The sequence below is a fragment of the Cervus canadensis genome, chromosome 6, assembly GCF_019320065.1.
Source record: "Cervus canadensis isolate Bull #8, Minnesota chromosome 6, ASM1932006v1, whole genome shotgun sequence".
NCBI lineage: Eukaryota > Metazoa > Chordata > Mammalia > Artiodactyla > Cervidae > Cervus > Cervus canadensis.
In genome coordinates, this window is record NC_057391.1 from 19825328 (window position 1) to 19897416 (window position 72089).

At 41.6% G+C, this 72089-nt stretch overlaps 1 protein-coding gene and 1 pseudogene across 1 annotated transcript; one reads left to right on the top strand and one right to left on the bottom strand.

The window, feature by feature from the left end:
• The first annotated feature begins 28222 nt into the window (after positions 1 to 28222).
• On the top strand, positions 28223 to 28319 carry LOC122444443 (annotated as a pseudogene).
• Positions 28320 to 35851: 7532 nt separating this feature from the next.
• On the bottom strand, positions 35852 to 52929 carry LOC122444030 (cytochrome c oxidase subunit 7B, mitochondrial-like). The gene is made up of 3 exons (XM_043472833.1): positions 52924 to 52929; positions 50454 to 50461; positions 35852 to 36289 (listed from the first exon to the last, which is right to left on the bottom strand). Exon 3 carries the CDS (start codon positions 36225 to 36227, stop codon positions 35985 to 35987), a length of 243 nt encoding a protein of 80 aa, XP_043328768.1. The 5' UTR covers positions 36228 to 36289; positions 50454 to 50461; positions 52924 to 52929; the 3' UTR covers positions 35852 to 35984.
• Between the last annotated feature and the right edge of the window lie 19160 nt (positions 52930 to 72089).

Consider the following 72089-nt stretch of genomic DNA (forward strand, 5'->3'; position numbering starts at 1 on the left):
AGCATAATGCTAAGTTCTTGATTTACAACAAAAAAATAAGGTTCCGTGATCAGCTTAGTATCTTGCTAGAGATAAAGCTCTAAGAGGGGTTACTTATAATCAAAGTTGTTTGGTAATCCTGGACTCAGATCTTAATGGCTGTGGTTGTTATAGGTGATAACCAGATACAGCTTCTGTGATAATGACAGCACTGTGCCCACACTTGCCGAGGGCATCTTCTCCCAGAGATATACTACCAGCACACACTCTTCTGATTCAGGAAACATGCTGATCTCAATATTAGCTCAAGTGAGAGACCAGGAGCATAAAAAAAGCAACAGAAAGGATCCATTTTATTTTTGACATTTTAAAATGTAAGTCTGGTCCTGCCTCTTGTCTACTAAAGGCAAAGTCATGTGCAGTGGGAGGGGTACCACATAAATCATTCCTAATTCAAAACTACTGCATTAATTGCAGTCTGGGGCACCTCGTTTTAAGAAGATAAGCAACATTGACTTTTGGGTCTCTTTCATAGCTTGTCTCTTTCCTTAAATTTTCCTGTTCTTAAGAATCTGAGGGGCTTCCCTGATGGTCCAGTGGTTAAGAATCTGCCTTGCAATGCAGGGGACGCAGGTTCAATCCCTGGTTAGGGAACTAAGGTTACTAAGCCCCTGCTGCAACCCCTCAACTAAGACCTGATGCAGACAAATAAATTAATTAATTAAAAAAAAAAATTAGTTCCTCTCCATCCCCCATTATTTCGTCTCTTTTAGGTTGCTTTATTTGCTTTGAGGCCTTACTGATTGCAACATTTAAAGCAAAATCAGTTACTTTTCTGGTGGTATTTGGAAGTTACTATACATTCTCTTCAATAAAAATAACTAGATACCAAAGTATGTTATCTAACTACAACCTTTAGTATTCTATGGTGCTTCTTTGAGTCCCTTGGCATAAGGCTGTGGGTTGAGTTTAGACAGTACAAAGAGTCTGCTACCTTCCTGCAAAAATGAAAACCAGATATAATGTGTCACTTTTAAGTCACACCTTTCAACTCAGTCTTCAGGGGAAGATGCTACCTGCAACTCCCCCTCTCCCCCCCGCCCCCACCCCCTACCTCCAACTAATTGCTAATGAGCAGCAGGAAATCTAGAGCTCAGCCTGAGGCCTTGTTCCTGTGAACACCACCCAAAGGTTCTTGTTTGGAAATGTGTCGGTTCATCTTTCCCTGTAGTTGAAAATGTTGAAGAAGCTGTGTCTCAGAATTTCTTTTGATACTTACTTTTCCAGAGACTCTGCTGATGTGATTTTCAGTGTATGACATTTTTTTGGACAATTCTGGTTTTTTCCTTCTCTTAAAAAAAAAAAAAGAATTCTACTCCTTTTGTTCTCAAGTTATTCTTTTTGTAAACTTCTGCAAATTGAGAGTTGATCTTTTTGTTGGATTTCTATGTTGGCAACGTCTTCCAAAATATTTTCATGTTTTTATTAATTCCTTTTTAAAAATTCCAAAATGGTTTAGCAAATGGTGAAATATGATAGAATTGTAATAGATAAGCAAGAGACTTGACTTGAAAGATTATTTGTAGCATTTGGCTGGCAAAGCAGCAATCAGATGGGGTTGAGGACTGAACTATCTTACCTTCTTTCCATGAGACTCCAGGCTTACAGTCCTGTCTCCTTTGGTGAAGACAGTTGGGCACCCAACAGCCCAGTGCAGACTGCAGGGCAGCTCACACAAGTATGGAGCTTTCAGAAATTGTTCATGCATCTTGCCAAGTACATCAGAGAGATTTATTTTAAGGAACTGACTCACAGGATCATGAATCCAAATTCTGATCTGATAGGCTATCAGGCTCCAAGGAAGAGTTGCAGTTTATGTGCAAAGGCCATTTGTTGGTAGAGTTATTTCTTGCTTAAGGGAAGTCTTTGCTATCAAGCTTTTCAACTGACTGGCCAAGTCCCACCCATATTATGGAGGGTAATCTGCTTTACTCAAAGCTCACCAATTTAACTGTAATCTCATCCAAAAAACACTTTTGTAGAAACATCCAGAATAATATTTGACCAGGTATCTGGGAACTGTGGCCCAGCCGAGCTGACTCATAAAACTAACCATCACAAGCCCTCCCTTTATCAACTTGGCATCCATACACATCTCCTTAATCTTTAAATATATGAAAATAATGACAAAGTCATATTTCCACCTAACATGATGCAACTACTCTGCATCAACTGAAAATGCACAAATCTTTACCCAGAAGAGGATGCAAAGTCCTTGGGTTGTGTTTACTCTTCTCCTTGATAGCTTGTAACTTAAAAGCCATCACGTAAAGTTAACAGTAGTTAAATAACGTGATAAAAAGTCACCTCTCCTCTTCTGTTTACTTCCCTTGGCCCATAGGAAGAAAAGGAAATAAAATTATTTGTCTCAGGACTTCCCTGGTGGTCCAGTAGCTAAGATGTCCAGCTCCTAATGCAGGGGGGCCCTGGTTCAATCCCTGGTCAGGGAACTACATCCCACATGCAGCACCTAGGAGTTTGAAGCCACAACAAAGATCCTAGATGTTGCAACTAAGACCTGGTATAACCAAATAAATAAATATTTTTTTAAAACCCTCTTACAGCTCAATAATAAAAAGACAAATATACCAACTTAAAAAAATCATTTGTCTCTTCCTGCCAACACTCATGAAGCACATCTTATAAAAGCATACTTTTTCCTTCTTCCATTCTTGGCACAGCTTTGGGTTTGAGGGACAGCAAAGAAGAAAGAAAGTAATAGCGGGGAAAAGTATGGAAGAGAGGGAAGAAAGTGGTGAAGTGTTTCAAAAACAGTGACAGTAAAATAATGCCTGAATATTCATTGGAAGGTCTGTTGCTGAAGTTGAAGCTCCAATACTTTGGCCACCTGATGTGAACAGCTGACTCATTGAGAAAGACCCTGATGCTGGGAAAAATTGAAGGTAAAAGGAGAAGGGAGTGGCAGAGGATGAGATGGTTAGATAGCATCACTGAGTCACTGGACATGAATTTGAGCCAACTCCGGGAGAAAGTGGAGGACAGAGGAGCCTGGTGTGCTGCAGTGCCCAGTGACCTCCTCTGGCATCACCCTCCTGTGAGGGAAGAAAGGAATGGGAGGGGGCGATAGAGTCTTTTCTTGTCCTGTCACTCTTAAAGCTCTCCCCTACTTGCCTTCTTCATCCAGCTGTGACTCGGGAAAGGCTGGTGTTAGCGGTGGAGTGAGGCAAAGTCAGACAGGGAGAATGTTTTTGTCTTTCTCTTTCAGGAAACATCCCTTGGGGTTTTCTCTTTTTTCTCTCCACAGCTGTTTGCTGATTCATGAATGCATCAACACGGATCTGAGTTTTCTATGGCAACCATACAGTGTTCTGCCCTTTCCAGATCAGGGATGAGAGCTGGGGTTCTGCTTCACAGAGGTGGATATATTATCTTTTCCCAGGAAGAGACATGGGGTTTTGTGACGAGAGAATTTGTGCCATAGAATCAGTGCTTGTGTCCCCCTGACGCCCAAATTCATGTGTTGAAACCCGACTTTCCAAGGTAACAGTATTAATAGGTGAGGCTTTGGGCAAGTAATTAAGATTAGATGAGGTTGTGAGGATGGGGCCCTAATGAATGAATTAGTATCTTAAAAGAGTGAACAGAGTCCTTACTTTTCTCTGCCCTCTGCCATGTGAAGACACAGCAAGACAGCTATCCATGAACCAGGAACCAGGCCTTTACCAGATATTGAATATTCTGGAGCCTTGATCTTGAAATTCCTACCTCTAGAACTGTGGGAAATAAATTCCTATTGTTCATAAGCCACCCATTCTATTGTATTCTGTTATAGCAGCCCCCAAATACTAAAACAGTTTGCAGGTTCCCTTAGGGTAGAGCCTAGGACTCTTGTTCATTATATACCCAGGAACTATTTTTGTTCATTGTATACCCAGGAACTGTTCATATACCCAGGAACTAGCTCTGGCACAGAACAAGTGCTCAATTAATTACTGTTGGAGAATAAGCTCCAAGACCCATTAGAAGAAGTTTCCTGGGAAGGAGCGTGGAAGGGTGGGATCTGAGGGGTGTAGGAACTGAGACTTTCCTTCAAGAAGGATTAGAGCTGAACTACATTTTCTGTGTCCTGCCATGTCTGACATTCAGAAATTTAGAGGTATGTCTATACTAGGGGTCTCCAGATGTCTATAATGCTATCTATAAAAGTTATTTTGAGCATTTATAAATTTTAAAATTGTGTGCCTATAGTACTATGCTAATATATTTTGTGTATAAAATTTTTTAAACAAAAGCATAAATTTTTAAAAGATGTAATAAAAATAAATATAAAAAAGAAGTTATAGTTTTCCCTTCATTCTGATGAATGGTTTTAAGTCTCTCCTGTATTTAGTTAGCTCTTCCCATCCTAAAAGAAAATTTGTAGAGCTGCAGATGAAGAGACCCACAGAGACCCCACAGAGAGCTGTGGGGGAGAGACCAGCCTGAAATATACTGGAGGGCTTTGAGTGGTTCTAGAAAGTCCAACCCATACTCCAAGTAATCAAGAGAATCTCTGGCTCACCTCTACCTCTAAAATGCGCTTTTGTGATGACTGTAAGAAAGCATTTCAGCTAATTACATGTTTATTCTAAGCCCCTAGGGATATAGGGGTCTAAGAAAGGGATATGCTTATTTTCTCTCGTGTATCATCATCCTGTTCATTATATAATTTGGGGATAGTCAGAAAGCTTTTTCTGGCAAGATGCCCTGCTTAACTTTTGCTGCATAACACACTGTCTCAAAACTTCCCACCCTCTCCTTCCCCTACTATGTCCACGAGGCTTTTCTCTATGTCTCTGTCTCCGCTGCTGTCCTTCAGATAAGTTCATCAGTACCATCCTTCTAGATTCCCTGTATATGCATTAATACACAATATCTGTTTTTCTCTGACTTATTTCACTCTGTATAATGGACAGTAGTTCATCTGCCTCATTAGAACTAACTCAAATGTGTTCCATTTATGGCTGAGTAATATTCCACTGTGTACATGGACCACAGCTTCTTTATCCATTCATCTGTTGATGGACATCTAGGTTGTTTCCATGTCCTGGCTATTGTAAATAGTGCTGCAATGAACATTGGGTACATGGGTCTCTTTCAATTCTGGTTTTCTCAGGATATATGCCCAGGAGTGGGATTGTTGGGTCATACGATTGTTTTATTCCTAGTCTTTTAAGGAGTCTCCATACTGTTCTCCATAGTGACTGCATCAATTTACATTCCCACCAACAATGCAAGAAAGTTCCCTTTTTACCACACTATTTCTAGCAGTTATTGTTTGTAGATTTTTTGATGCTATCCATTCTGACTTCCCTGGTGGCTCAGACAGTAAAGCATCTGTCTACAATGTGGGAGACCCGGGTTCTATCCCTGGGTGGGGAAGATCTCCTGGAGAAGGAAATGGCAACCCATTCCAGTACTCTTGCCTGGAAAATCCCATGGACGGAGGAGCCTGGTAGGCTACAGTCCGTGGGGTCGCAAAGAGTCGGACATGACTGAATGACTTCACTTACTTACTTGCCTATTCTGACCGATGTGAGGTGATACCTCATTGCAGTTTTGATTAGCATTTCTCTAATAATGAGCGATGTTGAGCATCTTTTCCTGTGTTTATTAGCCTCTGTAGGTCTTCTTGGCTTTAAAGCTCAACATTCAGAAAACTAAGATCATGGCATTCGGTCTCATTACTTCATGGCAGATAGATGGGGAAATAGTGGAAACAATGGCTGACTTTATTTTTCTGGGCTCCAAAATCACTGCAGATGGTGATTGCAGCCATGAAATTAAAAGACGCTTACTCCTTGGAAGGAAAGTTATGACCAACCTAGATAGCATATTAAAAAGCAGAGACATTGCGTTGTCAACAAAGGTCCGTCTAGTCAAGGCTATGATTTTTCCAGTGGTCATGTATGGATGTGAGAGTTGGACGGTGAAGAAAGCTGAGCACCAAAGAATTGATGCTTTTGAACTGTGGTGTTGGAGAAGACTCTTGAGAGTCCCTTGGACTGCAAGGAGATCCAACCAGTCCATCCTAAAGGAGATCAGTCCTGGGTGTTCATTGGAAGGACTGATGCTGAAGCTGAAACTCCAATACTTTGGCCACCTCATGCGAAGGTTTGACTCATTGGAAAAGACCCTGATGCTGGGAGGGGTTGGGGGCAGGAGGCAAAGGGGACGACAGAGGATGAGATGGCTAAATGGCATCACCAACTTGATGGGCATGAGTTTGAGTAAACTCCGGGAGCTGGTGATGGACAGGGAGGCCTGGTGTCCTGCGATTCATGGGGTCACAAAGAGTTGGACACGACTGAGTGACTGAACTGAACCGAGAAGGTGGGTCATAGAGGATCTTGCTGTGATTTATGTCAAAGAGTATTCTGCCTTCTAAGAGCTTTATAGTTTCTGGCCTTACATTTAGGTCACACCTTGTTTTATTGTGCTTCGCAGATGCTGTGTTTTTTATACAAATCGAAGTCTTCTGGCAACCCTGCAACAAGCAAGTCTATTGGTACCATTTTTCCAACAATATTTGTTTACTCTGTGTCCGTGTCGCATTTTGATAATTCTCATATTTCAAAAATTTTCATTGTTATTATATTTGTTATAGGATCTGTGATTAGTGATCTTTGATTACAGCTTGCTGAAGGCTCAGATGATGGTTAGCATTTTTTAGCAATAAAGTACTTTTAATTAAGGTATGTAAGTTGTATTTTTTTTTTTTTTTTACATAATGCAGTCGCACACATGGACTTCCCACATGGCACTAGTGGTGAAGATCCCACCTGCCAATGCAGGAGACATAAGAGAAGTGGGTTTGATCCCTTGGTTGGGAAGATCCCCTGGAGGAGGGCATAGCAACCCACTCCAGTATTCTTGCCTGGAGAATCCTATGGACAGGGGAGCCTGGTAGGCTACAGTCCACGGGGTCGCAAAGAGTCAGACACAGCTGAAGTGACTTAGCACATATGAATTGAACACATAATGGACTACAGTACAGTGTGAATGTGATTTTACACGCACTGGGAAACCAAAAAACTTGTGTACTCTCGTGATGCTCGCTTTACTGCAATGGCCGGGAACTGAACATTATCTCTGAGGTATGCCTCTAACCCCACTGTTTGCCTTGGATGGAGTCAGGTACAAACCTTCAGTTTGAAACTGTTCTTCCCAGAATGACAAATGCTTTAATTTGGTGATGTCCCTAGACTTTTCTCACAGATTTTTTTGCTGTTCATATATATTTTTTTCTAATTTATCATTTTTCCTCTTATGTCTCTGGTTATTTTTTAATATACCAAAGTTCAAATATTTAAGAATTCAAATCTCGATTTTATAGATTCTGTCTTCACATAATTTTTAAGACAGTTTACCATCCTGTGATTTGATATTTACTTACATTTTAGTTTATAATTTAAATAGTTTTATGGTTTTTATTTCCATTTTTTGTAAAGTTTTTAGACTCATATAATTTAGAGTTGTTATATCTACTGCATAAATGGATCCCTTTAACATTGTGAAATGATCCTTTTCTCTCCTATTTTGAAGTACACTTTGATGTTAACGGGCTTCCCTGGTGGCTCAGACGGTAAAGTGTTTGCCTGCAATGAGGGAGACCGGGGTTCAATCCCTGGGTCAAGAAGATCCCCTGGAGAAGGAAATGGCAACCCACTCGAGTACTCTTGCCTGGAATATTCCATGGACTGAAGAGCCTGGTAGACTACAGTCCATGGGGTCACAAAGAGTCGGATACAACTGAGGACTTCACTTTCTTTTCTTTCTTTCTTGTCTTTCACAAGTAACAGGCTTCCCTCATAGCTCAGCTGGTAAAGAATCTGCCTGCAATGCAGGCAGGAGACCCCAGTTCAATTCCTGGGTCAGGAAGATCCCCTGAAGAAGGGATAGGCTACCCACTCCAGTATTCTTGGGCTTCCCTTGTGGTTCAGCTGGTAAAGAATCTGCCTGCAATGCGGGAGACCTGGGTTTGATCCCTGGATTGGGAAGGTCCCCTGGAGAAGGGAAAGGCTACCCACTCCAGTATTCTGGCCTGGAGAATTTCATGGACTATAGTATAGTCCTTGGGGTTGCAAAGAGTCAGACACAACTGAGTGGTTTTTGCTTTCACAAGTAACATATGATTGGGTCTTGCTTTTTTTACACATCTGAACATCTCTGTCTCTTAAATGGACTGGTTAATTACTATGCATTTAGTGTAACTATAGCAGTGACTGGTTTGGAGCCTATCATCTCACTATTTGGTTTTTCTTTGTCCTCTCTATTCTTGCCTTCTTTTGGGTTAGCTAAGTATTTTAAAAACTATTTAATTTTATCTCTTCTATTAGCTTTCAAGCAAAATAAATTGCATTATGCTTTTTGTGGTTGCTATCACAGTTATAATCTACACTAATTTATTATAGTTTAACTTGACTTAATATTACACCACTTTATATGTAACACAGAAATCTTTCAACTGGATAATTTTATTTAACTCATCCTCCCATTCGTCGCTAATTGTCATCATGTATTTTACTTGTACATAAATTATAAATCCCATGTTACATTGTAAGGCTTTTTTTTTTTTTTTTTGCTATGAACAGTCAACTATTTTATAAAGAATTGAAGAAAAGTAAGGGAAAATGTCTTTATATTCATGTTTATATCTACAATTTCCAGTGATCATATTTTTTTTCCTGTAGTTCTAGGTTTCCACCTGGTATCATTTGCCTTCCACCTGAATTTTCCTTAGCATCTCTTACAATACAAGCTTTCTAGTGATGAATTCTTTCAGCTTTTCATTATCTGAATGTTTTCATTCCTCCTTCAATTTTGAAGGATGTTTTTGCTTAACGAAATTATAGGTTGATAGTTTTGTTATTGTTTTTCTCTCAGCACTCTGAGAAGTTTGTTCGATCATTTTCTAGCCCCCCATTATTTTTGATGAGAAGTCAGCTCTAATTCTTACCATTGTTTCTTGTATGTAATGTGTCTTTTTTCCCTCTGGCTGCTTTTCAATTTTTATCTTGATCTTTACTTTTCAGAAGTTTGATTATGATGTGCTTAGATGTGGTTTTCTTTGTAATTATACTACTTGTGGTTTACTAGGCTTTTTGAATCTGTGGTCTGTAATGTTTTTAATCAAAATCAGAAACGATTTTGTCCATTTCTTCAAATATATTTCCTGCCCCATTCTCTCTTCTTCTTCTGGAACCCTAGTTACAACTACTTAAGACTGTTCCCCAGGTCTTTGAGAGCCTGGTGAGTTTGTTTCAATATTTTTTCTCTGTGTACTTCAGTTTGGATGACTTCTATTGGTCTATCTTTAAGGTTATCAATCCGTTTCTCTGGGTTGTTCTATCTGCTATTAATCTCATCCAATAGATTTTTAAAATTTATGTATTGTGTTTTTCAGTTCTAAGAGTTTTATTTTATTTTTCTTCAGGATTCTCAGTTTTCACCCAATATATCCCCCTTTCCCTTAAATCCTTTGATAAATTTTACAACTATTAAAAAATTCTTGCTTGCTAATCAAAACATTTAGATGGTCTGTGGGTCTATTTTTAATGACCATTTTTTTGTTGTTTAAAACTATAGATCACATAACCCTGCTTCTTCACATATCTGCTGACTTTTGGCTGTATATTATTCTACATTTTGGATGATACATTGTAAGATGGATTGTCTTCACCTTCTTTTGAAGAGCCCTGGATTTGTCCTAGCAGTAGTTAAATCATTGGAAGATTACCCTGATCTTATGGAGGTTTGGTATTAAGCTGTATTAGAATGGGGCTATTTTAGTTTTTCATCCTTTATCCTGAAGTCCTTAGTCCTTGAACATGATCCTTATTCTTAAGACATGGAATTAAATGGAGAGCGCCTCTCCAGAGCACCAGACAGCTACTGAAATCTCTACCACTAAACCCAGCTGTTGCTTTCTACAGAATTTTTTAGAATTTTGCTCTGTTGAGGCACAGTCAAGGATTTGAGGGAAGTTTTTTTATTATTTATTTATTTATAGAGTCACTTTTATGAAACCATAGTTTAAGTAATGAGGAAAGTTTTTATGCTATGACCCTGAATATTATTTTATTTTCCTCTGAAATGGCAGGCTTATCTCAGCTTGTCTTTGTTCTTATTGTTCAGTTTCTCTCAGTCATGTCTGACTTCTTTGTGACCCATGGGCTGCAACACACCAGGCTCCCCTGTCCTTCACCATCTCCTGGAGCTTGTTCAAACTCATGTCCACTAAGTCAGTGATGCCATCCAACCATCTCATCCTCTGTCGCCCCCTTCTCCTCCTGTCCTCAATCTTTCCCAACATCAGGGTCTTTTCCAATGAGTTAGCTGTTCACATCAGGAGGCCAAAGTATTAGAGCTTCAGCTTCAGTCCTTCCAATGTTATAGGGTTGATCTGTATTACGCAAATACTGCAAATTGTTTTCAATAAGCTTTTGAGCATCACAGAGAATGTAAGATAGTTGTTACATCCTTACTGCAGAACAATTACAACCAACTTCATTTGCCCTGGTATCACTGTCCAGGGCTTCCCTGGTGACTCAGATGGTGAAGAATCTGCCTGCAATGCAAGAGACCCAGGTTTGATGCCTGGGTTGGGAAGATCCCCTGGAGAAAGGAAATGGCAACCCACTCCAGTATTCTTGCCTGGATAATTCCAGTCCATGGGGTCACAAAAGAGTCGGACACGACTGAGTGACTAAACAATAATCATTGTCCAGGACCTTCCAGACTCACAGTCCAGTCCATCTTTCCTCCAGAATCTAGGATCCTGCAGCACTACATCCTCAAAGCTTAGAGCTTTGGAAGAAAATGCAACCTCTGCGATGCCTTCTCAGCACCTGGAGAAAATGATATGGTCAGTCTACCATTGCTCAATCCTGGTTGATCAGTGAACAGAACTGATAACTGATGAATTCTGGGCACTGGCTCTTTGCTCTGGAGGCAGGGTCTAGCACACGTTCCACTTTCCTGGGGTCCTGCAGCTCCAGATACTGACTGAGGTCCATGGAGAGACATGGTACAACCAGTACCACTTTTGTCCTCTAGCCTTTAGCCTCAGATAATGCTGTTTCGAACTTCAGAAAAAGGAATGGCTACTAAGCAGGAAAGGTTTCTCATCATTCCTCTTCTTGAGGTCGTGCCTTCTCCCAACTCTGCAGAGACAGCTGAAGCTATAAACCTAAATTACTGCTGATGCTTTGGTCCCAAGAAGACAGGACTCTAGGAACAAGGCTGCATATACAGTCTACTATGAGGTCAGCACTCCTGGTTCCTGACACTGCTCAGGTCAAAACAAAGAGGGCCTGTCAAACCTCCTGGGTCAGTTCGGATGGATCTGATGGCAGTTTTGACCTACTGTGAGACTGGTTTGAGGAGAACTAGGTAGTTAGGGAATTCAGTCTTGGAGCTGAGAGATTTCCCTTTGGCATATGGATTGGAGGAAGGGCAGTGAACACAGATTATGAACATTTTTTCCCTCGGATCTCTAAAGGTGTAAGTCATTGTACAGTCTGTGGAGGGGATGAAAATACAACTCCGGGGTCTCCTCTTCTCCCTGTTTGCTTGTTCCAGAACCTGAAAACTGTCCTTTCATGTACTCTGGACTGAACGATTGCGTCAGGGCTTCCATATCCTGAAATAGCCCAAATAGTGTCTGATGTTCACAGTGTAGAAGAAAAATACAAGATTCTATTTAACAAAACAGAACCAAGCAGATGATAAAAACACATAAAATCAGAAATATAAATTTTTCCTTTAAAAAAAGAAGCCAGTTTTTCTCAGTGAAATGCTTGCTGGACAGATTGGTTAGGTTAGAAACATTTACACATTTTTTTTTCTTGTACCCTATTTTCTCTAAGCTGCTATATTCACAGTGAAAATACAAACTCCTGGGATCCACAACACTGGCTAGTTTTTTGGTGGTGGTGTGTTTTTTTTCTTCTAGCATTTACTATAAAGATAGCTATGCTTCAATTAGTTTTAAGATTTGTGAAGAATGTTTATATAATAACATATGTTCTAAACAATGGCTACTGTGAAAAGTAATAAATATTCAGAATTGTACGAGTTGATGTAAATGATTCAGCAATAAAGCTTACCAAGCTTTTCCTATAGATATATTATCTAAAAAGTTATAAAAAACCCAGTGCAGAGTCTTGCTGTTTCAGATGAATAATTTCACTCTTCCTACTGTAGCAGAGCTGTGTTGTTCTTTTTATTTTCAAAGATAGTGATATAGGTAGTTTCTCCTTCTGAAATCTAGGTATAAGGCTAGCTTGTTTGTGAATTACACCCTCACAATGGAAAATGAAGCAGCCTGGTTTATTCCACTAACTCCACTATCCCCACACCTCTGAAGTTCTCTGTAGCCAGCCTACCCAAACAGCCACAGCTCCTTGGGGAAGGTAAGCCCATCCCCGAAGAGTGATGCATAATTGGTCCAGGAAAATCATGGTAATTCCATAACTACTGATTTGCTTAGAGGTAACCCTATGACCCAGTTCTGGCCAATGAGACATCAAGAAATATGCTGGGAGGCTCCTAGGAAAAATTTTTCTCCCTGACTAAGCTCAGAGTTGGAGACACCATGTAACTAACATTTATCAAACTTCGTAGATATTAATTAAGATGTGATCTTCATTCTTGGTGTGTTCAATGGAGGAGAGAGATGTAAACAGTTACAATATGATTTGACGAATATCATATATAAAGTGCTCAAATAGAAGAGTGGGAAAAAAAGAACTGTCTAGGAGGTTCAGGGTCAGGGCTTCCCAGAAGAGATGATTATTGTAGATATTTGGGGCATGTTTCTAATAAATCTATTCCTAACCCAAGATTACAGAGATTTTTCTCTTGTATTTTCTTCTAGAATGATATAGTTTTAGGTCTTACACTTAGCTCTAAAACCCATGTTGAGTTAATGTTTGTATTAGTTTGTGAAGTGTGGGTTGAAGTTATTATTTCATATATGGATATCCAATTGTTCCAACACCATTTGTTTAAAAGGCTATTCTTTGTCCTCTATATTTCCTTTACGTCTTTGTCAAATATCAGCATCTGTATGTATGTGGGTCTTTTTCTGGACTCTCTATTTATCTATCTTTATACCAACTGTATTAATTATTGTAGCTTCATATAAATCTTGAAATCAGTGTCAGTCCTCCAGCTTTGTTCTTTTACAAAGTTGTTTGAATTTCTAAGTTATTTGTATTTCCATACAGATTTTAGAATCAGCTTGTCAATTTCTATGAACGAAGCTGTTGAAATTTTTACTAGATTGCATTAACTCTAGGTCAATCTAGAGAGAAATGCTAGTTTGTCTTCCAGCCCATGAACATGGTGACCTTTCATTTATTTAGGTCTTTAGTTTGTCTCAGAAATGTGTTAAGAGTTTTCAGTATACAGGTGTCATGCATATTTGTCAGATTTATTCCTAAATGTATCATGTTCTAGCACTATTTAAGTGGTTTCCTAAAAATTTCTGATTGTTAATGGCTAGTGTATAGGAATGAATTAATCTTTGTATGTTGGTCCTATATCCTCCAACCTTGGTAAACTCACTTAACACTTCTCATAGCTTTATAGTAGATTTCATTAGATAGCCATGTTATCTATTAACAAAGGCAGTTTTACTCCTTTTCCAACCTAGATGATTTCTTCTTTCCAAATGTAGATACATTTTGTTTCTTCTTCTTACTTTATTGCACTGCCCAGATCCCCTGTAAAATGTTGAATAGAAGTGGTTAAGAAGAGACATCCTTGCCCTATCTAAAATAGTACATCACCTTTGTTCTCAAAAAATATTCTTACTGAGTATAGAATTCTAGGCTGACTGTTTTCCTCCCTACAACCCAGCTATTTAAAGATGTTGCTTCATTGTCTTGCTTACATTATTTCTCATGAGAAATGTGCTATGATTCTGCTTTTTGTTCCTCTGTACATAACGTGCCCCTTTTTCTTTAGCTACCTTTTTTTTTGACCACTCAGCATACAGGATCTTAGTTCCCAGATCAGGGATTGAATCCGAGTCTCCTGCTTTGGAAGCTTGGAGTCTTAACCACTGGACCACCAGGGAAGTACCTCTTTAGCTCCTTTTAAAATGTTTTCTTAATCACTGATTTTGAAATTTTTGACTAGAATGAATCCTGGTATAATTTTCTTCACTCTGTGTGTGTTTTTGGACTTCATTGAGCTTCTTGGATATGTGGGGTTATAATTTTCATTAAATTTAGGAATCTTTTGGCCCACCAGGGTCCTCTGTTCTATGGGATTGTCCATTTAAGAATACTAGAGTGGGTTGCCATTTCCTACTCCAGGGAATCTTCCCAACCCAGAGACCGAACCTGAGTCTCTTGCATCTCCTGCACTGGTAGGCAGATTTTTTACCACCGTGCCACCTGGGAGAACATATTATTTTTTAAAATAATATTACAAATTTTTTTTTCTGTTTCTACCCACCCCCACACACACTTTAGGGACTCCAATATTATGCAGATATGTCATCTGAAGTCTCCCAACTCACTGATAATTTTTTCATATTTTAAAATTCTTATTTCTGTGTTTCATTTAGATAGTTTCTATTGCTATGCCTTTAAATTCACTGTTTTTTTTCTTCTGCAATGTTTAATCTATTGTTATTCCCACCCAGTATAGTTTACATCTCCTGCATTAATGTTATTTTCAAGAGGCTCAGTTTGGGTCTTTAAAGAAAAGAATCTTTGATGTCTGTACATAACTTTGTGAACATATGGAATACATCTATAATGCCAGTTTTAATGTCTTTGTTCTGCTAATTCTAGCATCTGTGTCAATTGTGTCAGTTGGGATCTATTGATTATTTTTCTCTTTATTATGATTGGATTTTCCTGCTTCTTTGTATGCCTTGTAATTTCTTTCTGTCTTTTTTTTTTTTTTTTTTTTTTTTTTTTTGCTTTGTAAGGACCTAAGACTAGCCAGAAACCATGTGAGACACTGGAAATACAAGGATGAGCAAAACAGCACTGGCTATAACTCAGGAAGAGGGCTCTCACCAGAGGTGACCATGCTGGCATCCTGATCTTGGACTTCCACCCTCCAGAAATGTTAGAAATAAATTTCTGCTTATAAACCTCCCATTTCTCTGGTGTTTTGTTACAGAGCCTGGACAAAGATAATACATAATCTTTTTTTCAATTATCTCTCCTTTTTCTCTTTTAGATTTATTGAAGTTAAAATCAATGGCCCAGGGGACTTACCTGGTGGTCCAGTGGCTTAGAGCCTGCCTTCTAATCCTTAAAACGCAGGTTCAATCCCCGGTCAGGGAACAGATCCCACATGCTGCACACCACAGCTACGGAGCCTCGGCACTCTAGAGCCCTCACGCCACGGCTGGAGAAAACTGTGAGCTGCGAGGAGGAGCCTGAGCACAACGAAAGATCCTGTGCCACAACTAAGACTCCATGCAGCCAAAGTAAATTCTTTAAAAAAAAAGTTAAAAATAAAATGAATGGCTCTGAACTACATTTATCAACATGGATAAACCTCACATAATATTGAATGAAGACAGCAAGTTGCCCAAGAATATGTTCAATGGGATACCACATGTAAAGTTTAAAAATATGGAAAACATACTGTATATAGTTAAGGGATACATATATCTAAGAAGTGTATAAAAAACATTCATAGGAATAAACTATACCAAGTTTAGGATAATGGTTCCTTTATTAGAAGGGGAGAGGGGAGTGATACCTAAAAAGGGGGCATACAAGGAGCAACATTTGATGCTTGAAACTCCAACTATGTTCTGCCAGATGAGCATCATCATCATTTGGTAGCCTGTTAAAAATGTAGAACCTCAGCCTTCACTCCAGATCTGCTGAATCAGGATAGATTCCCAAGTGGCTCACATGCATTGTAAAATCTAATAAGCGCTGTTTTCGGTGGAACTATAGCATTATTGTTAACTGTCTTAAGTGTGAACCTGCTAAGCATGGCTGTGTCAAAATGCTTGACTTCTTAGGAGATGCATGTTGAAGTATTTAGGGGCAAAGTGACATTGCTGCCTGCAACTTTCATTCAAAGGTTCAGAAAATAAAAGTATTTGAGATGCTAATGATGGGTAAATTGAGGTGTTATTGTTGTTTACTCACTAAGTCGTGTCTGACTCTTTTGGACCTCACTGACTGTAGCCCACCAGGTTCCTCTGTCCTAGAATTTCCCAGGCAAGAATACTGAAGTGGGTTGCCATTTCCTTTCCCAGGGGATCTTTCCCACACAAGGATCAAACCTGAATCTCCTGCATGTCCTGCATTGGCAGGCAGATTCTTTACCACTGAACCACCAGGGTGAGGGGTGTACAAATGTTTATCATACGATTTTCATCTTTTCTGTAGATTATACATTTTTACAGTTTCAAATGTAGAATATGTTTAATGGAATAGCTTTGAATTTTAAAATATACTTGGGGAAAATTGACATCTTGACAATATGGAATTATCTCATCTATGAACACGATATGTCACTCCACATGTTCAAGTTTTCTTCTCTGGTCTTTGACAGTGTTGAAAAGGTTTATTCGTGTAGATTTTATACATTTATTTTCAATTTATACTTAGATATTTGACTGCTTTATTGGCAAAACTGTGTATGGATTCTTCTCAGCTTTATTTCTGTGTGTTGCCAGTATATATAATAGAAAGCCATTTATTTCAGAATATTTATTTTGTAAAGAATCTGCCTGCAATGTGGGAGGCCTGGGTTTGATCCCTGGGTTGGGAAGATCCCCTGGTTGAGGGCATGGCAACCCACTCCAGTATTCTTGCCTTGAGAATCCCCACGGACAGAGGAGCCTGGTGGGCTGCCGTCCATGGTATCGAAAAGAGCCAGACACGACTGAGCAACTAGGCACTCTATACTACACTCTTATTTTTCTAATAATTTCTGAACTCATTTCTTAAAAATTTTAGGCAGACAATGATAACATCTGAAAAGAGTGAAAAGTTTGTCTTTTCTATTATTTTTAGAATTTTCTTAGTTTGCCTATTAAGTTGAATTCTTGTATGATTTAAATAGCAATGATAGTGAGCATCATCATCTTCTTCCTGACTTTAATGAAACGGCTGCTAGAGTATCACAGTTAATCTAATGTTGCTTTAATTTCTCTTATATTCTTTTTATTGTAACATACTAATAACTTTTATTGAATTAGAAATGCTGTTAAATTATATTAAGCTCCTTTTTGGCATCTTTGGAGGTGATTTCATTGTTTTCTTTCTCTTGTAATTTATGAATATAACAAATTTCTTTATAATAAACTATATTTTCATTTCAGAAATAAAACCCCTTGATCATTATTTTCTTCACATAGTGTTGACTCTCCTCTTACTAACATTTTATTTTTTCCATCTATATTCACAAGTAAAATTGGTCTATGATATTCATTTCAATTGCTTGCTTTGTCAGATTTTAGTATCAAAGCCTTAATATAAACTGTAATATTCCTCACTGTAGGTTGCTCGATACACACTGGTGAACTGAACTGAATATGGCTACTGTGGTGTTTCACATTTAGCTCCCTGTTCATTACTTACAGAAGCCCAAGAACAAACATCATTAATATTCCTTTGCCATAAGTTAGACAAGCCAGGAAAAATACCATCAGATCATGAGCATCAGCTTAAGATCATAGGCTTTAAAAAACTCCCTGTGGAAATACTTGCTGGATGGAAAATATCCAATTGATTTTTGAAAATCAGCTTAGTAATATTCCATTGCTAAAAATAAAGACTAACTGAATATAAAGCCTTCTGGTAAAATGGATAAAAGCCTGTTACATAAGCAAAACTTTTAAGGAAGGTAGAAAAATTTAGAGCATGTAGGAAAGACGGTGACTATTCAAACTAGATCTCAGAATACTCAATGTACATTCATAAAGTACAAGTGGCACTTTGACTATTTTGTTCATTTTTCATTTCAAGTCTGACCCAGTGCCTCTCATGGGAGAAATACTCAGTAAGCATTTTTTGAAGGCACCAAGGAGAGATGATTCTTCTATTGACCTGTCAGCTATCACATAGGTACCCACAAGGCACATCACAGTGCGTTGGAGATCACCACAGCTCCACCCTGATGGATTCAGCTTAGAGTGTGATGTCTAATCAACTTCTTTCCAATCATTGCACAAATGTCTCCACCTGAGGCACAGGGGGCTGGGCGGGGGCTGGGCTCTGCCTCCTCTAACCTGGGCAGACCATCATGGCCACCGTATTTGTGCTAGCGTGGCTGCCCATTTGGGAGCACCAGGAAGACTGGCTGCCTCCAGCTGAGCAGCAAGACCAGGTGATAACTGACTGTGCGGCGCATGTGTCAGGGGACAGGGGTTGTTGCACGTAACCAGCAGCTCTATCTTAGGAACTTAAGTGTATGAGTATAAACCATGGTGTTAAGCTGAAATGGACACACAAGTGGCGTTCTCGAGATATTCTGAAGTCAGGCCAGCCTCTGGAGCCCCTCAGGATTCTGTCACGTTCCCTCCACACCTGCTGGGCAGTTGCTGCTGAGAAATCTGGCATGAAAACAGAACTGGAAAGCCTTTGGGGTGACTGAAAAACCACACTCTGAGAGAGTTGTATCAGAGCTTCAGTCTCCGAGTGAGGTTATATTAGCATCCATGATGCGTTTGAGACCCAGCAGACTTCCCGCTCTTGGAACAGCATTTTGTGAAAAGCCAAATGACACAGAGCAGGTGTGTCTCCCATCTCTCTGGTACAGCGAAGTATTCAATTCATTATCAAGTCCACTTCTCCACCTCCCAAATATAACTTGAAAACGTCTACTATTCTGTATTCCCACTGCCTCTCAGTTCAGTTCAGTCACTCAGTCGTGTCCGACTCTTTGTGACCCCATGAACCGCAGCACGCCAGGCCTCCCTGTCCATCACAAACTCCCAGATTCCACCCAAACCCGTGCCATTCAACCATCTCATCCTCTGTCGTCCCCTTCTCCTCCTGCCCTCAATCTTTCCCAGCATCAGGGTCTTTTCCAATGAGTCAGCTCTTCGCATCAGGTGGCCGAAGTATTGGAGTTTCAACCTCAACATCAGTCTTTCCAATGAACACTCAGGACTGATCTCCTTTAGGATGGACTGGTTGGATCTCCTTGCAGTCCAAGGGACTCTCAAGAGTCTTCTCCAACACCACAGTTCAAAAGCATCAATTCTTCAGAGCTCAGTTTTCTTTATAGTCCAACTCTCACATCTATACATGACCACTGGAAAAACCGTAGCCTTGACCAGACGGACCTTTGTTGGCAAAGTAATGTCTCTGCTTTTTAATATGCTATCTAGGTTGGTCATAACTTTCCTTCCAAGGAGTAAGCGTCTTTTGATTTCATGGCTGCAATAGCCATCTGCAGTGATTTTGGAGCCCAGAAAAATAAAGTCAGCCACTGTTTCCACAGTTTCCCCATCTATCTGCCATGAAGTAATGGGACCGGATGCCATGATCTTAGTTTTCTGAATGTTGAGCTTTAAGCCAACTTTTTCACTCTACTCTCACTTTCATCAAGAGGCTTTTTAGTTCCTCTTCACTTTCTGCCATAAGAGTGGTGTCATCTGCATATCTGAGGTTATTGATATTTCTCCTGGCAATCTTGATTCCAACCTGTGCTTCCTCCAGCCCAGCATTTCTCATGATGTACTCTGCATATAAGTTAAATAAGCAGGGTGACAATATACAGCCTTGACATACTCCTTTTCCTATTTGGAACCAGTCTGTTGTTCCATGTCCAGTTCTAACTGTTGCTTCCTGACCTGCATACAGGTTTCTCAAGAGGCAGGTCAGGTGGTCTGGTATTCCCATCTCATTCAGAATTTTCCACAGTTTATTGTGATCCACACAGTCGAAGGCTTTGGCATAGTCAATAAAGCAGAAATAGATGTTTTTCTGGAACTCTCTTGCTTTTTTGATGATCCAGCGGATGTTGGCAATTTGATCTCTGGTTCCTCTGCCTTTTCTAAAACCAGCTTGAACATCTGGAAGTTCACGGTTCACGTATTGCTGAAGCCTGGCTTGGAGAATTTTGAGCATTACTTTACTAGCATGTGAAAGGAATGTCTTGGCAAGGATGACCTTTTCCAGTCCTGTGGCCACTGCTTAGTTTTCCAAATTTGCTGGCATATTGAGTGCAGCACCTTCACAGCATCATCTTTCAGGATTTGAAATAGCTTAACTGGAATTCCATCACCTCCACTAGCTTTGTTCATAGTGATGCTTCCTAAGGCCCACTTGACTTCAAATTCTAGGATGTCTGGCTCTAGGTGAGTGATCACACCATCGTGATTATCTGGGTCATGAAGATCTTTTTTGTACAGTTCTTCTGTGTATTCTTGCCACCTCTTCTTAATATCTTCTGCTTCTGTTAGGTCCCTACCATTTCTGTCCTTCATTGAGCCCATCTTTGCATGAAATATTCCCTTGGTATCTCTAATTTTCTTGAAGAGATCTCTAGTTGTTCCCATTGTATTGTATTTTGTATTTTTTTGCATTGATCACTGAGGAAGGCTTTCTGTTCTCTCCTTGCTATTCTTTGGAACCTTCATTCAAATGGGTATATCTTTCCTTTTCTTCTTTGCTTTTTGCTTCCCGTCTTTTCACAGCTATTTGTAAGGCCTCCTCAGACAGCCGTTTTGCTTTTTTACATTTCTTTTTCTTGGGGATGGTCTTGATTCCTGTCTCCTGTACAATGTCACGAACCTCCGTCCATAATACAATGATGCAAATAATCGTTTATCTGTAGAAGCTTCCTCACCAGTGCCATGCCATGGTCATCATAGTGGAGCTCCAGGAAGAACGTTACTATAGCAACCTACGTAGGCAGCCCCACCCTCAGCACACCACTATTCTCAGAATAGGTTGCAATAAGAAGAGGCCCTTAAAGTCTTGCCACGCTGCCTGCCCACTGCTCTCCCTCCTTCTTTCAATCTATTTTCCTCTTGTGATTTATTATTATTATTGGAATGTTTCAAGCAAATAGAAAAATATGAAGAGTAACATAACGCACTCATGCATCAATGACCCAACTTTCTCATAATTTAACATTTTTCAAAGTTTTTTGGACTTAGATCATCAAAATGTTTGTTATGAAATATAGTTGACCCTTGAACAATGCAGGTGTTAGGGGCATGGTCAAAAATCCATGTATAACTTTTATTCCCCCAGAAGTTGACAGGATACTGTTGACAAGAAGCCTTACCAATAACATAGTCAATTAACACATATTTTGCATTATATACTGTTTACTTAAATAAAGTAACAGAGAGAAAAGAAAATGTTATTAAGAGAATCATGAGGAAAAGAAAATGCATATATGTATGTATTTATTGAAAAAAAATACTAATTCATGTAGTTCAAATCCATGTTGTTCAAGGGTCAACCATATATTGCACATAGGGAAGAATATATATAATGTAAATGAACATGTATGCACTACTCAGCTTAAGAAATAGAATATTTTCAAATGCCCTTTAAACCTTGCATATGCCCCTTCCAAATAGAAGCTATGTCGTGCCTCCTACTATCCTGAATTTTGAAATAACTGTATCTTTGCATTTCTTTATATTTTAACATATATGTAGATTCTTAATGTTTTTTTTTTCTTGGTTTTGCCTGTTTTTGACCTTTATATAAATGAAATCAATTTGAATGCATTCTTCTGTGATTTGCGTGTTTTTTTTTTAGCTTAGCAATCTGTTTTGGGAGTCAGCTCCATTGTTATAGGAAGATGTAATTCATCTGTTTTCACTGTATTCCAATCCACACTTCACATGCAGCCAGAGCAATCTTTTAAAGATATAAATCCAATTATTTACCACCCCACTGCATCCAGCCCTTCAGGGGTTTTCCAGTGCTCTTGCAACAGAGTCTCAGATCCCTGGTGTGGCCTACGAGCCCCCAGGTGACCTGACCTCACCACTAACTTTCTTCTCATCTCATCTCACTTCCTGAGCAACAAGCTCTTCTCTTCCATTTGGCCTTTGCACACACCTGGATTCTTTCATTCCCTCTTCACTGGCTGCTGCTGCTGCTAAGTCACTTCAGTCGTGTCCGACTCTGTGGGACCCCATAGACGGCAGCCCACCAGGCTCCCCCGTCCCTGGGATTCTCCAGGCAAGAACACTGGAGTGGGTTCTTCACTGGCTAGCCCTGCTCGAATTTCAGGTCTCTGATTAAATCTCCCTTCTTTAAATGGGGGACTTCCTAGGTTGCGCAAGTGGTGAAGAATCCACTTGCCAATGCAGGAGGCACAAGAGATATGGGCTGGATCTCTGGGTTGGGAAGATCCCCTGGAGGAGGGCACTCCAGTATTCTCTAAATGGATCTTTACTAACCTGTCCATGTAAATTAGGTGCTTCTGGTTTTGCCTCCTTCCTACCCTGTTTCTTCAAGCACTTACCACAGTCTTGTTATTATACGTTTTATTTGTGCATTTAAAAAAAATGTATTGAGTACTTGTCTCCCTTAAGTTTTATCGAGGACAGGGCCATATATGTTTTGCTTATCATGACATCTCTAGTCCTAGCAGAGCCCCGGCATATAGTAGAGTTCAAATAATTATCATTCAATTGGAGCCAAGAAAAGCTGATGCAGTCAGGACAAAAAAAAAGTGTTCAGCTTATGTATTCTGGGACAATTCTCTGCTGGATAAAAATTGTCTAAAATGAAGATGTCAAAGCATTTTCAATAAAGCTTGTCAGGTACGATATGATCAGAGGCAGATGTTCAGCTTTGTGTTTGTCCTTTATTCGGACCCAAAGAAAGTAACCAAGAGGCAACTTAGTGTAGTAGGTGCCATGATACGTTTTAAATATGAAATATATAATAATAACTAAAAAGCACTGAGCGCTTACTTGTGGGGGTACCGGTTTAAGTGATTTTGCATGAGTTGTTCAGTCACTAAGTCTTGTCTGACTCTTTTGTGACTCCATGGGCTGTAGTCCGCCAGGCTCCTCTGTCCATGGGATTTCCCAGGTGAGAATACTGGAGTGGGTAGCCATTTCCTTCTCCAGAGTATCTTCCTGACCCAGGGATCGAACCCTCGTCCCCTGCATTGGCAGGTGGATTCTTTACCACTGAGCCACCAGGGAAGATCTTTTGCATGAGTGCACTGATTTAATTATCATAAGAACCCTAAGGAAGGGGTGCTTCAATTATCCCCATTTTTGCATATCAAGTAACTGAGGCACTGAGAGATGGAGTCACTTGCCAGAGATTACACAACTAGTAAGTGGCAAATCCAGGCTGTGGTCCCAGGCAATGTTATTCTAGTTTTCTTTACTACTATGCTCTATATATTGTCTTTTAATAATTTTGTCCAAAATATGTTTGTGGCAAGAGAAAACAATGAGGTTTATACTAAAGTTCAAGCAGGCTGCTACAGGCCTATTGAATGAGATAGCTGTATTCCATGGACAACTGTCTGCTGTAGCTTTTCACATGCCTTCAGTCCCTGGGAGGCAGATGGGACTCAGAGGGATGGACGTGGGAGGATGATGCTGTCCCTGACCCAGGAGGAGTCAGCAGAGTGTGAGACCCATTAGGGAAGGGTACATGATTTGATGTCAATGGACAACAGGTAGTATGAAATGGATGGAAGGTAATAAAGATAGACAGGCCCCTGCCAGAATGTGGAGGGTCTTGAATGATACTTTTCAGAGGTTCCTAAATTTTTAAGCAGGGCTTCAGCTTTTAAAAACCCATTGGCATATTGAATATATAATAGAATCCTGTACTGGCAACAAGTGCAGCTCAGATGTTGCAGATGAGGAAGATTGAATGACACTTCTCCCCCTATCTATTTGTAGCTATTTATTTCCATAAGGGCTGAAGGGTCCCTAAGTTTCAGATTTATGGAAAAATGTTCAGTGACTGGGGGGACGTCCAAGGAGGTGGGTTGCAGGAATAGACATCAAGGAACCTAGAAGTGAATTCACTGTATGGGACAAGCTAGGCTTAAAGAACCAGGATCAGTATTGATGCCTCAGATCAAAGGGCGGGGCTGAGTCTGGGCTCACTGGGACCTGATAAACTCCTCAGAGTGTATGCATCAGAAGAGAGAGGGACTGCGGACTCTGTGAAATAGACTCATTCTCATATTTCATCAAAGCCTGAGTGTGACTGGTGGGAAGTCCTGGCCTTCAGTGTTACCAGTTTCTCCATGTGTGTCATGAATTCCAATCTCAGCCAAACATAAGTGAGACAAGGGTGATGGGAAATTGTAATCCTGGAAAACAAGGATGGGTGAAATTCCTGGACACTTGTATGCATCTCATGAGAACTCTTGGAAATTCTTGGAGAAAGAGCAGGTACAGGAGACTAGAATTCCTAGTCATATAATGGTAGATCTGAACACAGGAAACAGGAAATAATAATAATAGAACTAAATCTATTGTCTCTGGATGCTGAAACCCAAGAGACCTGGGATACATAACCCTTCAGTCCAGATTTCTCTGCTAAGCTGTGCTCTGCACATCTCACTTGGATATACCACGTTACCTAAAACTCCACGTGCCAATAACTGAACTCATTGTCTTCCATCCACTCTCTTTTCCTCCACTGGTTTCCTTATCTTAGTAAATTGGTACCATTTTCTCCCCATTACTCAGGCAGAAACTTTCATATCATGTTTTATTCCTATATCTACTTCAACTCACATATGTGATCGATATCTTGTCTAGTTTACCATCTAAGTAGCTCATTCACCATTTTTTTCTCTCACTATCTCACATCCTTCTTAGCCCCCATACAAGCCAGCAGCATCTCCACCTGGGTGACTGCCACACCAGCCTCCCAGTTGGTTTTCTTACCTTGAAATCTACTTACCTAAATACCCCCCAACTGGTTCTCTGCACCATAGCCAGAACAACTGTTCTAAAATTCAAATCTCAGCATGAACCTCCCTGAACTTTTAAAACACTTCGGTGGTAGCTTCCTGCCCTGACAATAAAGTTCAGGTGTGTATCACCAGTGCCTTGGCCCATGGTTAGCACCCAGCACACACCCTGTACATATGTGTGTGTGGAAACTGGAATGAACTTGCATGTCTCCTTTTAACTTGCTGGGAGCCCTGAAGAAACCGGCTTCCTTAGACAGTAATATCAACTGACACTTAACACGTGTTACACAGTGGTCATGTCTTTTTACTCTGCCTGTTTATTTTCTCCTGGGCAGAAGTGTTCAACTTTATTATAATCAAACCCATAGATCTTCTGTAATTTTGGGGGTTCAAATTATACTTAGATATTCCTGGACCATTTCAAGATTACAAAAAACATTTTCCTATATTTTGACCCAGCACTTCAAACATTTTATTTTTCACATTCAAATATTCAAACCATTTGGATATATTTGTACCACTGATGTCAGGTGAGGATCTAACTGTATTGATTTTCCCATTTAGTAGTCAGTTTCCCCAAACAAAGAATCTATTCTTTCCTCACTGATTTAGAACGCCACCTTAATCATTTATTAGATCCCCATACACACTTGAAGCTGTTTCTTGACTCTCTGTTCTGATAGTTCTACTTTTCAATATCAGACTATTTTATTATTTATGATTTTTGACACACAAAGTTTTGAATATTTTAAAACAAAATTTTACCACGTTTTTTCATTCAAAAGTGTAGCCCCTCCATCTTCTTGAAATTTAAGTGTGAAATAACTTAATTTCACATATGCATTTACTCTATAAGGACAGATGAATTTAGGCAACTGAATATTTTTACACTGTTATAGTCACATGCCTATCAGCTTATGTGATCTCTTCAGGATCTTCTTTCAAAGGTACTATTAGAAAAGTCATCTTTTTGTAAATATCAATAGAGTTATTTTTCAATTTTATTACAGGATAATATACTTTTCTGAAAGTAATTTAATTATTATTGATGAGAACAGTCAACAATATTTGTATAGTGTTAACTTCTGTTTACAGCCTAAATACTCATATTTCCTCTGAATTTATTTATTTATTTTTAAATCACCTGTGTACAGCTTTGGCAAATTAAAGCTTGAGTATTAGAGTTTGTTATAACTCCTTATTGGAGAATGATTTAATTAATGCATCTGTAACGAACGCTGTTATTTCTCTCTTCCCCATTTAAACACAAAACACAACAGATTAAAATTAATCCCAAATGATAGATCGTATCTCTGTCATTATTTTAATAGCCTTGTGTTTTACATACTTCTTAAAGAAAAATGAAATAAAAATTTACATTTTATATATTTCTGAGCATACCATTAGAAAGTTTATGTAATTCTTTATTAATCAAAACCAGAGTGTAGAAGTAAAATAAAACCATTAGAATAGCATGGTTCTTGTACAAGCAAAGCAAAAGGAATGCAAAAATCCTTAGCTAAAGGATTTAAAGCAAATATTACTCAATTATTTTGTGTCAGAATTTATAAGACTAACATATGATTCAGTCATCTCTCAGAATTCATCCTTCAGTAATGCAAAAGGTACAAGAATTTTCACTGTAGCATTGTTGCAATAGCAAAATAGAAGTAACATGGAAATTTAATAATGGGAGAAAGATTTAGTAACTCATAGTATCCATATAACTAAATATTTTATAAATGAGTTGCAAAATAATACATTTGCTTTTATCTCCTTTTTTAGTAAATTTAAGCCAACACACTGTACAACACTCTCTGTGTATACAGAATGTAAGAAGATGGAGGCCAGTTTGATCTTTTAGATGGAGAGACTTTTGTGGTAAAAGATCAGCACCTCAGGCTGGGTATGTCTCTGCGTGGCTTGGCTGTCGGCCTGCACTAAGAGGTCTTGAACTGCTTTGCGTGAGATCTTACCAGAAATTTGTAATTTTAAAGGAATAGAAGTTCTCCTAGGCCCTTTGCTCCTTGGAGAAATTTCAACATTTGTCTATAGAACAATATTTGCCATTTCTTTCCAGGCACTGTTTATTCCATTCTGAAACACAAGTTGAAATGATCTGCTTCTGAAATTTCTTCTCACAAAAATTTAAAAATATCTGTTTGTTGTCACGTTTTGCTTTCCACCAAAATCCTCATCAGGATTCTCATTTTTCCAAGTTTTGCTGCTTAGTTGACTGACATTATAATGATGAAATTAAGGTCATGCAAGGGGCTTCCCTGGTGGCTCAGATGGTAAAGAATCTGCCTGCAATTAGGGAGACCTGGGTTCGATCCCTGGGTTGGGAAGATCCCCTGAAAGAAGGCATGGGACCCACTCCAGTATTCTTGCTGGAGAATCCCCATGGAAAGAGGAGCCTGGCGGGCTTCAGTCCGTGGGGTCACAAAGAGTCAGACACGACTGAGTGGCTAAGCACAAGGTCATACATGCTGGTTAACTGCTTAAAGTTTCTAATACTTTCTCCTTAATGAGCCTCTGCCCCCAGCTTTTCACAGACAGTGCCAAGAGATGATTTGGTTTTTAGCAGTTTATCTTGATTCATGGTTTGGCTTTTAGCAGTTTATCCATCATTGGGCTTCTGTGGTAGCTCACTCAGTAAAGAATCTGCCTGTAGTGGAGGAGACCTGGCTTTGATCCCCAGGTCAGGAAGATGCCCTGGAGAAGGAAATAGCAACCCACTCCAGTATTCTTGCCTGGGAAATCCCATGGACAGAGGAGCCTGGTGGGCTACAGTCTATGGGGTTGCAAGAGTCAGGCACAATTTAGCGACCAAACCACCACCATGATTCAAGACGGTCCATAACCACATCATTTTTTGCTCTTCAGAATTCTGCAGTTTTATGTTTTCTTAGCTGGTCAGGATCCTTTCCTCTTTTTTCTTTTTCTTTATTATAGCTAATTTACAATGTTGTGTTAGTTTCAAGTGTACAGCAAGTGATTCAGTTATACAAACCTATATATGTGTATGTGCGTATTCTTTTTCAGATTCTTTCCCATTATAGGTTATTACAAGGTACTAAATATAGTTGCCTGTGCTGTACAGTAGGTCCTTGTTGTTTACCTATTTTATATATAGTAGTATGTATATGTTAATCCTAAACTCTTAATTTTTCTCCCCTCCTCCCACTATCCCTGTTGGTAACGATAAATTTAATTTCTGTCCGTGAGTCTATTTCTGCTTTGTATATAAGCTTGTTTGTATCATTTCCTCTTGACTGATGAGTTCCATTTGTTGAAGATGGAAAGATCAATAACTATCAGTATAGAAATGGAAACACCTTGGAAAATCTGAACAAAATGAGTGAGAACTCACTACCGTCTCCTCATCGAAACTGAGGTCCAGCACGTTGAAAGAAAAAAAAAAAAAAAAGAAATGGAAACAATTTCGTGTGTTGCAGTTTTTCCACAGTTATTCTCCTTCAGATTCCGGAAATCCAGGGGTCTGGCCTGCACACACCAGAAAATGTCATGGATATTTTCTTCATGTCAAGGCTGTATATTGTCATCCTGCTTATTGAACTTATATGCAGAGTACATCATGAGAAACGCTGGGCTGGAGGAAGCACAAGCTGGAATCAAGATTGTCGGGAGAAATATCCATAACCTCAGTTATGCAGATGACACCACCCTTATGGCAGAAAGTGAAGAAGAACTCAAAAGCCTCTTGATGAATGTGAAAGAGGAGAGTGAAAAAGTTGGCTTAAAGCTTAACATTCAGAACACTAAGATCATGACATCCGGTCCCATCACTTCATGGCAGATAGATGGGGAAAAAGTGGAAAACAGTGGCTGACTTTATTTTTCTGGGCTCCAAAATCACTGCAGATGGTGACTGCAGCCATGAAATTAAAAGACGCTTACTCCTTGGAAGGAAAGTTATGACCAACCTAAATAGCTTATTAAAAAGCAGAGACATTACTTTGCCAACAAAGGTCCATCTAGTCAAGGTTATGGTTCTTCCAGTGGTCATGTATGGATGTGAGAGTTGGACTATAAAGAAAGCTGAGCGCCGAAAAATTGATGCTTTTGAACTGTGGTGTTGGAGAAGACTCTTGAGAGTCCCTTGGACTGCAAGGAGATCCAACCAGTCCATCCTAAAGGAGATCAGTACTGAGTGTTCATTGGAAGGACTGATGCTGAAGCTGAAACTGAATACTTTGGCCACCTCATGCGGAGAGCTGACTCATTGGAAAAGACCCTGATGCTGGGAAAGATTGAGAGCAGGAGGAGAAGGGGACGACAGAGGATGAGATGGTTGGATAGCATCACTGACTCAATGGACATGAGTTTGGGTAAACCCCGGGAGCTGGTGATGGACAGGGAGGCCTGACGTGCTGCAGTTCATGGGGTTGCAAGGAGTCGGACACGACTGAGTGACTGAACTGAACTGATTTTCTTCACTGGTCTTTTTGGCCAAAGTCAAATCCTCACTGAGTCTTTGCCACACCAGAACCAAGAAAACACTGATGAAAACATCCATCCCAGCAACTTCTAAATGATGAACCTGATTTTAGATAGACTTGCTAAGACTGGAATTTAAGTTATCTGAGGAAATTAAGCTTGCAGCCGTCTAGCATACACAAAGCATCTGGGACAACCCACTGGCTGCTATATTGTGTTACTGCAAAGCAAGCACTCTGAATGCCAGGATTTATTTTAAATATGCTTTCTTTGCATTTATGGACAGTATTTTAGCTTCCTATCAGAAGCTGGCTTCCTACCTTTTGTGAGTGAGAGTCTTTGAGCTTCTGGTAAAAAGTACCTTGTTCATTGAAGGCCCAGGTTACTGTTCAGCTAAGAAAATGGCGTCACGGGTCCCTGAAAAACTCTTTCACATGGGAAATATAGTTTCCAGTAGTTTCTATCAATAGATAGCTTATGCCGTAGCTTTGTAGAAATGGAAGAACATCCAATAAACTCAGAAGACTCTTTTTCCTGAGAACCTACATTTTTTTCCCATCAAATACTGACATTTCTCACTTTATGATTTTGGTTTCTTCTGCTTGAATTTCTAACTGATATGATTCTTTTTGCAGATACTGGTGACTTTCAAATATCTTTCACCCAAACCTCTCTTCTATGTTTTAAATCCAAACAGCTAATTTTCTGCTGGAAAGTTTACTTCAAAAATCAACCTGACTAAAACTTAATTTAATATTTTTTGGTAAATTTACTTTTTCCAGTTTCAATCAATGACAGTGACATCCACCAATGCCTAAACCAGGGGCCACAAAGTCAGGACAGAAAGCTCCACCTCCCTCATCCTCAATGTCACTGTAGTTCCAAGAACTCAGTTTACACAACTCTCTGCTGCCCTTCTTCATCTTCATTGCCTTTTAATGCTTCTTTTTTCTCATCTCACTCCTCTCATTTCACTCTCTAGGTTGCTGCTAGAATGTTTTAAAAAAAAAAAACAAAACACAGCACACTGCTAAGCGTTTACCCTGCTTAAAACCTCACTGCCTCTACGGAGGCTGTGCTGTGAGTCAGCTCTCTGTGCTAACTTGCTGGTAAGACAATGATAAACGCGACCTTGTCTCTGCCCTCAATTATCTCATAATCTGATGAAGACAAAAACAAACAGTTCAAATTCACTGTAGCGTAAGGCATGATCTCTAGGGTCCTCCTTACCGAGTGTAGAAGTGCCTGGTGTCAGAGGAAGAAGCCCTGAATTCTGCCTTGGGAATCAGAGACATTCACAGAGGAGGTCAGGGGAGCAGGAATGTGAAGCCCTTCACAGGGGATCACCTCAAGTATCCTCTTGAAGCCAGGGTGCTCACGGGCCCCCCGTGTGCAGGGGCAAGTGGACTTGAGGAGAGTGTGATGTTCTGCTTCAGACCTTGTGGGAAAAGGGAGAACTTTTATCAAGACACACTTAACAAAGAGGCTGAGTTGGGGTTCAGAGCTAATGGAGTTAGAAGCATAGAAGGAAGTATCAGAGACATCAGGTCTGGAGGAGCCGCTAAGGTTTCTGGGCTGAGCAGCAAAGTGCCTGGTCTAACACTAAGGAGGTCCCTGGGGACAGAGAAGGGGGACAAGGCTCAGGTTCTAGAGAGTCACAGCATTAAAGTGTGAGCATCGCAGGGGCTGGGAGGGACCATGAAGACCTTGTTTCATCTTCCTGCATCATGCAAGTGAGGGACGAGAGTACAGAAAAGCTTGAGTAAACAGTTTCAGATGCTCAGCAGTTGGAGCACTAACTCTGCCATGTGACTTTGGGCAAGGTTATCATCTTATCTATGAAACGGAATCAATAAATGTTAGTCACTCAGTTGTGTCCAGCTGTTTGCAACCCCGTGGACTGAAGTCTGCCAGGCTCCTGTCTATGGGATTTCCCAGCCAAGAAGACTGGGGTGCGTTGCCAGAGGATCTTCTCCAGAGGATCTTCCCAACCCAGAGATCAAACCTGAGTTTCCTGCATTGCAGGCAGATTCTTTAGCATCTGAGCCACCAGGGAAGCCCACCTATTTCATGGAGTAACTGTGAAGATTTGAAGAGCACAATATATAAGAGGCCTGGCATGGCATATAGCCTGGTCTGCAGTGGGGTTCCGTGACGACGTAGTATTATATCTACTAGTAATGAGGTCTCACGGCTAGCTCAAGGCAGAGCCGGGCCTAGAGCCAAGGGTTAAATTAATATTCTGTTTTGGCATCCTTCAGGTTCCTGCCCGGGGAAAAGAGGAGAGGGTTATACTGGCAGCAAGAACCTACAGAAAATTCACCAGTGGACAATGACCCAGACCTGGAGAGAGGAGGGTGGGAAATCCTCAGAGTGAGGGATTATAGGGATCTTCTCCACTTTCTTTCCTTCTCTTTAACTTCTGGAGCAATAGGGTATGAAAGGACAAGGTATGATAAGGTATGATGGGGGAAGTGGGGACAATTTAGGGATGCACGGCTCTGAAGGACTACAGAAGGCATCAGGAACCAAACAGTTGGGATGTTTATAATTGTCCAAGAACCTTGGCTTCTAGGCAGAAGGGAAAAGTGAAGGTTAGGGCTGCCTTCTCCGTATCTTGACCCAGGTCTAAAGGGCAGAAAAACAGACAGGGATCATGAGCAAAAAGCTCTGCTCCTGCATAGAGTTCAGGGTCTTACAAGGTATAAGCAAGGGGCAGAAAGGACGTTATTGATTCCTATATTGGAAGAGCTGTACATGGTAAAAAAAAAAAAAAAATGCACACAATGCCCAGTGAAAAATAAACCACCTTTCCACCTGCTCCCTAGTTTCCCCTCTCAGTGAGAGACTCTTTTATAAAATTCTTTATCTTTCCAACAATATTCTGTACATTTGCTAACACACACATATACACAGGGTATATATTGCATCAAATTTTGCATGTTAGTGTCTTGCTTTTTCCACTTAAAGCTATATCTTAGGAAGTTTATGTAGACTTTCTTTTCAAAGTCTACATAGTATTCTATTGAATGGATGCTTTGTAATATATCCTCGCTCAATAGGCACTCATAATATTTCCAAACTTTTACTTTTACAAATGGAGCTACAATGAATATCTTTGTATATATGTCTCTCTATACATGTACATATGGAAGAAATACATAGATGTAGAACTATTGTGTAGGAAGAAATGTGAGGTTTTTAAAATTTATTTATTCATTTATTTATTTGGAGTATAGTTGATTTACAATACTGTGTTAGTTTTAGGTATACAGGAAAATGATTCAGATATATATAATATATGTGATTAATATTAATAATTTATCATATATATGATTATTTTCCATTATTGGTTATTACAAGATATTGAATATAGTTCCCTATGCTATACAGTAAATCCTTGCTTATCTATTTTATGTATAGTAGTTTGTGTCTGTTAATCCCTACTTCTAATTTGTCCCTCTCTCTGCCTCCCTTTCCCCTTTGGTAACCATAAGCTTGTTTTCTATATCTGTGAGGCTGTTTCTGTTTTGTATATAAATTCGTATGTATCATATTTTTGATTCCACATGTAAGTGATATCATATAATATTTGTCTTTCTCTGTGTGACTTACTTCACTTAGTATGATATTCTCTAGGTCTATCCATGTTGCCACAAATGGTGGTATTTCATTCTTTTTTACAGCTGAGTAATATTCCACTGCATATATTTGCATCTTCTTTAACTAGTCATCTATTGACGGTCACTTAGGTTGTTTTCATGTCTTGGCTATTGTAAGTAGTGCTGCTAGGAACATAGAGGTGCATGTATCTTTTTGAATTAGAGTTTTTGTCTTTTCCAATATATACCGAGGAGTGGGATTGCTAGATCATATGGTAGCTCTATTTTTAATTCTTTAAGGAATCTCGATACTGTTTTCCATAGTGGCTGCATAAATTTACATTCCCACTAACAATGTAGGAGGGTTCCCTAGGAAACATACGTTTTAAATTTTGATGGAGTTAGATGTGACTTTTCCTGTTGTCTTAGATTTTCGACAATGGCCCCAAAGACCAAATTTAAGTCACCAACCACGTATTGAGGACCTGTGAAGAGATGGTAATATGTGTTTTCTTTCCACCCTTAGCCTCACCTCTGCCTCAGGGTCATGTACGAGAGAAGCCTAGGAATTCATTGAGAGGCACAGTGGCTATTAGAAGAGAGGATATATTTAGAGAGTGAGAAACTGGAGAATAATTAGAGCAGAGTGCTGTTTCTCCTTTCCTAAGTTTCCCTCTTAGTTTAAGGCAAGTTGCTAAGGCGGGTTCATAAGAGTGGCTCAGAGAGCTTGTCACATGTCCCGTGGAATTCGGGGGACGTGGGGTCTAGTACATGAGTCACTGCTGGGGAAAGTGTGTGAAGACCCCACCTGTGGCAGAGTAAGAGGAGGCTGTCACGGGAGCAGCAGTGTCCACCCCGACAGTGGGGCAAAGGTGTGTGTCTCCTGGGACCTGCTGTGCTCCTTGTGGAAGGGAGCTGGAATTGAAAAGGATCCCACCAAAAACAGGCTGGAGGTGCTGGGTTGGGGAAACAGACAGGGTGCCAGGGTCTGAATGTGGGAGCCATGACCATCAGCAGAAGAGTGTGTCGTTGGGGTCAGCAATGCTCAGGTGAAGATCTCCAGTGAACCCCAAAATTGTTCCATGAAAGATAAGCATGTGGGCCCCAGTCCCACACAGAGGGCACCACAGCCAGATTACAACTGTCCCAGCCACCAAAGACCTTTTCCACCCTGCGTGCCCTCTTTCTCTGATGCCAACCCTCGGGGAGCTGGAGGTCACAGGGTCACGGAGAAATGGAGGGAAAAGAACATGGTACAAGAATGAAAAGCCAGCCAAGGTCCCCTTTCCAGGCTTCAGGTTTCTGAGCCTGAGTCAGGACTGAGCCAGAGGCTGCAGAGAAGGTGTAAATTGCATGAGATTAAAGTTTTAATGTGAAATTGGACTGAATTTGTTAATACCTAAAAAATGAGACTATTCCCTAATAACTGAAAGTGACTACCTAGTTAAAGAACTAGAAGTAGAAAAATATTTTTAGACATCTTTGAATTTCTTGTTTCTTCCCATTTATTAATAGTTTTTAAAAGCCAATTAGAAGAGATGTTTATTACTTTAGATTTCTTTTAGATTTTTATTTTGAAATTATTCCAGGCTTTCAGAAAAATTGTAAGGCCAGCACCCACAGAGTTTACATGTGCCTTCCACCTAGCTTTCTAGGATATCTTCTTATGCAACCAAAGTCTGATGATCAAGTCCAAAGTATGATGATCAACACCAAAGTACTGACATTGAATCAATACTATTAACTAATCTACACACTTTATTCCAATTTCACTGGTTTTTCATGGCACAGAATCCCATATTGCATTTAATTGATCTTCTCTTTAATGTCCTCCAGGCTGTAATGATTCCTCAGTTTTCCTTGATCTTTCATGACCTTGATACTTTTGAAGAGTTCTGTTCAGTGACTTTGTAGAATGTCTATCAGGTTTGCCTGATGTTTTCTCCTGATTAGATTGAGGTTGTGCATTATAGCAAGTATCCCCCAGATAGGATGCTGTGCCCACCAAGTGCAGTTTAGCAGAGGGTTCGTGATGTTAACGTGTCTTATTACTGGTAATGTTGGCTAAGATCACTTGGCTAAGATGGTGCCTGCCTGATATCTCAACAGTTCAGTTCAGTTCAGTCGCTCGGTCGTGTCCAATTCTGCGACCCCATGGACTGCAGCACGCCAGGCTTCCCTGTCCATCACCAACTCCTGGAGTCTACTCAAATTCATGTCCATCAAGTCAGTGATGCCATCCAGTCATCTCATCCTCTGTCGTCCCCTTCTCCTCTCGCCTTCAATCTTTCCCAGACTCAGGGTCTTCTGAGAATATATTATTCTCCTGTACAAAAATTCTGTTACCTTAATATTAATCCAAATGAGAAATTACTTCCTACATAATGATGCATAAGAAAGATCTATTTTCAGCATTAATATTCACATTCAGCATTACACTAAAAGAACCAGAGTTTGTGAAAATGCTCAAAAGTTCACCAAAGGCCTAGTGAACATTATCCAATGATGTTTTAATAGTTTATGTCAAGATTAACCTTCTCTGGTCAGTGTTACCCAATTGTAGGTTCTATGTGTGTTCACCTCCTGACTCTCACAGTAATATTGTTAGCATACAAGTTTGCAGAAATATTAATAGCCAAGGATACACATCTTCTTATACAACCAGCTGTTGTCCATAGAATCATGAAAAAAAGATCTATGACAGATCAATGAGAGTGAAAAATAGTTTTTATTGGGCTTGGTTCTGTTCTCTTCTAAGATGAAAGAAAATACAGTAATGGAAAATTTCTTATATTCTTAGTGTTTATTGCTTCACAGTTCCATTTAATTGAATATTGGCTGTTTTTTATTATTGAAACTTTGTATTATTCTTTTTTTTTTTGAAGGTTTCAAGTATACTTTATTTCTTCAAACATGCCATATTTTAATGGGTACATAGTACTTTTACTTGGCATCAATTATGAGTTGATTTTGAAGCAATTCATATTAAACCAGCTAGGATGGTTACTGTTCTCTCCATTCCTTTGGGGTGACTCTGCCAACAGGCGATGGGTTCCACTCTACTCCAATTTGTGTTGCCGTATATACCCATACAGCAACACAGAAAGTGGCTCCACTAGCTAATACGGCATTACCATATTTGTCATGGAAATCAGGTGCCCGCTTCTGGTGGATCTGTCTTGCCACTGCTTGCTGAATGGTTTGAACTCTCAGACGACTTAGCGCGTTTTTGGCCAAGGGAAACATCCTGAGGTTGAACACAAAACGGCTGAAACTACAGCTGCTGGCCTCTAGCAATTCGTCACCTACTACCCTTGCAGACTCCTGAAAAACTGAAACTTTGTATTATTCTTAATCAATTTTATTTCCAACTCTATTATCTGATATTAATTTTGATAGATTTTAATTCCCTTCTTCTGTTTTAATTTGTTTTTACTATTTTTAAATGACCTATCTTGGCCAACCTTACTGAATTTAACCTTTTAGAATATTAATTTTTCTATTGATTTAAGAAGAAATAGCCTTTTGGGGGGGGAGTTAGATGATTTACATTAAATCTGGCATTTGGTACATTTGGTTTTAATTCTTTCAGTGTTTAGGATTTGTCTCTTTGATTCTATGAACTATATTATCCCCTTTATCTTTGAAAAAGTTTTGGGAGACAAAAAACCCTGTTTTAAAGACACACATGAATATCTTAAACCACTCTATAAGCATTCTAATGATCTCTTTCCCTAATCAAAAGTATGTCCCACTCCCCTTCATGGAAGACAAGGCTGCTATTCTTTTTGTCTGTGCTTCTTGTTCCCTGTACTGATTTCTCATTCATAATTATTTTTCACTTTTTTTCTCTTTCATGTTTCCTTTATGATTTCTTTTCCTCAAATAATTAAGCTAGTGTCATAAATAGAGTTATCCTTTTAGAGTTACCCTTACTTCTTTAATGATAGTTGGTGTTATTAATTATCGGAGGTTCATTTTTAGCCATTAGCCATTCAAATTTCTGTCTCTAATTTTAGCTTTGCATAACGTATATTGCGGTTTTCAGCACTTTTCAAAAGAGGTCTCTGGCTGCCACATATTTTTTTTTAAGTTGGTTTGGTCTGAGAATGTCTCTCTGTTGCCTCCCTATACAAATGACTTGATGTGGCCCATTATTCCGGAGTCGCAGCTTATCCCTTCCATAGAAGATGTCAGAACAGTGTCATCAGACCTTGCTCATAGCAGCAGAAAAAGCCAAAGCTAGTCTGATATTTTGCTCTTTGAAAATGACCTACTTTTGCTACTTGAAAACTTGTAGAATTCTCTTTTTTTCCCCTTATAGTTTAAAATTTTTATGAAACTATGTCATGGGTGTTGCTTTTGTTATTGATTTTGCCTGGAACTTTGGACATATTCGCTGTAATCTTTTTTCAAATATAATATGTTTTCTCTGAGTATTGATTTTGAACCTTTTGTTGTTTTTTCACCTTTGAAAACCCCTTTAATTTGGAAATCAGATCTCCAAATTTAACAACTTCTATTGAATTATTTTCTTACTTTTTTTTTAAACTCTTTTTAAATTCTAAATACTAAAATTATGAATAAGGAGAGGATGAGCAGGTTTGTTTGTTTTTTTTTTTTTTTTGATGTAAAGAAACCATGCACAATGGCAATTGTCATACAGGGAGGTCTTGTTTTAATAAGACCAGTTGACACCTGTTTGGTTGAATGACATGGATGGCAGCTGGGCCATCTTGTCCATTTTCAAATAGAGTAGAGAATTTACGGGTTCCTCTTTTGGTGAATGTGGTAGCAGCTGTAGTTAAAGATAAAGCAGGAGAATCTGTCAGAGATCCCTCTTTTCTACAGTCTGAGGAATTCTTCATGTAATCTGCCAAATATGTCAGATACCATTAAAAGACAATAGTGGTAAATTCTTGACATGAGGAGACATGAGGGCTCCGAACATTCAGCTTAGGTGGGAAGTCAAGAGTGTGAAGAACATAATGAACAAAGAAACGAGTCACACCAAGCCTCACAACAGCATCTGGGGAAAGGGAGAGGCATGATCCTGGTTGTGTGAGGACCAGAGATTCCCTGGGGCAGATATGTGACTAAGATATCCATCCACAGTCAGCAGGATATCTACCTATTTGAGCCCTGACCTAGATCCTGGACACGTGATTGTTCGGAGTCCAGGCCCGGGGACTAACAGAGGCCCTGGCTGATGGGCTGTGTCAGCCTGCAAGAAAGGAGGTGTTGGGAGGGCTGGCCCCATGTTCATGTGGATTGGCAGAGGCAGAGATGTGGGAAGTAAGAAGGAGTGGTCATGCTTGGGCCTGAGGATGAATTAAGACTGAGATCACTAATGCTGTACTTGCCTCAGTGGCGACTGAAATAGAAACAAGGGCTGGGCTAAGATTGTAGATGGCACGTCAGTGGCCCTGGCCGTCAGAATCTGAGTAATAGAAGTCTTTGGGAGCACAATGGCCACGTTTATGAGTACGGAAGGATCTATTTTCCTCATTTTTTCTCTCTATCAGAGTTGTTTGACAAATGCCTTCCAGTAATTACAGGTCTTTTCTTTGTCTAGGTTTCAGATCTGGCCCTTATACAATCAGACTGGAGGTTATGAAACCAGATACTGTATTTGGTATAGTGATCTTCTTAAGGACTTCATCAATGATATATCTCTTTCCACTTGTTAGAGTCATACAATAAATTCTTTCAAAGAAAAGTGTGACTTCAAAGGAGTATCAGCCCCCAAAACAGTCCTGTTTATTTTGTATTTACTGGGGCTCCTAACACATACATTTGTCCATTCTTTACAAATCCCGATTCTACTAGGCTCTGCTTTCCTATCAAAGATTCTCTCCTTTGAAGTCCAATAAATTATGTAACGTTGGATTTCTAGTCTCTATGACTCCTCTGCACAGGATGTTGGAAGGTGTTGCTGCATTTCTACCCCTTCAAAACATTTTGAACATAAGTAAAGTTATTTCTATCGAGGAAAACAGTTTGCATGGAGTTCATCTCCATATACTTAAAATTCTAAGTTCCTCACTTGCCACCAAGTTACTAAAGTTCACTCATTTTTAAATAGATTTCCACTTTCCTAAGAGGCTCTTACATATCCTGTCGTTACTTTTCTGCTGCTTTCCACAACAGGTAGGTAACTGATTTGATGGGAGAAATTATTTTGACATTTTATCCTTAATCAGAACAGTAAGCTTCCCCTAACCATAGTCTTAGTTACTGGTGTCTTGTCATTGTACACCGATTGCATTTTCCTCTCTAGATCCATAGTTCAAGTTTGAAATTGAAGATACATGAGACATGAGGACTGCATTTTGGAAACTGCATTTTAGAAATTTGTTATATTGATCCAGGAAAGATGGGCTTTCTCCCTCTTGTCCAGAAACTCAGAGACCATTGGTGTCACCAGTGTCAACATAAGGGAACTATTCTAGAGAGACAGGGAAAGGGCAGGATGATTAAAACACACATACACACAAGCAAAACTTCTGTCTTTTCTGGGATATCACTGGCATTTATGGGAACACTTACCACCACTTTTGAGGAATTCTGCTGTGGGGCTTAAAGATAATCTTCAAAGATGATCATGTCATGTAAGTCTGGGTTTCAAGCACTCAACAGCTAAAATTACCTGAAGGAACAAAGATCTTCTGGAGAGTGGGAGAGAGTGAGGGAAACTGGAAGGTGGGGCAGAGGTGGATCAGGAGCAGACCAAGCCCGCAAGCCTCAGTTGGCTCCTGTTTTTAGCTATTAGCCACCACTGTCTTCACCAGCAGTGAATGAAAGAGACAGCGCAGCAGGGGCATGCCCAGTGCTAATCAAGTGCAAGTCGGACTTCAGTGAATGTTCTGGGGGATAGTCTGAGACAAGACTGCTTTTTTTTTTAAAGTCTTTATTGAATTTGTTATAACATTGCTTCTGTTTTAAGTTTTGTTTTTTGGCCAAGAGACATGTGGATCTTAGCTCCCCAGCCACGGATAGAACCTGCACGCCCTGCATTGGAAGGCAAAGTCTTACCCACTGGACCACCAGGGAAGTCCCTAGACTGTTCTTTAATAGAAGTTGTCTCCATCTATGCATAAGCCCACAGGGCAACTCCCCAAACTCAAAGCTTGTCCTCAAGTTCTGGTTGACTTGAAACTATTTTTGCAAATACATTTCTGTTTCTTTCTGTGCAAAGGAGCTTAGAAACTTACCCAGTCTCTCATTTGATAGATTAAAAGAATGAAGCATAAAGAAGTTCAGTGACTTGCCCAAGGTCACTCTGTGTTGAGTTTAGAACCACAGTCTTTGTACTGTACAAACTATCTCCATTCTTTCCCAGATTATACATTTATTTTTTAAACTTGTGTTGAAACTTAGACCATAGAATGTTTCTCTCAATTTTACACCTGTCGTTTCCTTGGTCAGGAATATTATTCTCCCTCTTGTTTTCCTGGCTTAACTCTTTCCATCTCCTCTTGTCCCTTCTAGACTAGGAGATGATACTCCTCAATGTGCTTATCCTCCATGTGGCCGTAAACCCAGATCGTTTCCCAGTTACAGCATTTGTTGTATTCTGATGTATCAATATATTTGTCTGCCTATCCAGCTGGGTACGTCCTGAGGTCAGAGAACAGTTTATTTTATATACCTTCTATGGGATACTTGGCATTTATCTGGCTCTCAGTAGAAACTGTGAATTAATGTGAATGGAAGACTTAATGGGGCATCCCAGATGGCACAGTGGTAAAGAATCCACCTGCAAATGCAGGAGACGTGGGTCAATCCCTGGGTTGGGAAGATCCCCTGGCTGAGGGCATGACAATCTACCCCAGTATTCTTGCCTGGGAAATCCCACGGACTTAGGAGCCTGGTGGGCTACCATCCATGGGATCACAAAGAATCAGACATGATTGAGCAACTGAGCATACACACAGCTTAATGAATACAGCAGTAACTACATATATTGAAGAGTTGTTTTACTCTTGGCATTTACAGATATTAGGTTCAAAACACTACCAACTGAAATTGACTTGTCATGTATATCATAATAACTTATATTGGATTTTCACTTCCAAAAGCTGGTAAAGAATATCCATTCCTGTTGCCTCTGCAGTCAAACATTGGTTGGTTGTACCTGAGCCCAGGACAACCAAGGTGCTCAAGATCTTTCAACACAGAACAAAGTGGAAAGGCTAAATTCTTAAACAGTTTGGGCTCTTCTGATGGCACATGGATCCTCTTAAAAAGACACAACTCTATGACCCAGAGTTTCCAGAAAGGTCCCACTTTCAAGTGTTTGTTCCATTTTCCCCACAAATAGGCATATATTTTCAAGCCATATGTTTCTGTTTTGTTTAAGGAAGAGTGACTACTGTTATATACTCAATTCTAGCCCTGAATGATGTGTTAAGTTCATGATAAACACCTTATATTTAACAAAGCATCTCACCTAAAAAGGTTTTTGAATTTACTCCTATTGAAAAATAACTTAGAAATGTCACAGCACCTAAATTTTTTAAAGTATGTATTTCCACTCAACTACACATAAAACTTGGCTACAATTGTAAACATTATTCTAGTAAAGCCGAGAAAAATGTGTCCTTAAATCTGGGGGCTTTTGAACCAGCTCTGCCTTTTGGCCAGTTGGCTAGTCTTTTGCCTCTGACTCAAAATCATAATGGAATCTTTGACCTCATGTCTAAGAAGAAGGCTAGCAGCAGGCTTTAAGACTGAGGTATCCTCACCCCAAATGCAACCATAGTGTTTACAGTGTTTACCTGGTGGAAGCCTCAGGGCAGTCTGACTGGTCACCAGGGGCAAGGAAGACCTGGACTATTGTGAGGGGAAGAGATGGTAGCTCTTGTTTGTTTGACTGATTGCTGCTTGCCCCTGGAATAGCCAAAAACAGAAGAGAAGGAAGTAAAGATGGCCTTTGATAAGGATCTGGATCTGGAGGGAAACCCCTCAGGAACAGACTAAGGTTTGGGAGAGAGTTCCCTGGTGGTCCAATGGTTAGGACTCAGAGCTTTCACTGCCATGAGTTCAGTCCCTGGCCCAGGAACTGAGATCCTGCCAGCCATGCAGCACTGCTACAACAAAAACAAAAGAACAACCGAGGTCTGGAGATGGTCCTACCCACCCCTGTCCATTTCACACATACTCTCGCTCCCTCTTCCAGAACCACCAGCCTGTGAACCCCTGCATGTTCTGAGCATTCCTGGTCAAGCACTTGTCACCCCAATACCAGACCTATGCTTGGCAGGGTGAGATGCAAGACGCACTGGTGGAGCAGCCCTGGAGTTCAACTCCGGTGGCCCTTTACCACCCACCTCCATAACCGCTTTTAGGAGCGGGTGAGATGACTCTTTGGAGCAGGTGGGTTCTAAAGAGGACAGATTCTTACTGAACAGATTGCAAGATGGATGAAGGGACTCAGTTGAACCATAGGAAACTGACCAGTTATCTAGACAAATAAAAAGATAGACATTTAGATATGACTGATGGACAGCAATATGTACACCTAGGCAGATTTAAAAGCAGATCGTGATAGAGGAATGTACAGGAATGTACAGACCAATTACCATATTTGTTTTAACAATGTATCAGTTATTTGGGGCATATGTGTGCCTCTTTCTGGAAGGAAAGGATGGTCTGAGGGAGATCAAGGACAAAAGAACAAGAAGTGCACACATCTCTGGGAGCAGTATCAGCATGGGTGACAGCCAACTCATGCCACAGTTTCTATTCCTAACCTGCTCCCACCTCAACAATTACAGTAAAATCCCCAGCAGAACAGAACTGTCAGAAATTGAACTATGTGAAACCGTATGCACCACTTAGGTACAAATGAGATATTTTGTCTTAATCCATAAGTACATCTTAGGGTTTTGTAAAATAGCTCATAAACTATGGTTTATAAACTGGCTTGAGCTAATCTGCCCCCATGGACTCACGGTTGTTATTTATCACTTTCTCTCAAACTGAAATACAAGTATTCTGGATCATTAGTTAAAATGTATAAACAATTGATCACAGTCCTCTCTTACAGAGTTTCCCCTAAATACTATATAAACATGATATGACCGGAATAAAAACACAAAGGAATTTCTTTTTGGTCAATGGTTCCTAATGATGTATGGTAAGTGTTATACCTAATCAATTCCCTTCACTCCATATCTAGGTTCTACAATTTATCATGTCGGACAAACATGAAAGATTAGCCCATACTTCCAAGAATCTTAGACCATTCAACCTTTAAAAATGGTTTACCATCTTCTTGAGCAGTTTCGATTCTTTATTGCCCTAGAGCACTGGACTTGAGATCCAGTCTGTACCAAACAAATCGACATTTGCAGCCTGCTCTAAGAAAACTTCTGTATCCACACACTGCTATTCTTAAGTTCTGGGAAGATGGCTTTGGTGTCTTTACAGGCCCTTTGGAGCAGCATTTATGGACTGTAATGTCACATCTTGAGAACTTGAATCCTTAATGTATACTCTAAACCTTGATCAGACTCAATGATTTTCCATATATGGCTATCTAGGTCCTTGAATTCTCTTTGGAGCCAGATTTTCCAGCGTCAATTGACACATGGGTGTGAAAAAAGCCCTAACAGAAAGATGAAGGAAGGAAAAGTGGCTCCAACTTCAATACTGGAGAATAAAATGTCACCAATTTCTCCATCAATTGAAAGGTGGGGAAAAAAAAACTACCTAGTTTTTGCAAACAGGTTCACGTCAAACATCTGTGTTTCCTTTGTTATATAAGTAGCATCACTTTTTAAATTTAAATTGTGACATCGAGCACACATACAATGGAAAGACAAAAACAAAAATGTACACCAAGCACAATGCTTATCTCAAGATCAACACCCACACGACCATCACTCAGGCCAATAAACAGACATTGCCAGCACCCTAAAAGATCTCCTCTTCCAATACCATGCACCACTTCTCTCCACTACCCTTCCCCCAATATTCTGTTCATGGAAATCACCACCTGCTTCTCTTTGTATTTCTACCACTTAAGTACTCAGTATACCCCTAAATGCTATGGTTTATTTTCGCATTTTTTTCCTTTGAAAGTGAAAGTAAAGTCGCTCAGTCATGTCTGACTCTTTGCAACCCCATGGACCCACCAGGCTCCTCTATGGGATTTTTCAGGCAAGAGTACTGGAGTGGGCTGCCATTTCCTTCTCCAGGGGATTTTCCCAACCCAGGGATCGAATCTGGGTCTCCTGCATTGCAGACAGACGCTTTACTTTCTGAGCCACCAGGGAAGCCCTTTAACTTCACATAAATGGAATCATGCAGCATGGACTGTTTTGTGACTGGCTAACTCCATTTAATGTGCTTGAGTTTATACAATCTATGTTATCACATATATTGCCAGTTCTGCAGAGTATGCCATCATATGTCCACCAACAGTGGAAGTGTGTTTGCATTCCTCTTGCTCCACATCTTCACCAACATTTGATATTGTTGTTTTTTTTCTGGTGTATCTCATCACTTTTTATTTTTAATTTCCCTGATTACTAATGTGGTTGAACACCTTTTCTACATGTTTATGGGTCATTTGGAAAATCTGTTTTGTAAATGTCTGTTGGAGTCTCCCATTTTCTTTTGTTAGCTGTGTTTTCTCCCACACTATGATCTTACTTTTTTATCTTCTTAATAGTGTCTTTCGCTAAAAAGAAACTATAAATTTTAATGTAGTCAAATGTACTACTCTTTTCTGTATGACTGGTATTCTTGCATCTTGTTAAAGAAATCTTTCCCTACTTGGAAATCATGAACATATTCTCCTATAGTCTATGTTAGTACTTTTATTAGTTAAGTTGTCCCCAGTAATCCTGATTTTTAAACCCATCAAGAAGAGATATCTGATTTCGCTCAGTCATGTCCAACTCTTTGAGACACCATGGACTATACAGTCCATGGAATTCTCCAGGCCAGAATATTAGAATGAGTAGCCTTTCCCTTCTCCAGGGGATCTTACCAACCCAGGGATGGAAGTCAGGTCTCCTGCATTGCAGGTGGATTCTTTACCAGCTGAGCCAAAAGGGAAGCTCCAAGAAGGGATATGGGTCTTAATGATTTCCTCCCAGAATGCTCCTTGGGCTTCTTATGCAAATTTGCTCACTGTCTGGGCCCCAGCAACCTTCTATTTCCACATGTCAGCACTTTCTCACATACATATAACCTGTGGACTCTCTCTCTCTTTTCTCCCCCTCTCCCTCACACTTTCTCAACTCCTAGGTCTTGCTTTTTTTCCTTCCTATTTCTCTCTTCTGAAGAACTCTGTCTCCTTGTCTTGTTTAATCATTCTGCATCTCTACCCTTTACCCTCACAGGATAGCAGTGCTTCATAGATCCTTCCTTCTATAGAGAGAGGGAATGAGTTACAAGTTCTTTGGTTCCTTCCACTCTTCGGAACCTGGCTTGGCTGTAACATCCATCCCAGAACCATCTTTCTATCATTCTAGCTTATTTATTCTTCTATTTTTATTTAATTAAATAGGAAGGAATTACTCACTTTATTCTCCACTTAAATACCATACTTGAGATTTAAAATCACATCTGGCAGTGTACCACAGGGTGCCAAGTAAGACTTTACCCATATCGCTTTAAATTTCTTGATATCTTGTTACGCTTTCCATCACTCATTGGAACAATTAGTTCAGCTTCCTTAACCTAAACACGCCGCTTCCCAGATGTAAGCAGTGTTCTAGCTTCTTTAAATCATGGGAGCAGCAGGTTGAGTTTATTTTCCTCACTTCATAGTGTATTCTTACCACCGATGTGTCCAAGTCTCCACTCTTATTTTATTTATTTACTTATGTATTCTTTTTTATCCCCAACCTCCTCTCCAGTTTCCCTCCCCTCACAGGTATACACACTTGATTTATACCCATTCTTACTAAAATAAGCATTGTCATTTTGTGTGCATACTTTTTAAGTTAACATAAATGGTATTGTGATGTAGATTTTACTTTACTCAGCACCATGTGTTTACTCATGGCGGTGTGTACATCTTATGACATTGGATTTCACTGTATTTCATTCACCACAGGAACCTCAGCTAAGTGCTGCCTCACAGAACAAGAAAATGAAGATGGAGCTGGGACATCTTATTGTTAAAAGCAATGATACATTCAGGCATTTCTTAATAATTCTGGAAAAGCTAGGAGGCCAGCCTGAAAGGAGCAGACCCACCCACCCGTCATTATCTAAAAAACCATGATTATGCCCAATCAGTCTTAGAAAAATCCTGACTTCCCAGAGATCCTGCCTGGCACAGTCATTAGCTTTCCTCCAATTCAGTCTCAAAGACTCCTGGCTACTTAAGGGGGGATTACAAAAACTGAAGTTATAAAATATTTATTTATTATTGAGGTATAGTTGATGTATGTGAAGTTATAAAATTTTTTAAGTAATGTGATAAGAAATAAAGAAACAAACCGCTGAAGTACTGTATCTCTGAGAACATAGAGCCTCCCAAGAATGGGTGCATGGCAACAGCAGTCAGGACCTTTGACTTTTGCAGAAATATGAAATAGCCTGAGACAGTCTGGCAGCAAATGAGATGTAGGACACTTATGGTGCTAGTGGTAAAGAACCTGGCTGCCAATGTGGGAGACATAAGAGATGCAGGTTCAATTCCTGGATCAGGAAGATCCCCTGGAGGAGGGCATGGCAACCCATTCCAATACTTTTGCCTGGAGAATCTCACAGACAGAGGAGCCTGGCGGGCTGCAGTCCAAAGGGTCACACAGAGTCAGATGTGACTGATGCGACTTAGCACACATGCACGCTTAGCACAGACATGCATACTCTGCATCTGTGCGGACATCTGTGGGGGCAGGCAGTGGTGGCACCAGCGGGGGTTTCATCCTTTAGACAAGCTTGGCAGAGCCAGAGTTCTCATCACGTTAAAAGAAAGCGGAGAGAAACAAGATGTTTCCTGTCACGGGACAGTCATGGAAGGAGCTTATCACTCACCTCCTTCCCTACCGAGCTCTGAGAATTACATGGAAGGGGACAGATGGAGTCACAGTTAGCATCACCTAAATTGAAGAATGGGCCTTTCCACTACCTCCCCTCTAAATGAAAGGTAACAGGCAGGGTAGAGCTGACCCAATGTGTCCAGCAAATTTCAGGTCAAACGTCTTCAACTCAGAGCAGAGCCCTGGCTTAGTTGGACAAAAGCAAGCCTTGCATACTAGAGACTAGAAAGGTCATTTGAGCCCACCACACCTAAGTGCAGTGGCCCAAGGGGAATAGACAGGGGACATCGCCTTGCCTTTGTAAGCCCTCCTTGGTAAAGTGGACCAATCTATCCACTCCTCAGCTTACCTTGTGCTCAGATGCTCAGTCGCGTCCAACTCTTTTTTGACCCCATGGACTGTAGCCCGCTGGGCTCCTCTGTCCATGGGATTCTCTCAGCAACAATACTAGAGTGGGTTGCCATTTTCTCCCCCAGGGTATTGAAGTCACATCTCCTGCATTGGCAGGCAGATTCTTTATCACTAGCTCCACCTGGGAAGCCTCAGCTGACAGGGAGAAGTGAATAAGGCAACCATGCAGAGCGAAGGCAACACTTTTGAAAGGGCTGAACTATTGTACAAAGTGTCTTTTTTATGAGCAGAACCAAGAATGTGCAGAGAAAGTTCCCTCTTGCAAAAGTCTATGGAGTTCCTTGGGAGCTGATGGGGTGGAGCCAAAGAAATAGTGATTTGTGACACTTGTTATGACCTTTCTTCTATACACACACATATAAATAGCTTGGAAATCCCATCCACATTTTGGAGGCCTTATTGTAGGGATTCCAATATTGAAAACTTCCACATCCCCCAGATGGGTGTGGGCCTTTCCACCTCTCGGATCCAGGCATGGCTCCTTACATGGTGGCCAAATGCTTCCTGATTGGTGCCGTGGAATAAAGATCACCACTTCAAGAACCAGGGGAAGAGTGGAGGAAACTACTGTGCTTGGATGAAGCGTGAGGATGGACCACCAAAGCCCCAAAATGTGAGGCAGAGAGAGCCCATTCAGCTCCACTGTGAGCCGTCCAAGGGGGCAGCGCACTTTCACCTCGCTTGAGAAAGGTCATGAGTGTGCCCAGGAAGCTTATGTGGAAGATGACACCTGAAGACACTAACTTGTTTCCAGAACCAGAAAGGAAATCCATGGTAGATATCTCCCCCCATCCCCAACCCCCAGAGACCCATTGAAATGACAGAATAGGTCATTGGGCAGGCAGTGAAGGCTGCAAGAGCAGGCACATTGCAGAGACAAACAATTTCTGAGACAGAAAAGAAATTCTTTTTTTTAAAAAGTAAGATAGGAACAGACTTAGAGGCTTACCTCTGTTACCAGAAAAGAATCCTTGAAGACCTTGCTGCATATATGAACATGCGGAGAGCAGCAAGGGTCTGCATGTCATATGCCTAAACACTCCGAAAGGCAAGAGAAGAAAACCTCAGCATGTGCACTGGTGATGAAGAAACCTAAGGAGAGAACAGGGAAGAGGGACTGTCGTGGGAAGGAGTGAAATAATATGATGGCTCCAAGATAATCAGAGATAGGAGCCTGAGTTTTTGTTTGTTGGATGGTTTTGTTTTTTCTTTAAACCTCTGAGAGGTTGAAGCTGCGAATAAGAGAGAAGAAAGTTCAAGGAATGAGGTGCGAGTGGATGAGATCCCGAGTGGATGGGGAAGGAGTTCCCTGGAAATAAAAGACTCACCTCCTTCATTGATGTGATGTGTGGGCTTTCAGGGAGGAGTAGAAACAATGCAATTCATTGTAAGGCGGGAGCGGGGAAGGGTGATGAAAACCATCTGATTGCCACTGTCCTCTCTGTGAAGGGGGCAGCAAGGTCCTTGCTCAGGGTGAATAAAGGTGAAACTGTAGGGAAAGAGTGGTGCTAGTTTTCAAAACCCCATTGGGGAGAACTGGTGAGGGACCTGGGGACCTGGGCCAGCTGTGGAGGGGGTGTGAGGGAAGGGTGGTGGGGTCACGGCTGGGTGTTGAGGAAGGTGGTGGTGTGAGCCCAGAGGACATGGACGAGGACTAGAGTGTAACAGCCGTTGGACTGGAAGGGCGCCCCCTGTGTGGGATGAAGCTGGGGGTCTGTCTGAGACACTGCCCCTTCAGGGCCCCAGATGGCCCCAGCTTCCTGTGCTCCTGAGAAGAAATTGTTTACCAGAGAGGCCGTCGCCTTGAGGTGATGACAAGAGTGACACATGCGGAGGGGAGCCGGAGCCACCAGCACCATCCGGACCTGGAGGCTAGAGGGTCAGGAGACAGAGTGAATCTCAACGAAAGCAGAGAGGGAGGGGGTGGGGCTACTAATCCGACTCCTTACTTAATAGCTGAGGAAAATGAGGACCGGAAAAGGTAAAGACAGTGGCAAAGGAGGGGCTCTTAGCAGATGGTCTGCTCCAATTCCCATTTATTTCCATGCTCCTAGGCAGGGAGGCGGGGAGGCAGACAACTAAGAGAAGACGAATCTGCTCTTGGAGCCCCAGTCTCCCGAGGGTTGGCTCTTGGGTGTGCTCCTGGGCCACTGGGCATGACGTTTTTAATTGATGTTGGTGGTGTTGTGCTCAGTTGCTGAGTCGTGTCTGACTCTTTGAGACCCCACAGACTGTAGCCCACCAGGCTCCTCTGTCCATGGGATTTCCCAGGCAAGAATACTAGAGTGGGTTGCCACTTTCTTCTCCAGGTGATCTTCCCAACCCAGGGACCAAAGCCACGTCTCCTGCATTGGCAGGCAGATTCTTTTGCCGCTGAGCCACCAGGGAAGCCCTGACATTTAATACCACTTCCCTAACTCCCCAGAAAAAGACTCTGTCTTTTCTAGCATCTCAGGATGCTCGAGGGCTGGTGGCAAACACGGAGGGGCATCTCCTGAGGAAGGAGGCAGGGGTGAAGAGATGGAGCACTGATGTAGAGATGCCATTTGGAGGCCAAGCAGCGGCTCCTATCTGCCAGCTTCACAGGGAAGCTAAGGTTAGAAGTTTCAAAACCAGTTCATTGCCAGTAAAAAAAAAAAAAGATCAAACACAGACTTCAGCTCAGCAATTGCTCAGCAGCAACTCTATCCCACCACCTCCTTACTCTAGATTTCCTTAGAACTCATCTACAACACCTCCAAGAGGCCTGACCTTCGTTCTCCTATCCAGTCATCATCTGGTTCCCTGGGTGAACTGCAATATCTATACACAGAGCGACAGCCTCCAGTCCTCGTGGTGGACATCAGAGCCTCAAGGAAAACCCAGTCACCACATCGTTCTCCACAGTGATATATGTAGCTGGCGTCTGGAGAACACAGGAAGAACAGAGTGTCCACAGTCCTCTGGCTGCCCCACCCTGTGTGAAAGGAAGACAGAATTATGGTCTCATGTTTCATGTGCTAATGAACTCTGACCTCTGGCCCTGCTGACCTTGCTGGAGGGCCCAGTATACCTCCATCCCTGGTTCCCACCTCCCAGGCTCCTCCTGTCCTCTAGATTCCAGCTCCTGGGCTGCGCAACCCCAGACTCAGTGAGAGGAATTACCAATAAATCAGGATGCAGTCTGTGTTCTGGGGAGACCTCCCACCTCTACCATCCACAGAAATTTTTTTAGAGTTTGTACAGCTAGATTATATTCACGCTGAAAAAATTCAGAGAGTCAGTGCTAGATAGGATTGTGAAGGGAAAGAGATGCTGCTCTTCGCAGATGTATGTCTTTGGGGAAAGATGGTTCTGCTTAGGACTGGGGCTGGGGATCTTCTCACAGAGGACAGAACCCTGATTCTGCTACAGAGAAGTGAGAGGCTGCTGGTCTCAGAGCCCTGAGGGGCTTGCCGGGCTCGGGAAACACAGGGTAGTTGACGTGTGAGTAGCTAGCAGTTGCTGAATTCTAACCACTTCTTAGCTGGTTTTGATGAGTCCTGGAGACACGCCATGCACCCAGATGCCCTGTGATGCCAGCTCCAAGGCCAAGGACTTGGTAAGTCCCAGCAAGGCAGTTTGCTAGTGGTATAGGTCCAGCATCTAAGAGGAAAAGAAACTAAAAAGTATTCTCTTGGTGGGGCTTCCCCAGTGGCTCAGCGGTAAAGAACCTGCCTGCGACGCTAGAGCTACAGGAGGCTCCGATTGATCCCTGAGTAGAGAAGATTCCCTGGAGAAGGGAATGGCAACTCACTCCAGTATTCTTGCCTGGAGAATTCCATGGACAGAGGAGCTTGGCGGGCTACAGTTAGTAGGGTCGCAAAGAGTCTGAAGCAACTTGTCACGCATGCATGCACTCTCTTGGTGAGGGCAGGGGCTCCTCCTGGGCGCCAGGGCTGTGGAGGATGAATCTGTTCACTCTTAGACCCACCTAATGCTCCTATTCCACCCCTTGGAATTACCAAGGAACAAAATCGGAGCAGGAGCAGAATGAAGCCTAGGCTTAATGAGAAGTCAGGGAGGCAGAGGTTATGTTTGCGAATGCTCGACCCAGAGAGAAGAACTTAGGTGCAGGGTCAGGAAATGGGACTGAAGAACCCAAGGCCAGACCTCTGCCCTACAATGACCTGGTCGACCTTGAGAAAGTCACTTAAGATCTCTAGGTCTCAATTTATAAGCTCTCCTTTTTATAGCCACAGGAATGCCACATAGGGAACACCAGATAGTCTATACTGCCCCCTGGTGTGAATTTTTGAAAGAGCTGTCCTCTGAGCCTGTACAGCCTCTCTGGTGCCTGACTTGGTGAATGCATGTTTAAGACGTCCCCTTCCTTTAGGAGAACAGAGTGCCTCTCCAAGGTCCGTGGCTTGGCAGGCAGAGCATGAACTGGATGTCAGCTCTCATTTGTCCCCGGACCTGGTGACTTTGCACAGTGAACAATCTGTACAACCATCCACGGTGGCCCTAAGGATGTGGGGATTGAATGAGATAAAGGCAATAAGTGTGATTTTAAATGTAGAACAGACAGATGTTCAGTGTTGTACACATGATTTTTTTTTTAATCACACAGGATCAGTATCCACTTCCCTGACACCCTGGAATCCACTCCTCTGCCCTCTTCCAAAGCTCCCCACTCACTGTGTGAGATACATAGACGGCAGCGTGGCAATCAGCACCCCAGAGCCTCCCCTGTGAGGAGACAGACAGGAGCGATGAGGTGGAAGGGGAGCCCAACTGAGAAGCCAGATGTTCCCAGAACTCGGGCTTCTGATGAGGAGACAGAGCTGAGCTATAAGAAGAGGGAAAGTGGGGATGGAGCTGGGAGTCTCCAGGGAGAAGTAAAACCTTTGGGGATGTTGGGGGTGCTGACACAGCCTTTCCTGCTGGGAAAGCCCAGGACTCCCCGGAACCAGTCACAAGGGTGGGACCAGTTAGCAGCTGGGTCTCTGGAGGACAGTCTGGGAGCCTGGAGGCAGCGGTCAGAAAGTGCAGCCTGGAGATGGCCACTCCCATAGCGGGGAAATGCATTTAGAGTCACCTGAATTGGAAACCTGGAACTGTTTCTGATTCAGATGAGAAGAGATGAAAAGCAAAAGGGGGAGAAGCTCAGCTACAAGAGACCCCAGAGGCAGGCAGGGGAGGGGGCTTCCTCTGGCCTCAGGTGGAGGGGTTGGGCTCTCTGGATGACACCACCTGGCCCTGTGCTGGGCACCTGCCCTGCCATGCTGAGAGGACAGAGCCCATCAGGGGCTATCGGGGATCCTTGAGGGTGTGGAGTCTGCTGGCTACATTCTCTCCAAGTGGTCCCTCTCACTGCATTGGCCACATTCCCCTGGGACCAAACAGCCTGCAGCGGTGGATCAGGAGGTGACAGGGGACAGACTCTGGCATCTGGATCACACTCCTTCTACCTGCTTTCCTTAGGATATTCCACTTTGGACTCCTTCCCCGAGTGTCCCCTTGGCATGGAGGTGAGCAAGGCAGAGTCGCCCCAACTCCACCGGCCTCCCTGCCTTCCTCATCCTCCACATGGGGTAGCGTCAGCACGGCTGGGTCCTCACATTCACATCCAGGATCTGCCATCAGAACCAGGTGAGGAGGCAGCCACTGCCGCTGCTGGAGTCCCGTGGTGGGGAGCGGGGGTGTGGGTGCACGTCTCCCAGAGTGCAGAGGAGGGTCCAAGGGATCTGCCCACCCACCAGGAGCACTTGGTTCATGAAGCCTTCACTGTCCTTCACTCATAGACTCTCCTCAGGGCACAACCCTCCAGAAAACCAGTTCAAGGAAGATAGTATCAGGAGAGGACATTAGGGAAGCTGGGGTTGGTGCCTGTGTTAATGAGGAGAGGTGAGGATTCACACAGGGTAAACAGCAGTGCTGTTGCAGGAGCAGATGCTGAAATGTGTGTTTCCTAGGGAAGCCTGAGGCTGGGCAAAGGAGGGAGAGGAACTTGGCCGAGAAGGCCAGCAATGTGAGAACCAGAGAAAGAGAGTGCGGCAGGTTCTGCCAGAAGAGAAGGGTGGGGTGGTGAGTGGAAGAAGATGCCCCACAGAGGGAACGGCCCACCCGGACACAGGACCCCACTCTGTCCATGCGGGGGAGGGGTCAGGACGTGCCCTCCAAACAGCCGGGGAGGGAGTTCTGCAGAGGCAGCCCGGCACTGCCCGGCAGTGCTTGGTAGATCCCATCTGGGATGGTGGGCAATAGCTCCTTTTCTCAACTGTCTGGGGACAGATGAGGCATGGTCGGCGCTAGTGGCAAAGAACCCGCCTGCTAATGCAGGACATGTGGATTCGATCGCTGGGTCGGGAAGATCCCCTGGAGGAGGAAATGGCAACCCACTTCAGTATTCTTGCCCGGAGTATCCCATGGACAGAGGAACCTGGTGGGCTACAGTCCACGGGGTCACAAAGAGCTGGACACGACTGAAGTGACTTAGGCACGAGGCGTCCCTGGGACAGCCAGACTGGAAGGATCAGAGTGGGTGCCAGTGAGTCCAGAGTGCAACAGCCTCAGGTTTCTGAGCCAGAGAGAGGACCAGGCCCTGAGGGCGTATGTCCCTCACATCTGGGGCTTCGAGTCAGGCTGGAGTAGGGGAGGTCTGCAGTGTATCTGGCCACCATGCAGACTGACCTAGGTGTGCTCTACCCAGTGGGACCAGAGGCTGTGGCTCCAAGGTAAACAGGGGCACCTGGGAACATGTGCAGAAGTGTGAGTAGATTTGGGAGAACCTCACAGCTCTGTGCTTCCCAAGCCTCACCTTGTCCCCCACCTGCTCACTGCTCCAGGGAGCTCCCCACCCGGGGGTTGCCCACAGGACTCACACCAGGAAGTTGATGCCCCTGGCACTCTAGGGCCTAGGGAGAGACAGAGGGTAGCACAGAGGGTGAGGAAGAGACAAAACTGTGGATCAAATACCCCCTCCCAGGGCTGGTCAAGAGGGATCAGGAGTAGAGGGCACAGAGCCCTCACCACCCGGAGCTGGCCCTGCTCCGGCACCCAGACCACCGGCCTTTGCTGGTGGATACCATTCTTTGCTGTCCGGGTGTGGCCACGAGTTGTGTTGCTCTGCTGTGCTCCATCTCCTTTTCCTAAAGATGCATCCTGACGTATCTGCCCCTTACACGCTGGAGAGTGCAACGTCTTGATCAACTTGCTTAAGGAATGTCACAAACATTACAACATTCGGAAAATTCCTGGTCATTTGATCTTGACCAGGAGATGAGAAAATACTTGAAGGATGAGTCCATGGACAAGAGGAACAAGAGCAAGGAGTCTGGCAACACAAGGCAGAAGAGACTTCCTAATCCTACAGAGGAATCTGAAAGACAGATCGTATTTCCACTGCATGCCTTGGCTGACAGACGACCCAAGGACTCTTATTTGGTAGGTGAAGGAATCCTGTTGAACTTGGTCTCCAGAATCTTTGAAGGGAAAGTGACCCATGAGAAATCCAGCCTTGGAGAAATCTGGAAACCCTGGATCCAAATATTTGTCTGACAGAAAGTACTCTCCTCTACCAACGCACTTGACTTCTGATGTGTTTCTGCCCTTTGCCTATGCCAGTTAACTTTATAGTAACTTATCACCCCCAATAATATCATTGATTTTAATCATTCAAAGAAAGAGAAGCATCCTCCCTCCCTCCCTAGTTACCCAGGAGGCCTTGGCCGATGCGAGTGGATCCTGGAACACTGACCATTTGCTGCCCACTTCACTGTGGCCTCATGCAGGGTTTCTCTCATCTGAAGACCCTCTTGGGAGAAAACTGGACGGTGCCCAAGTTAGAACCCTACACTTGACCTGAACTCAGCTCCCAGCCCTGTTGGACTCTCTCCTTTCACCCTTTATATGCCCAGGCAAACCCCTCTTCTTAGCTTCCCCTCATTTCTGGAAATCTTCACTCTTTAAGTCCCATATACCTGGAGTCTCTTCTCTGGAAAATTTATCTGGCTGATTCCCACACCCCTTCAAAACTCTTCAAAAATGACTGTTTCCCTGTGAGCCCCCACAAACAGCACCCCTCCCACCGTGACCACGTGGGCTCCCCAGCCTGGCATCTCTCTTGCTGCAGTCCACAGAGCAGCTCCTGCTCTGGGCATCGTCCCAGCTTCTCTAGGCTTCGGGCATTTGTACCCTGCCGGGCCCTGCCAGGCCCAGAGCCACCGTCTTGGTTAAGAACGTGGGTTTTGGAGTGAGGCAGACCTCAGTATCATCCCTGACACTTAAGATGTGTTTCCCACCGTGAAGCAGTTATAGCAACATTGAGCACCTCAGAGACTAATGTGATGGGGTGTTGGTATATGTCTGGCACATGTGAAATGCCCTAAATTATGTTAAGGAAAGCAGAATTTTGACTTCCCTAGGCTGGGCATGCGTGTTCTCATCTCTGCACCCGTATCACCCCCATCCCTGGTCCCTCACCATGGCCACCAGCCGCTCTCGGTCCTCAGCCTTCCCCCACAGGGCACACAGGGTGTGCATCACGCTCGGCGCCTCCCCCTGCAGCGCTGCCGCTGCCCCGTCCACGTTCTGCTGCTGCCAGCTGCTGCCTACCAGGAGGACTGTGTCCTGGGCCAGATGCCAGGGGATGGCGAATCTGACCTTGTGGGCAGAGATGGCTGTGACAGCTTTAGCCCCATCCTTACCTCCTCCTGGGATCCTGATCAAATGACATAAAATGCACTCTCCAGCATCCCCACCTCCGAATCTGTCTGAGCAGAAAAGAGATATTAGCTTTTACTGAGCACCTACTATGTATACCAAGCCTTCAATTGTTTTATCATCTATTCTATCACAAAGATATTACTATCCAACTATTATAATATTCTACAGAGGTGGTTACATAAAGTCACAAATTGCTCAGGGACACAAATTTGGAGCCCAGATTCAAATCCAGGTCAGGTCAGAGTCCAAAGCACCTGGTCTATCTTCTCACTTTGCCCCCTGGGAAATGGGAGAATTTAAGACAGAAGCTCAACCTTGGAAAGATGATGGCAATTCCACCTCTCCAACTGCCCGGACTTAAGACTTTGGAGTCATCCTTGATTCCTCTGTGTCAGACCCCACAGCTGCTCCCTCAGAAAATCCTGATGGTTCTCTCTCACTGTACACCAAAATGTAACATTGTCACCACTTGCACTGCTATTGGTGGTGGGAGCCACCACCATCTCTATCCCTGCTTCCATCTTTGCCTGCCTAAAATCTGACCTTGACACAGAAGTCTGAGTGATCCTTTAACATGTCAGCCAGAGCAGGCGTCTCCTCTACTTAAAAACTTGTGGTGACTCCTCATAGCATGCAGAGTATAGGCCCATCTTAGTCTGTTGGGGCTGCTATAACAAAAGGACCATAGACTAGTAGCATATAAACAACAGAAATTAATTTCTCACCATTCTGGAGGCTGGGAAATCTGAGATCAAGGTATCGGAAAATTTGTTTTTTGGTAAAGGGCTGCTTTCTGGTTCACAGCCGGCTGCTTCTTGCTCTGATCTCACTCAGGGGAAAGGGTAAGGGAGCTTTCTCAGGTCTCTGCTGTGAGGGCACTAATCCTGTTATTCATGTCCACCCTCATGACCTGGGCACATCCCAATATCCCACCTCCCAATACCATCAACTCAAGGTTTAGGATTTCAGTATATGAAATTGGCAGGGGCCATAAACATTCAGATCATAGCAAAACCCAAATCTTTACCATGACCTTGCTGTTTAGTTGCTAAGCTGTGTTTGACTCTTTGCAACCCCATGAACTGTAGCCCACCGGTCCATGGGATTTCCCAGGCAAGAATACTGGAGTGGGTTGCCATTTCCTTTGCTAGGGGGTCTTCCTGACCCAGGGATCGAACCCGAGTCTCCTGCGTCGGCAGGCGAGCACATTCTTTACTGCTGAGCCACCAGGGAAACCTACCATGACCCAGAAGGCTGCGAATGATGTGTGCTGCCCCTTTGCATCTCTGACCTTACTACTGCTCTCCTCCCAGCCACACTGGCCTTCTTGGGTTCCTCGAACATGCCGAGCACACTCCTGCCTTTAGGCTTCTGCACTGACTATTCCCTCTGCTAAAATGAGTTTCTCTCAGGTAGCCACATATCTATCACCTCCTCCTTCTTCAAGACTTTGCTTAAATGTCAAGTCCATTGTCCCATACATCCCTGATCTCAACAAAGCCCAACCTAGCCACTCTCTACTCCCCTCTCCTTCCAGCACTCTGGATCCCTCTTGACTTTTCTACCATACTTAATGCCTTCCAACATACTATGTCATTTACTATTTATAATGTCTCTTGTGTATTGCCCATACCTACTGCCAACACTATAAGCTCCAGGAGAACACTGATCTCTATCTGTCTTGTTCATTGATGTAGCTCAAGAGTCCAGAACAGTGACTGACAGTATTGAGTGATAGTAAGCAGATGACACCACCCTTGTGGCAGAAAGTGAAGGTGAACTAAAAAGCCTCTTGATGAAAGGGAAAGAGGAGAGTGAAAAAGTTGGCTTAAAGCTTAACATTCAGAAAACTAAGATCATGGCATCTGGTCCCATCACTTCATGGCAGACAGATGGGGAAACAGTGGAAACAGTGTCAGACTTTATTTTTTTGGGCTCCAAAATCACTGCAGTTGGTGACTGCAGCCATGAAATTAAAAGACGCTTACTCCTTGGAAGGAAAGTGATGATCAACCTAGATAGCATATTAAAAAGCAGAGACATTACTTTGCCAACAAAGGTCCGTCTGGTCAAGGCTATGGTTTTTCCAGTGGTCATGTATGGATGTGAGAGTTTGACTATAAAGAAAGCTGAGGGCCGAAAAATTGATGCTTTTGAACTATGGTGTTGGAGAAGACTCTTGAGAGTCCCTTGGACTGCAAGGAGATCCAACCAGTCCATCCTAAAGGAGATCAGTCCTGGGTGTTCATTGGAAGGACTGATGCTGAAGCTGAAAGTCCAGTACTTTGGCCACCTCATGTGAAGAGTTGACTCATTGGAAAAAGCCCTGATGCTGGGAGGGATTGGGGGCAGGAGGAGAAGGGGACAACAGAGGATGAGATGGTTGGATGGCATCACCAACTCGATGGACATGGGTTTGAGTAAACTCCTGGAATTGGTGATGGACAGGGAGGCCTGGCGTGCTGCGATTCATGGGGTCGCAAAGAGTCAGACACAAGTGAGAGACTGAACTGAATTGAACTGAACTGAAGCACTCAATAAATATTTGTTGGATGAATGAATAAATGGACAAAGCTATATGTTCCTACATAAGAGCTTTATACAATTGTGCAGTTTTAAGCTGAAGCTTTTGATTTCAAAGTTATTCCAAACTTGTTTGCCTTGGGGAGAAAGACTTAGAATGCTCTTCAGCACCTTACACTAGTCCCTGTGAACCTCCTGCAATGACCTTCAGCAGGCAGGAGTGCTAGGAAGTAGAGAGCAGGTGGGAAAGCATGATCCTTAGGTTCTTAAATTTTCAAATGCTCTAATTAAAGGATAACAGAGGAGCAGCTGCTGATAGGGGTAAAGAGATGGTGCCTCTGCAGTGTGGACTGGGAGTCTCAGGAAATTAATAATAAAGTGTTACAGCGAGAGGATGTAAGAATCATCTATATCTGTGCTCCCATACATCCCTGATCTTCTAAGGGGTCTTAGAGCAGTGAAATAAAGCAGTACTGTCCAACAGAAGTGCAATGTGAGGCACATATCATCATTTCAACATGGAATCAATGTATACAGTTATTAATGATGTATTTCAACTTTTTCTTTCGTACCAAGTTTTTGAAATCCAATGTGTACTTTATACTTAGAGCAGTTCTCAACTCAGACTGGCCACATTTCAAGTGCTCAGTAACCACATGTGGTTAATGACTATCATATTGAATAGTATAGATGTAGAACATTTGTCAGACCAGGGCAATATATGAGGTGTGTTCCTGTTGTGGCCCAGAAAATGTGGTCAGCTTTGCTATAATTCACCCTTCTGAGAGTGACAATAGCAAAGAACATTCCACCAGCATCTGTGGGCATCCACATATGGATACTGTATCCTAAATCCAGATATATATTCCACTGAAGTGTTGCCCTAGTCTCCTGGTTTTCAGGGACATATGATCTCAAAGAATTGCAATAGCACAGAAAACTTTGTATGTGCTAAGCACATATATTGTTCTACTAAAACCGGAGTAAACCTGGAATGACCTAAGCTAACAATCTATAAGAACCACAGTACTCCACCCAAGTCTACAATTCAAAATATAAAATAGAGCCATATGTTTACAAGTAACTTTGTAAGAGCAGAGAAATAGAAATAATCTAAATTCCTAATAACAGGGAAACGCTAGAAAGCTTTCCTTGATGGGATATTATACAGACATTAAGAATGAAGTTTTTAAGTAGTTTATAATAGTGCAGGGCAATTGCTTAAGTTAAAATACTAGTTGGAAAATCAGGACACAAAATTAAATATGCAAATATTAGACCAAAAAAAGAAATACATAGAGGAAAAAGGCAAAACTTGAATATACTATAGTGAGATAAAGATGATAAATGAAGTCATACTTTTACCTGTCTCTCCATACTATATCACTGTGAAAACGATTAAAAGAAAAAAAAAAAAAGGAAAAGGAAACAAATCAATAGCAGCTCATGAAAATATTAAGTGGTGTCCTTGAGGAACTAGAATTTGTAAGGAGTGGAGTCATCTTAAAAGATGAAACCATATGCCCCAGTCCTGGAAGAGGCACTGTGTCAAAAGGTGAGAAGAGCTATGGAGCTCTGAGCCATGAGCCAGCGAATGTAGAGAGGCAGCAGGAGGGGACAGCGGTGGGATAACTCTTTGCAGATGCTCCCCTAGAAGGAGGCCTCTTCAGTCTCAATCCTTCCGTCAGGCAGCTGAGAATAAAGGTGTTCACTCCCACCGTGAGTAAGGATGAGAAGAATGGAAGGCCATTGATTCCACACATCATAAGTCAGCAAAGAGATAACAGTGCCCCCAGAATTAGAAACACGCAAGCACTTTTCAGGGGCCATTTGTGAAATACTAATAATCACAACAAAGGCGAACGAATTAAATTAATATATTAAAAAAAGTTTCAAATTGTATTTTAAAAAATAGTTGTATACAGTTTACAAAAGATACACTGAAGACAAAACGATGCAGGACATTTGAAAATAAAAGATACTACGCAAAATGTTAACCGAAAGAAAACAAATGTAGAAATGTTAAAATTGGAACAAAAGAGAATTTAAGGCAAAAAAAACATTAAAAAGGGCAAATAAGGATACAGTTTTTTATGTTGATAAAAGGTACACTCCACCAAGATAGTATGTCATGAATCTTTTGAGAAGTGACGGTGTAACTTCAGGATTGTCAAATCCCAATCGTGGTAGATGAATTTAATACACCTGCCTCTGAATAATTCAAAAAAAAAAGTAAGGCTATAGATTAACACAATTGAACAGGAAAATTATGAGTTACAACTGCAAACCACATATGTGATTTTAATTTTTCCGGTAGCTACATTAAATAAACAGATGAAATTTAAATCACACATGTGACTTGTAACTCATATAATATTTTCATTCAATTGTGTTAATCTATAACCTTATTTTCTTCATTTGAGTCAAGTGTACAAAAATATTACCATTTAAATATGTAATCAATATAAAAATAATTAAAATTTCACATTAAATCTTTGAAACTAGTGTATATTTTATCCTTAAAATTTCAATTTGGACTGACCATATTTTAAGAGCTTGCTAGCCATGTGTGGCTAGTGGCTGCTATATTAGACAATTAAATACAACAAATTTTATCAAAATGCACTTATCAAAAATTCTTCACTTAAAGAGGAAATTAAAACATGAATTATAAATATTTAGAAATGAGCAATGAGAACATGCCAAATTTCTTTAAGTGTGTTGGATATGGTCAAAACACTACTCAGGAAAAAACATATAGATATATAATTTCAGATACAGTAATTAGAAATAATTTAAGAAAGACTGAAAATTATAAAAGTATGTTTTCCACCCAGTAAGCTACTAAAAGGATAGGAAATAAACTCAAAATATAAAAGACATTAAAAAGGTTAAAGGCAGAAATGATTGAAATTAGCAAATCAACAATAAATTTGAAGTGAAATTTACCAAAACATCAAAAGGAATTTTCTTCTGATGGAGCTTTGACAGGTGAGTTTCAGGTATTTTCTTTCCCTGACTTTCTATTTTACTTCTCTTGCTAGATTACTAAGAAAAGGATTGCTTTTATAATACAAAAACCTTCTTTAAAGAAAAAGTCCTGTAACACTTACCACAGGGGATTTTGAAAGACCATTTATCTTCAAATGGCAAGCACATTAAAGTTCCAGTAGTAAAATATGCTTTTTAAGTTTGATGACTTTGGCTAAGTTGCATCCTTAAATTGTATGAAAGCTGGCCTGTTCTTAGATTTGTGGGATGATTACCATGGTCCTAATCAGCTTTGCAAACTACAGCCACACTTCTTAGACATGGGGATCAGTAGGAAAACTCTAGAAGGAGTTCCCTAAGGGCTAAGATCAGGCTTCCTCTCCCCCAGAGCAGAATCCTGTGAAGCCCCTGCCTGAGCTTGTGTTCCCAGGAGAGAAAAGCCTGGAGCCTCTGAAAGTAAAGGGTAGCTGACCCAGGAGTGTCTCCTTGACCAGAGATTATTGGCTTCTATAGCCTGGACTGGAGATTTGGCTTTTTATCTTCAGGGATTAAAAGAAAATGAAAGAGGTTTGTAAATCAACTGCATGTCAATTTTAAAAGAAAGAAAGGAAAGGAAGGAAGGAAGAAAGAAAGTGGGAGGAAGGAAGGAAGAAGGAAGAAAGTCAGCATTCCCTTGGATACCTAATATCTAATACTTTGGATACCTAATACCCAGAGGGTAACCAGGCAGGACCAAAACAGAGTTCCTGGCATACACACACACACACACACACACACGCCTCTACTGCAGGCTGGGTGGACTATGAGGACCCCCTCCCTGACTGTACTCTGCTCATTCACGGTGGTGACCAGGGCAAATCCCTCACCTCTGTGCTCCCAAAGCTCAGTCCCAGCATCTTGCAGGATGGAGTAAGTCAGCAGAGAAAAATTCCTGTCTGCAGTCCCAGCCCTGGCGGGTATTCCCACTGACCTTCCTAGAAGGGAAGGTGCCTTTCTGGAACGACCAGAACCTCTCCTGAGATGTGGGTCCTAATGACCCTTCTCTGATTTATGGACGGGGAGCTTTGTAGCACAGCAGCTCCTCTCTGTAGATTCACAGGCACTGTCTCCCATAGGCACAGATACTTAAAAGCCAGCTTCAACCCCAACCCCTCTTCTCACCTCCCCTCTCCTCCTCCTTCAGAATACTCCTCTACCTCTTAGTCTTCTTGTTGAGTCATTAGAGCATGAGAACAGACTTTCTCTATGCACAAATCATACATATGGACATAGCCCAGACCCCAAGAACGTCAGCCTTCTGAATCTGTCTACTACTCGCTCCAGCACTCAGATCATTCACCTTTGGAGGTCTGAGGAAGGGAGGCTGAAGCGCGGGTCACAGCGTAATATGACCTACAACGGTGGGAAAGCCCCAGAGGGAATGGGTGCAAAGTTAGGGGAGGAGAATGGGTCATCCACGGGAGATTTTAGAAGGTATGTCGACCCACATTGAGTGTCATTTGATGTTCAAGCCACCAACATAAATGACTCATTTTACCCAGTTTTACCAATGCCTCATAAATCCCCATTTTACCTGATGCACCTTTGTAATGACAGTAACTGTGTTTTAGTTGTGTGTGTGTGCTCAGCTGTGTTTGACTCTCTGCCATTCCACAGACTACAGTCCTCCAGGCTCCTCCATCCATGGAATTTTCCAGGCAAGAATACTGGAGTGGGTTGCCATTTCCTACTCCAGGGGATCTTCCTGACCCAGGGATTGAACCTGCATCTCTTTTGTTTCCTGCATTGGCAGGAGATTCTTTACCACTGTGCTACCTGGAAAGTATGTTTCAGTTGATAAAATACTTACCTATCCTTCTGACACTGCACAGTTCAACTCCCTCACTGGGATGACTGCTGATTCTGAATGAGAGTTGGACACAACTTACGACTGAAAACTGCAGCCGTCAAACCACTTTTCAAAAGTCTGTACCATTTTGCCCTCCAGACAACAGTGCATAAGGGCCCATTTCCTTCACTGTTGGTAACACTGGCTATTCAAATTTTTCCTATTTGGGTAATAATGTGTATAGAAATTCAAAGAAAGTGTGCAAACCCAGTATGGCCATGTCTAGGTTATGTGGCCTGGCAAAAGTCATCAAGCTGCCATTGTATTTGAAACATAAAAGCTTATGAATGCTGGATCTTCTTTAGGAAATATAAAACTTTATCTGTTGAAACATCCCTGTTTAAATGCTTTGTCTTCTAGCATCCATTATTCCTGACAAGAAATCTGATGTCAGTCTAATTCTTATTCTTTTTTATATTACCTACTTTACTCTCTATGCAATGAAAAATGGATGAAAATTTAGATAAATTATAGCACATCCATTCAATAGATTATTATGCATCTTTTCAGAAGAATGAATCATATGTGTTTTATCTACTTGAATGGATGATCCTTACGTATTAACAAGTGAGAAAAGCAAGTTATAGAGAAATGTATACCATTTTTTTTGTATACCATTTTTATATAAACAAACATCAACAACAAAACTTTATATATTTGTAATCATATTTTGTATGTATTTTCTAGTCTAGAGAATAACAAAAATTTAGAAAACAAGCTGTCAGTTTTAATTTTTTTTTTCTATTTTTTGGCAGCACTGCTTGGCATGTGAAATCTTAGTTCCCCAACCAGGAATTGAACTTGTGGCCCCTAACCACCTTCCCTTCTCCCCCACCCCATGCAGTGGAAGCACGGTGTTGTAACCACTGGGCCACCAGGAAGTCCAAAGCTCTTATGAGGCACATTAATAATGTTATTAACACTAATAATGTTATTGCAGACTTGTTTAAATTTGAATTTTCTTCACTACTAGAATTTAGATATCTTTTCACATTTATTGATTATTTATTTGATTATATTCTTCTGTAAATTTCTATTCATAGTTTTACTATTATTCTATTGGACTCTTTGGGGTTTGGGGGAGAAATCAATTTATAGGCATTCTGTATACTTTATCAATCTTACATGCTATACATATTTGCTCCAATATATCATTTGTCTTTGACTTTGTTTATGCTACCTTTTGCCAGGCAAAAATGTTAAAGTGTTATGTAGCCAAATGCATTTATCTTTTCCACTTATCTTTCTCATATACAAGCTCTGGGTTTCATGCTGTGCTTAAGAATGTCTCATCTACCCTAAGATTATGCCTAAATATTATTATAAATTTTAATTTTGCCCACATTTAGATTTTATGGGATATATATATGTATATATATCCCACTAGCCCTCCACACACAGATTAGAGAATCACTGTGAAAATTTTGCAGGTTAATAGTTATGTCTATTGCAATTACACTTTTAGGACTAGGAAAATAACAACAGAGTGAGTCTGTGGACCAACTAGACCTACAGTGAGTCACACTTGAACTCACACAAGTGACTCCATTGGTCATTTGACCATCATAAGCCCCTGCTTTAACTAGTGGGCAATGTTTGGGGTCCCTAGGAATCAGCATCAGTTCAGAGCTAGTGTCCAGTAATCCATGAGATGTCTGGGTATTATCTTTCTCCAATAAACACTAACCCAAAATATGATCACAAGTACTTTAGGGGAGAAGATTTTATGGTATGTATATGTGGAAATGCTAGTAAGTATTTCTGAAAATCCTGCAGAGCTGTTTGTCAAGGGGACCCACCTCCCCTCTCAATCAAAGGGCTCTGGATCTATAAATTGACCTAGATCTGGAGACCGAGTAAGAGATCATGACTCTCCACTGTGGTGACTCGTCAGGTTTTTAACTATCAGACTATCAGACTAGAGTTTTTTCTATCATATAGAACAAACAATCCTCTAATGAGATGTCCATCTCTTTTGTTCCTGTAAACACTGTGATCAGTTAGCCCCTGCCAAAACCTCCGCGAGCCAAGGCATTCTGATTACTAGTATATCCCTGTTGCTCTTCACAATAGATATGCCTACTTGTCTTTGGAAGTTAACAGGAATAGGAGACATAGGGAGCAGACACTACCCCAGGGCCAAAGCAGAGCCCCCAAGGAAGGAAAAAATCTGGGAAAGGGTCCCCTCCCCCAGGACTTTGATCCCCATATGGTTGGAGAGAGCATGGCTATTGGTCCAATGGATGGTGAAGAAATCGGCTGAGGTACCACACCAGGAAGTATTACTGAAAAGTTACCTTTTAGGGTGCCAGGGGAAGCCATCTCAGGAAATTTCTGAGCTTCAGAATTCACTGCAAAGCCATCAGGGAGGTGGTGATGGAAGCCATATGTGTACAGAGGTTCTACACTGTTGAAACTCACTGGAAAACTGCATTTTGAAGTCTCAGGAGAATGTGGGGAAGTGCTGGGCCTCAAGAGGAAATATCCTGTCCTCCTCCAGGGTCACTCCAGTGCCCTGTGATAAAGTCTAACAACATGGCAGCTGGCAAGGGGGCAATGTTTCAGACCACAGGCCAGGCAACCACAGGTGGGTTTGGAGGAGAAATGAATTTATAACTGACACAATCGACTGATGACCTCTGTCTCCTCCTACTCACTTCACTGTTATGTGGGTGCCTTTTGTGCTTCTATATTGCTATTTCAGTGATGTCTCAAGAGTCACTGAAGAAAAACATGTGTGCTTAGCCCTCCATCTTGAGCAGGAAGTGCCATTAAAAAAAAAAAAAGAAGGTCTTTCAAGCAGAGTTGGAAAAATATGAACCTCTGATAGCAACATGGTTTTTGAAATGAGGTCGCCTAGTTGTAAGTCCAGCAACATTAGCTGAATGGCCAAGTCTTTGAACTTCAAACTTAAGTAACTTAACTTCAAAAGCCATGCTTCTGCATAAAATTTCTGTAAATAAAGCTTTCTGAACAGTGTGACTGAATTGACAAAGTGATTTTTTTTTCTTTTTTGTTTTTTAATATTTACAATGCTGTGTTGGTTTCTGCCATACAACAACTCAAATCAACCATAATTATAGATATATGGGGAACCCTTTCCAGGGCCTTGGGAGACTTCCCTGGTAGCTCAGGCTGTAAAGCTTTCCACCTACAGTGTGGGAGATCTGGGTTCGATCCCTCGCTCAGGAAGATCTCCTGGAGAAGGGAATGATATTCTTGCCCATCCCCATCCTCCCACCCCCCCACAAAAAAGAGGCTCATTTATATATATATGCCCTCCCTCTTGAGTCTCCTTCCTCTCCCCCCAGCCCACCCCTCTAGGTGATCACAGAGGGCCAGACTGGGCTCCCGGTGTTATACAGAAACTTCTCACCAGCTGTCCATTTTACACATGATAGTGTATATATGTTGATGTTATTTTCTCCATTCGTCCCACTCTCCCTCTCCCACTGGGTCCACATGACTATGATTTAATCATGCGAAAGTGCCTAGCATAGTGACTGAAAATGGAAGGTGCTCGCCAAACATTGAGGGAGTAAATGGCAATCAATAAGTAATATTTTTCCTTTCCTTCCATCTTTCTGACAGATGTGAATGGAATGGCTGGCAGGCAGTTGACAGATGCTAAAAAATTGTTTTTCTTTTTGCCATTTTCTTAAAATTATTGAGCATTTAATAGGCAGTGACATGCCAAGCCCTGAGAATACACAGATAAATAACTCAAGGTCTCTTCGCCTAAGAAATTCACCTCTGATAGACAAGACTGATAAGTAAATGCATATTTCAATGTGGTGTAACATGGGCTGTGATAGAGATGAATGTAAGGTGTGATTATAAGACATAGGAAAGATTACCAGCCCAAACTGGGGTGGTCTAGAAAATTAACCCTAGCTTGCCTCTGGAAGGATAAATAAGTTTGCAAGATTAAAAAAGGGTACATTTGGGGGACTTCCCTGGTAGTCCAGTGGTTAAGAATCGTCCTTCCAATTGGGTTCAGTTCCTGTTTAGGGAATTAAAATCCCACATGCCGTGGGGAAACAGACCTACACACCACAATTACTGACCCTTGGGCTGCAATGAAGACCTAGCGGCGCCAAAAAGAAAAAAAGAAGAAGAAGGATATATTTTCAAAACACAGGGGGCATATGTGCAAATATAGAGGGCAGGAGAAAACATGGCACATTTGGGGAAGTCCAAATATTTCATAGGGAAAAAATAGAGAGAGCTAAAGTAGTAAAAATTAAGGTGGAAAGGTCAGGCAAGCAATGAGACTTGTTGCAGAAACGTGGTATCCTCCCAGTTGTACTTGGAAGAAATCTTTTGCAACCTTTAGAGAAAAGATTGAAGGGAAATGAGCCTGGATGTGAACAGAATCCTAGAAAGTTGTCGCAGCAGTAAGCTAAGTGAGAAGGTACGGGGGCCTCCACCAGGGCCATCACCCATGAGGTCTAGGGGTGGTTACTCCTGGAGCCATGCAATGCAGCGTCTATAGAGTACTGGACCAAAGGCAAAGGAGGTGCAGCATGCAGAGGCAGATTTGAGAAATACAATCATGAAATTCATGAAATATAATTGACAATTTGCTGAGAGAGTAAAGAAGAGAAGGAGTCAGCAGTGATGCTCAGACTTCTAACAGAGGCAAATACTAAAATGTGGTCCCCATCACTGTGATTGGAACTCTGGATGAATGGTGAGATCAGACACAGAAGATGTTGCTTTTGAGATGTCTGAAGCACATCTGAGAAAAGATGTCCTGGTAGGCCATGGGCTATATGAGTGGAGAGATAAGAGACTCTAGACTAAAGATAGGATCTTGAAGTGTGTAAGTATCGATAGAAGCTCTGAAAGTAAATGGATTACCCACGGAGAAGTTGTATAATGAGACCATAAGAGGGTCAAGAATATAACACTGGGGAGCAAGTCATTTCAGAGATAAACACTAGTCTGGAAAGTAAATTGAGGAGAAACCAAAATGTAGGCAGAACAAAAAGAACCGTGTCTCTTAAAAGGCAGTGGAGGAGAATTTCAAGGAAAAAAGCCATTATAAACAGCATCAAATTTGAAACCAGGAAGATAAAGATTGAAAAGGGCTCATCAGATTTAGAAACTAGAAAGTCGACAGTGCGTGGCAAGAGCAGTTACAGAGGAGCCAGGAGACAGAAGCTAGGTTGCCTCATATGCAAGATTGAATGGTTAGTTCCTATACAAGTCAGGATCCTCTCTGTTTCAAGTGTCAGATACAGAACTCAAACTTGCTTAACAAGAAAGGGATTTATTGTGTCATATCAATGGAAAGTACAGAATAGAATCCGCTTCTGTCCTAGTTATTCATAGATCCAGGGACACTCAGAAATTGCTTTTCAGAAGACAGTCAAATCTCTATATCTCTTTTTTCTTCCTTCTCTTGCCTTCTCTCAGCTCTGCTTAAATCTGTGTGTTGGCCTCTTCCTTCAGATAGACTTCTTTCAAGAAGCATGTAGATAGCTACCCCATTTCAAATACTCTCAGAATTATAAAATCAGAAGAATAGGAAAAATCTTAGCTCCAGTGTTAAGTCCAATAAGAATTCTGATTGGACCATCTTAAATCATGAACCCATCCCTAAACCAATCCCTGTGGCCAGATAGATGGAGTGTTCTAATTGCATAGCCTATATGCAGGGGAAGGGTGTTTCTCCCAAAGAGGAGATTCTGGGTAGAGAAACAATTTATATCTACTATATTCCACACCTTAACTGCTTAGCATTCCTTCTTCCCATATGTACAGAATAAAAAAGGTCCCCACTTAATGCAACTATCTCCTTTACAAATGAAAATGTACCATGTGTTAAGAAACAACCAAATGCCATATCGCTATTGCATCCAGCTCCAAGTCCAGATCCTTGAAATATGTGCATCCCTCTTACTTTCATAACTTACTCTTTTTGTCTATGTAAACTTTGACTGATGCATTTCACCACTCCTGACAGATGAAAAAAAAAAAAAAAAACGGAGGGAAGTAGAAAACATTTTTTATTAATTAATAAAGAAAAAAGCTATAACCTGGAAAAGAAAGGGAAACAGTAGTCACCAATTCAAAGTATATATTTCTGGGCAGAGGTAGGATGGAGGTCTTATCTTGGCAATGGGGGGAGTTTATTAGTCAGCCAGTATCACTGCCCATTGTCCCGCCCACTCAAACACCTCTTTTGTCCATTGCTCTCCATGGCTGAGAGGGGAATAGAAGAGAGTCATCAAAAAGATCCCTATTAGAGTCTGAACTTCTTCAGTAGCCCACATCCTGCTGGCACAGTTACGAGAGGCGGGGGCCTAGGGTCACCTTTGAGGCTAAAGAAACATAGGCTCCCATGTTTTCCAGGCTTGAGGTTTCACTGCTAGTCAACTCCCTCAACTTTCGCTATGCTTTAGAACTGTGTATTCACAGATCTGGACACCACCCTTGCTGTTCTCCCTCTTAGCCATAAGACGTGGAACTTTGCCCTTTGCCCCTTTGCTTAAATCCAACTGTGAAAGAATAGGTAAGGCAATAACTGCACCTGTGACCAGGCTGCTGCCCAAGTGCCAGCTCCTTATCAGGATTGCTTAAATCAGAGAGTTCAAGGAAGGACGGATGCGGGAAGGGTCCAGGAAATCTGGCTTCCTTCATTTTTCTGGCCTCTTAGGTGTCCCAATTTTATCTCCCGGCTGATTTCCCACCTCCCTGTGCTTTATGCTAATTTTAGAAGGGGCAGAGAGTCTGGGTTTGGCAATTCTGAGAGAAGCATGCCAGCAGAGGGGTCTCTGCACTGCCCCGTTTTTGCTTTCAACCCTCTCAGCTCAAAATAAAGCTCTCTATTTTGAAAGATCTTAATAAACAGAGACATACAAAACAGCCAATATTTCCTGGCATCCTGGTATTTTTCTACCAAGTTTCCTAAAGTTCCAGCTCCAATACTCATTTGGTCTAAGACAGCTAAACTGCAGTTAGTTTAACCAGTTAACAGTATCACCTTACAAAGAAAGAGCCTCTCACTTAGCCAATTTCACATTTTGGAGTCTCTCTATGCTTTTAAATCTTGATTTGACTCAAGGTTCTTCATTCTGTCATATTTTTAGAAACATGCAATAAGTTGTAGTGCAATGAAATGTAGACTTTAATTGGGCTTTAAAATTTAAAATCTTTTTCAAGGCTACTAGACAATGATGAAATTTGTAGATAGACTGACTTGGAATCAAAGTCCTATGTAGTATGTTAGATGGTGATGAGGGCTAGGGAGAAAAATGAAGCCAGGGAAAAATGAGTATGGGTAGAGGGGTGCACTTTTAAAAGGATGTCACTAAGAATCTGGGTTTGAATAAAGACCTCAATGAGATAGGGTGCAAACCATGCAGACATCTGGGAAAAGGGTATTCCAAGGAGAGAGAACAGCAAGTTCAATCATCCTCATGTTGGAACTGGTATGGCTGCCCAGGAAAGAGCAGCAACGACAATATCATTGAAGTGAAGAGAGCAAGGGGGAGACTGGAAGGATACAAAAATGAACAATTTCCTTGTTTGGGGGCATTCAGGTTATTTCCAATAGTTTTATTTTATAAATAGTTTTGCACTCAAAATTTCATAAACCATTTCTTTAATAGACTCCTATAAATGGAAATCCTGGATTAAATGGGGTCAGGTTCTTAATTCATAATGCCAAGTTGCTTTCCAAGAAAGGTGTGAGATTTCCCCTTTCACCAAAAATGTATGAATGTACTCATTTTACCCTTCATTACAGTTAAGTGCTATCCTTTTAAAATCTTTGTCAACTTGATGGGTAAAAATGGTAAAGCATTATTGTTTTTATTTACCATTCTTTGATTACTAATTAAATTGAAATTTTTTAATGTTTATTGGTTAGTTAAACTTCCTTCTGCAATTTTTTTTAATGTTGCTCATTTATTTACTTAGGCATTAGTATTTTCCTTGTTAATTGCTCAGTCTCTTTGTTAAGCTTACTGTCTTAGTTCACAGAGAGTACCATAGACTGGGTAGCCTGTAAACATCAGACATTTATTTCTCACAGTACTGGAGGCTGCAAGTCTGACGTCAGGGTGCGAGCATGGCTGGGTTCTGGTGAGAACACGCAAGGGCCGTAGTCTACTTACTTCTTATTGTGTCTTCACAGGGTGCGAAGAGAGCAAGCTAGTTCACTGGCCTCTTCTCATAGGGCACAAATCCCTTCATGGAGGCCCCACCCTCAAGACCTAATTTTCTCCTAAATGTCCATATCGAAATACCATCACACTGGAGATTATATCTCAGCATATGAATTTTAGGGGAACGCAAACTTTCAGTCCATAACACTTTAAAAATCTCACTGTTATTTTTGCTGGATCTCTCAAAATAACATGAAGAAATAACTCAGGGTCATGAATATTGTGCAGAACAATATCACTGTTCCATCACTGCCATGGAAGCCTCCAACAAGCTACTGTGGTAAGAACTCAGGCTCAAAAAAAAAAAAAAAAAAAGAACTCAGGCTCATGGAAGAACTCTCCATTCTGAGGCCAGTAAAGCATCCTCTCTGGGACTTCCCTGGTGGTCCAGTGGTTAAGAATCTGCCCTGCAATGCAGAGG

Excerpts from the sequence above, each read along its gene's own strand:
- LOC122444030 (XM_043472833.1), bottom strand. The coding sequence starts at position 36,227 with ATGTTTCCCTTGGCCAAAAACGCGCTAAGTCGTCTGAGAGTTCAAACC.